This window comes from Mixophyes fleayi, chromosome 6 (assembly GCF_038048845.1).
Source record: "Mixophyes fleayi isolate aMixFle1 chromosome 6, aMixFle1.hap1, whole genome shotgun sequence".
Classification (NCBI taxonomy): domain Eukaryota; kingdom Metazoa; phylum Chordata; class Amphibia; order Anura; family Limnodynastidae; genus Mixophyes; species Mixophyes fleayi.
This window is the reverse complement of record NC_134407.1, coordinates 77,055,697-77,116,644: the sequence shown is the minus strand read 5'-3', so window position 1 is coordinate 77,116,644 and position 60,948 is coordinate 77,055,697. Positions and strand designations below refer to the sequence as shown.

General features: G+C 42.5%; 1 long non-coding RNA gene across 2 annotated transcripts; it reads left to right on the top strand.

Annotated features, from left to right (window-relative positions):
* The first annotated feature begins 23,278 nt into the window (after nucleotides 1–23,278).
* On the top strand, nucleotides 23,279–30,237 carry LOC142161353 (uncharacterized). Of its 2 annotated transcripts, none has more exons than XR_012693383.1 (3): nucleotides 23,279–23,503; nucleotides 24,071–24,238; nucleotides 30,062–30,237. It is a non-coding gene; the product is annotated as an uncharacterized LOC142161353 (long non-coding RNA). The 2 variants fall into 2 exon arrangements; XR_012693384.1 differs by lacking the exon at nucleotides 30,062–30,237 and adding an exon at nucleotides 24,344–24,716.
* The last annotated feature ends 30,711 nt before the right edge of the window (nucleotides 30,238–60,948 follow it).

The following is a 60,948-nucleotide window of genomic DNA, read 5'->3' as shown; positions in this document are numbered from 1 at the left end:
ACAAAATAGCACCCATTAGTTAGCCACCACTTACCACACACACATTTCATTTCCGCAAGACTGCTGTGCCATCACACACACATTACTGTACCCCTTCATCACCATTCTGTGCCTCCTTATGATCACACTACGCCCTCCATGCTGCTTTGGCCCCTTCACACTCTGCCATACTGCTTTGGCCCCTCTTCACACTCTGCCATGCTGCGTTGGCCCCCCTTCACACTCTTCACACTCTGTCATACTGCTTTGGCCCCCCTTCACACTCTGCCATGCTGCCTTTGTCCCATCTTCACACCCTACCATGTTGCCTTAGTCCCTTTCACTTTCTGCCATGCTGTCTGTGCTCCCCCTTCACTCTCTCCCATGCTGTCTGTGCTCCCCCTTCACTCTCTGCCATGCTCTCTGTCCTCCCCCTTCACTCTCTGCTATGTTGTTGTCACGGGCACTAGGAGTCTTTACCCAGGGATCACCAGGTGATAGGCTTACCAGAGCAGTATAGGTGGTAATATGGTACTCTGGTAGCAGGGTGATCACGGAACAGGAAATAGCAGATGATGAGATGCTCAGGAAAGTCTATGACTAGCAGCACTGGCAATATGGAGGTAGTAATACACGAGGAACTGTATGGACAAAGGACACGTGAAGGTAGTCAGTGGTCTGCGGTAGCAAGTTGTACCACTGCTATAGTGAGGAGGAATGTCCAACAGAAACGAGGAGGTGATGAGAGTCAGCGGTCTGCGGATAGCAAGTTGTACCGCTGTCTGAGTGAAGGAATGGAATCCAAGTGGAGGTATCCGGGGAGTCAGTGGTCTGCGTTAGCAAGTTGTACCACTGCTATGTGAGAGGATACTGGAACAGGTGAAACTGTAAACAGGAGTCAGTGGTCTGCCACTAGCAAGTGGTACTACTGAATATATATGTGAGGAGGTGCACGGGGAGAGACTGCAACACAATATATACACGGGCACCTTGACTTTGATCCACAGTAATATGCACAATATAAATGTATAAATGACTGAACAACACTGCCAATATAGAAAGTCTCTTGAAGCAATCCGGCATGAGATAACACAGTCAATGATGGCAGTAGAGTCAGCAGATAGTACACTCCAGAGGAGAACCAACACAGTCAATGATGGCAATAGACTCAGCGGATAGTACACTCCAGAGGAGAACCAACACAGTCCAGCAAGGTATGCAATACACAGCACAGTCAATGGGAAGTATGCATACCGTGGTTCAGGAGAAGGCAGTCGGACAGGAGTGCAGAGATACCTGAAGGGCAGGAGGCCAGCAGGATACAAGTCCCTGGATGGGTGAAGCAGGGGTCTAGCAGGTGCAGCGCACAGGTAGGTAGACCAGCAGGGAACACAGGAAGGCGTGGAGAGCGGATCAGCAGTAGATGGATGAGTAGCGCTGAGAAGTAACAGCAGCGGATCTCTGCGGGAACACGGAGGTAACCAATAGCAACCAGCAGGTGCAGTAACGATGGGACACCGGAGCAGAGTTGAACTGGAACAGATGATCACGGAGAGTAGCGGGTAGCAATAGTGGCAGCAGACTCAAGGAAACACGGTAGAGTTGACAAGGACTGAAGACTGAAGCGCACAGAGGCAGCGGATAGGAATCAGTTAAACAGTCGCGATGAAACACAGACGGGTTGCAGGTTGAAGACTGTAGTGCACGGAGGCAGCGGATAGGAATCAGCTAGCAGTCACGATGATGAAACACAGACGAGTTGCAGGTTGAAGACTGTAGTGCACGGAGGCAGCGGGTAGGAATCAACCAAACAGTCACGATGATGAAACGCAGACGAGTTGCAGGTTGAAGCCTGTAGTGCACGGAGGCAGCGGATAGGAATCAGCTGGCAGTCACAATCATGAACAGGTGAGTGGATGTGGTTGAAGCCTGTAATGCACGGAGGCAGCGGATAGGCATCAGCTAACAGTCCCAATGATACATGGTAGAGTTGAAGTGATTAGAAGACTGTAGTGCACGGAGGCAGCGGATAGGAATCAGCTCACAGTCACGATGATACAGTAGATGGTAGAAGTGGTATGGGAACCACAGCAGCAGAAGTGGTTTGGAAACCACAGAGGTAGAAGTGGTTTGGAAACCACAGGAATCAGCAGGGCTGAATAAACAAGGAAACACAGGAACACCTTCAGAGACTCATGGGGAATGAGACTCCAAGATCAGGCAATGTGGTGATGACCACAGGTGCTTAATATAGGGAGGTTGCCTGATCTGCCAATTAAGTTAAAGGAACATACACTGGAGGTATAGAAAGGGCTGCGCATGCGCAGTCCCTCAGGATGGAGGACGGCCACGGTTCCTAAATGTCCGGGAAGAAGCACTCACAGTCCGGTGAGTGACAGTACCCCCCCTTTTAAAGGTGGGCACAGAACGCCTGGAACCGGGCTTGTCCGGATTTTTGGAATAAAACTTCTTCAGAAGGGCAGGAGCATTAAGATCTTCAGCTTTGATCCATGAACGCTCTTCAGGACCAAAGCCCTTCCAATGAACGAGGAAACGGAGGACTCCTCGCGAAATTTTTGCATCCAATACCTCAGTAATCTCGAAATCCTCCTCCTGATGAACTTGAACTGGCTGCGGTGCTGAGGAAGGAGTCGAGAAACGGTTGATGATGAGAGGTTTGAGCAAGGACACATGGAAGGCATTGGAAATCCGAAGATTCTTAGGAAGAAGAAGTTTAACACATACTGGATTGATAACTTGAATGATCCTATATGGACCAATAAAACGAGGGGCGAATTTCATAGATGGAACCTTCAAACGAATATTTTTGGTAGATAACCAGACACGATCTCCAATTTTTAGTGGTGGAATAGCCCGCCTCTTCTTATCTGCGAAAGACTTATATTTGTTAGATGTCTTCTTTAAACAGGTTTTGACCTGAGACCAGATATTTTTGAAGGTCTGACAAGCAGTCTCCACCGCAGGAACTTGGGTGGGCGGGAGGGCAGGAAATTCCGGAAAAGACGGATGGTGACCGTAGACCACAAAGAATGGAGTTTTGGATGATGACTCATGGTACATGTTGTTATGGGCGAATTCAGCCCAAGGGAGCAATTCTACCCAGTTGTCTTGGTTGGCTGAAGAGAACATCCTAATAAAAGTCTCAAGATCTTGATTGACTCGTTCCGTTTGTCCGTTAGATTGCGGATGGTAAGACGATGAGAGTGCTAATCGTATGCCCAAGGTTTTACAAAGGGCCCGCCAGAATCTGGAAACGAATTGTACTCCTCTATCTGACACAATCTCAGACGGACATCCATGGATGCGGAAGATTTCTTTAATGAAATGTTCAGCCAGAGTAGACGAGGAAGGTAAACCGGACAGAGGGACGAAATGAGCCATCTTCGAAAATCTGTCTACCACTACCCAAATAGTATTGTGATTCTTACTTGGTGGCAAATCAGTAACAAAATCCATACTAATATGGGTCCAAGGCTTGGACGGAATGGGTAGTGGTCGCAGCAACCCTGCTGGAGTTCTGCGGGAGGATTTGAACTGAGAACATAAATCACAGGAAGCAATAAACTCTTTGACGTCTCTCCTCATTGAAGGCCACCAGTAACTACGAGAGAGAATCTCAAAGGTCTTATGTTCACCGGCGTGTCCAGAAAAACGAGAGGCATGGAACCACGAAAGGATTTTCCTCCTCAGAGTAGGAGGCACGAGGGTCTTCCCAAATGGTAGCATTTTGGTGGATGAAGCAGCCAGAGAAATACATTTGGGGTCTAGAATAGCATGGTTGGGAACCTCTTCTACATCAGAGGACGTCACAAAAGCTCGAGATAGAGCGTCAGCTTTCTTGTTCTTAGCAGCTGGTTTGAAGGTTATAATTAATTCAAAACGGGAAAAGAAAAGAGACCATCTTGCTTGACGAGGGTTCAAGCATTGAGCAGATTGCAAATATGACAAGTTCTTATGATCCGTGAAGATCGTCACCGGATGGCGAGCTCCTTCCAACAAGTATCTCCATTCCTCTAATGCAGCTTTGATGGCCAGCAACTCCTTGTCCCCGATAGTATAGTTTTTCTCTGCGGGCAGAAGACCCCGAGAGTAGAAGGCACAAGGATGTAATTTTTGTTGCTCCGAGCGTTGGGAGAGAATAGCTCCTAAGCCCACATTAGAGGCATCTACTTCTAGGAAGAAGGGGAGTGTCACATCAGGTTGTCGCAGAATGGGAGCAGACGAGAAGGACTCTTTGAGGATTTGAAAGGCTTGGAGAGCCTCGGATGACCATTGCTTAGTATTAGCCCCTTTCCGAGTTAAGGCCACAATGGGAGATGCAATGGATGAGAAGTCTTGAATGAAGCGTCTATAGTAATTGGCAAAACCTAAAAAACGCTGGATGGCACGAAGAGTAGTTGGCTGAGGCCAATGTAGTACAGCATTTACTTTGTCTGGATCCATCTTCAGGCCAACTCCGGAAACTATATACCCCAAGAATGGAATCTGGGGTAACTCGAATGAACATTTTTCCAATTTACAGAACAATGAGTTTTTCCGTAGTCTGGAGAGGACCTCTGCCACATGTTGGTGATGAGAAGGCAGGTCCTGTGAGAAGATCAATATGTCGTCCAGGTAGACAACGACACATACATATAATAAGTCCCGAAAGATCTCATTGATGAAACCCTGGAAAACCGCGGGGGCATTACACAGCCCGAAGGGCATTACTAAATATTCGTAATGCCCATCTCTGGTGTTAAACGCGGTCTTCCATTCGTCACCGGAACGGATTCTAATTAAATTGTAGGCACCACGAAGATCCAACTTAGTAAATATCCGAGCTCCCTTGATGCGATCAAATAGCTCAGTGATCAGCGGAATGGGATACCGATTCTTGATAGTAATGGCGTTGAGTCCACGAAAATCTATACAAGGGCGTAATGATCCATCCTTCTTTTTGACGAAGAAGAACCCAGCTCCAGCGGGAGAGGTGGAAGGTCGAATGAACCCACGCTGGAGATTCTCCTGTATGTACTCAGATGTGGCTTGAGTTTCAGGTAACGAGAGAGGATAGACCCGACCCCTGGGAGGAGTCTTGCCAGGTAGAAGGTCGATCGGACAATCCCAAGAACGATGAGGAGGAAGACGTTCAGACTGAGCTTTATCAAACACATCGGCAAATGAAGCATACTGAGGAGGGAGTCCCGGGGAGGAAGATGAGATGGAAGATTGCTGTACTTTAAGAGGAATAACTTGAGAGAGACAACGATGGTGACATTCAGGCCCCCAAGACGTAACTTGAGGGGTGCGCCAGTCAATCTGGGGAGAGTGACATTGAAGCCATGGAAGGCCTAAGACAATCGGACTTGTCGTAACAGGAAGAATTAAAAACGAAATTTCTTCATGGTGTAGTACACCAATCTGAAGGGTTACTGGAGACGTACTCTGGGTGATGAGACCATTGATGAGACGTGATCCATCTATAGCCGTCACAGTAATGGGTGTTTTTAAAGTGATCACTGGTAGGGACCATTGATTCACTAGTGATTTAGAAATGAAATTTCCTGCTGCTCCGGAATCAATCAATGCCTGTGACTCAAAGGATTTGGTAGCAAAGGAAATCGTAACATCGAAAGCGCAGACTTTAGATTTCATAGACAATGGAGAGGACTCCAGGGACCCTAACTTCACCTCTCCAGAACTAGTTAGGGCCTGGCATTTCCCGATTTCTTAGGGCAAGAACTGAGCATATGTGTGGAATCAGCACAATAGATACAGAGTCTATTCTTTACTCTTCGTTTCCTCTCTTCTAAAGATAATTTGGAACGTCCTATCTCCATGGGAATCACAGAAGGTGAAACTGGACGAAATTGAGGGTTTAAACGAAGAGGTGCTTTAGCAGAAGTTGTTTTCTCAGATTCTCTTTCACGAAATCTCATGTCTACACGATGGCAAAGAGAGATCAAATCTTCTAGTGACGAAGGAAGCTCTTGGGTAGTCAGTGCATCTTTAATTTTATCGGAGAGCCCCTGCCAGAAGGCGGCAACTAATGCTTCAGTGTTCCACTGAAGTTCAGAGGCTAAGATCCTAAATTGAATGACATACTGTCCTACTGTATGGGAGCCTTGTCGCAAACGAAGAATGCTGGAAGCAGCGGAGGTCACACGACCTGGTTCATCGAACACACTTCGGAACGTGGAAATGAATTTGGCACTATCTTGTAGAATTGGATCGTTTCTTTCCCACAGAGGGGAGGCCCAAGCCAGGGCTTGTCCAGAAAACAATGAGATAAGATAGGCCACTCTGGAACGATGGGTAGAAAAATTTTGAGGTTGGAGTTCAAAATGGACTGAACATTGGTTAAGGAAACCTCTACAAGTCTTGGGGTCCCCGTCATATTTTGACGGAGTAGGCAGGTGAAGCGTAGGAGCTGTAGACACCTGGGATGGCACTGGGGAAACGGAGGAAAGCACAGGAGCTTCAATACTAGCTGTAACAGTCTGTCCAGATGTTCCTTGGGAGGTTAACGATTGGTAACATTGAAGTAACAGCTGTTGGCGAGCATCCTGTTGCTCCACACGGCTGACCAGATGCTGCAGCATCTCTTTAGCAGTAGGTTCCGTATCTGGGTCTGTCATGGCCTGATCTTACTGTCACGGGCACTAGGAGTCTTTACCCAGGGATCACCAGGTGATAGGCTTACCAGAGCAGTATAGGTGGTAATATGGTACTCTGGTAGCAGGGTGATCACGGAACAGGAAATAGCAGATGATGAGATGCTCAGGAAAGTCTATGACTAGCAGCACTGGCAATATGGAGGTAGTAATACACGAGGAACTGTATGGACAAAGGACACGTGAAGGTAGTCAGTGGTCTGCGGTAGCAAGTTGTACCACTGCTATAGTGAGGAGGAATGTCCAACAGAAACGAGGAGGTGATGAGAGTCAGCGGTCTGCGGATAGCAAGTTGTACCGCTGTCTGAGTGAAGGAATGGAATCCAAGTGGAGGTATCCGGGGAGTCAGTGGTCTGCGTTAGCAAGTTGTACCACTGCTATGTGAGAGGATACTGGAACAGGTGAAACTGTAAACAGGAGTCAGTGGTCTGCCACTAGCAAGTGGTACTACTGAATATATATGTGAGGAGGTGCACGGGGAGAGACTGCAACACAATATATACACGGGCACCTTGACTTTGATCCACAGTAATATGCACAATATAAATGTATAAATGACTGAACAACACTGCCAATATAGAAAGTCTCTTGAAGCAATCCGGCATGAGATAACACAGTCAATGATGGCAGTAGAGTCAGCAGATAGTACACTCCAGAGGAGAACCAACACAGTCAATGATGGCAATAGACTCAGCGGATAGTACACTCCAGAGGAGAACCAACACAGTCCAGCAAGGTATGCAATACACAGCACAGTCAATGGGAAGTATGCATACCGTGGTTCAGGAGAAGGCAGTCGGACAGGAGTGCAGAGATACCTGAAGGGCAGGAGGCCAGCAGGATACAAGTCCCTGGATGGGTGAAGCAGGGGTCTAGCAGGTGCAGCGCACAGGTAGGTAGACCAGCAGGGAACACAGGAAGGCGTGGAGAGCGGATCAGCAGTAGATGGATGAGTAGCGCTGAGAAGTAACAGCAGCGGATCTCTGCGGGAACACGGAGGTAACCAATAGCAACCAGCAGGTGCAGTAACGATGGGACACCGGAGCAGAGTTGAACTGGAACAGATGATCACGGAGAGTAGCGGGTAGCAATAGTGGCAGCAGACTCAAGGAAACACGGTAGAGTTGACAAGGACTGAAGACTGAAGCGCACAGAGGCAGCGGATAGGAATCAGTTAAACAGTCGCGATGAAACACAGACGGGTTGCAGGTTGAAGACTGTAGTGCACGGAGGCAGCGGATAGGAATCAGCTAGCAGTCACGATGATGAAACACAGACGAGTTGCAGGTTGAAGACTGTAGTGCACGGAGGCAGCGGGTAGGAATCAACCAAACAGTCACGATGATGAAACGCAGACGAGTTGCAGGTTGAAGCCTGTAGTGCACGGAGGCAGCGGATAGGAATCAGCTGGCAGTCACAATCATGAACAGGTGAGTGGATGTGGTTGAAGCCTGTAATGCACGGAGGCAGCGGATAGGCATCAGCTAACAGTCCCAATGATACATGGTAGAGTTGAAGTGATTAGAAGACTGTAGTGCACGGAGGCAGCGGATAGGAATCAGCTCACAGTCACGATGATACAGTAGATGGTAGAAGTGGTATGGGAACCACAGCAGCAGAAGTGGTTTGGAAACCACAGAGGTAGAAGTGGTTTGGAAACCACAGGAATCAGCAGGGCTGAATAAACAAGGAAACACAGGAACACCTTCAGAGACTCATGGGGAATGAGACTCCAAGATCAGGCAATGTGGTGATGACCACAGGTGCTTAATATAGGGAGGTTGCCTGATCTGCCAATTAAGTTAAAGGAACATACACTGGAGGTATAGAAAGGGCTGCGCATGCGCAGTCCCTCAGGATGGAGGACGGCCACGGTTCCTAAATGTCCGGGAAGAAGCACTCACAGTCCGGTGAGTGACAGTTGTCTGTGTTCCCTCTTTACTCTGCCTTTACTCCCCCTTACTTCCGTTCCTTCACTTACCTTTTCTATCGGCTTCTTTCTTCTTTTCTGTCTTCTAACGTCTTGCCGACTGCTCTCTGCGTCGCTCCACACTGTACGTCGGGTGTGAAGACGTCACGCCCGACGTTCAGCGCGAACGGAGCAGAGAGGAGGGGCACCGGTTCCGTGGTCACGTGAGTACTTTTTTTTATTTTTTTTATTTTTTTTTAGTTACCCGCTCCCCCCACCAACGAAGAGGGGAGCAATCAGGGACGGGGCCTACCGAGGGATACCCCGGCCCCCAGTCCGACCCTGTTCACATAGGTACTACATACCAAAGCTTCTCACAAGAAAAGGATTGATAAAATATTGAGGTAATTAAGTAACATAATGGGGTAACACGTTACTGGGATTTAAACTGTACACACTTCTGAGAGTCGATAAGTTACATTTTATAATATCTTGGCTGGTAAACTATTGTAATATAATCTATGTAAGGATTATGTGTACCGTATATTTGATCTCTGAGTTATCTTTGTGGTGTAAAATATTTTGTCCCCTATGTTTGTGTCTCTGATAACTGAGAGAAAGAATGAATGGATGTGTCACGAACATGCTCCCAGCTTTCGTGACTTTGGGGTGTTTGCTGTATGAAGTTACACACGATTACAGCCCGCAGTCACTCTCTAACTATCACAGAGGTTGTAGATATATTGACTCGCCCCCCGCACAGTGCTCTCACACCTCCACACATTTCAGGTTTGCCACCACCTATTGAATAGGGGCAATAGGACCCAATATACTGTCCCCCACTGGCATACAAGGCTTCTGGCTACCCACAGGCTAGCAAGGCCCACACCAGCAAACAAAGGGTTAACTCTTCACACCTCCAGACTGTTGCACAAATGTAAATGCAAGCACACACTAGGCTTGTAAGTCAAATGTATTAACAAATCACACACCGGCATTCACAGGGTTAATTTGGTCGAGCTATATTCTTCTTAACAGGCTAAAGGATTTGTTAGAGTATCAAGGACACCACTTGCTAAATTTATAGATTAATATACAAAGTTACAGGGCATTCAGGTATAAAAAAACAATTAATAAACAATTGGCATAACATACACAAGCAAAGCAGTTTAAATAAAAGGGGTTACATTCAGAGTATAACTTTTTTTAAGCAAAATGAAATTGGACGGTCTTCACAGGGGCAGTGTTAATTCTAATAGGGGGGCAGGGATGTCCCTTGGGTGTCACTATAGTTTGCTCACAAATTTTACCAAAGTTTTGACCTTTGGGTAATTCTTCACTCATATATCCCAGGGACATAACTCCCCCTTTCATAAACCGGTCATAATCTCCCACACATTTAAATACCAAACATGATGGAATTATGACAATGTGACATACCTTTCCCATAAGATATGTGATTATAGCTGTTCCCGGATATCGCCAGTACTTGTCAGTCACAACCCTGGTGTGATATCTGCTCCTCAATATGGAGTAGCACCCAGATTTCCCGTAGAGCTGAATGTGCTCACAGGTACTTGGATGACCCCAGGTCTTAAATTCGGTGTAGTAAAAGTTTATCTATGGTGGTAGTAGCGCAGGTGGAACAGGAGGTAGTAGCCAAAATAAAGAAGCGGCTGGTCAGAAGCAGGCCGGGATCAGGGGTCCGAAGCAAGCAGAGTAGTCAGGGTCAGGCCAAAGGGTCAGGGTCACAAGCGAAACAGCAAAATCCAGAATTCAGGCAGAGATCAGGGCTAGAGGCAAACAGGCAAGGTCCAAGTACAGACAAGGGTCACAACAGGAGGTCAATCAAAAGTCAGGAGACAAATGAGCAGGCCAGCAACAACACAGGTAGGAGGCTAAGCCCTCCCTGCCTTATATACAGACATAGACCAACGAGAAGCAAGAGGGCTGGATAAAATATAAGCTCCAGGACTTGCCTAATTAATTCATACAGCCCTCCTTCTAATGCCCAGGAGGCTGTACAACTAAAAACTATATAGAATGCACAAGCGCCCGGCTACCTGTTTGCTGGGATGCGGCGCTATTACAGAAAGCATCCCGGCCATTGCCTAGGTGATGGCTTGGACGCGACACCGTAAGTGAAGTCATGGCGATGACCGGGACACAGGCCAGTAGAGGACAGGGAGTCGTGATAGCTTGAGGCACTGCTGCGGCTCATAACAATAACAGGAGACTTTAATTCGGTTGTAAACCAAAGCTGGATAGGTCTGGTACCACTACTGCTATCAGACCGGCTGACTCTGGTTGTTTCTCTGGATTTGCGCAACTTCCAGGTGTGGTTTGGGGGACCTGTGGTGATTGCTGAACCCCACAGATATAACGTATTTCTTTAACTGTAGTGTGCCCAGTTCGTTTTCTAGAATAGACTATGTACTTGTTGCTGATTTATTGATGCCTTAGTCCTTCATGTAGACATAGTTAACATTGTCATTTCGGATCACACAACGGTCTCACTAACCCTACAACTACCATACTTAGGCTGGAAGACCCAACATTGGAGATTCCCTTCGTATCTGCATGACTCATTAGCATTTCCAACAACACTTGAGGCACAAATGTGCTGAATATTTAGATGATAACATTGATCACTGGGATGACCCCATACTCTTTTGGGAAGCCTCTAAGGCAGTCATGCGCGGCCATATCATAGCATATGTTTCCAACCAATGCCCAAGGTTTTGCAGAGTTTGGATCTCCTTGAAGGGATTAAGATTGGCAGCGAAGAATTAAAACTGACGGCCTTCGCTGATGATCTACAGCTCTATCCTGGAAATATTCCTTCAACCCCTAATGGCCTGAATAACTGAGTTTGGCTCTGTTTCAGGCTTTACAGTTAACTTTGAAAAATCAGCAGCTATGTATTTGCATAGTGGCATTACTAGACCATCTTGGGTGCACAATGTTCCTATTCTTTGGGCGAGGTCTGCTATACCATACCTTGGTGTCCAACTCCCGAAGGATATCCATTCTCTCTATCATCTTAATATTTCTAAGGTGTTTGCTGCATCTGAGCATGAGATGATAGGTTGGGGGCATCTGAGTCTCTCCTATGGAGGCTGAATTAACTTGATAAAAATTATTATATTTCGTAGGCTTCTATACCCCCTCCAGATGTTACCCCTACTCTTGATAAAATCGGACTCTGTCAAAACTGACGCAATCTTCCGCAGTTTTATCTGGAATTCTAAAAATCCAAGAATTGGCTTTGTGAAATTACAGCAACCAAGACATAGAGGCGATTGTAATCTACCGAATGTTAGTCAAGTGGCCCAATTACAACACCTTCGAGACTGGCTACATAACACTACTATCTATACTTGCGCCACACTGGACCAGAGTTTTCTTCCTGACCTCAGTCTCCGGGCTTTCATTCATGTACATGATTAGGAACTACCTGAATCTACACTACACAATCCACTACTTTTAACTACTAAATCGTCATGCTTCAATGCACCTCCCACTTCTCCGTAACCCAGATTTCCAGGACAGCATGGCTTCCTATCCCTTCTCTATGTGGGAGAGCCTGGGCATAATACGTCCACTGATTGATAAGATAGCCCGGAAACCCATGGCTCATGCTCAGGCTTCCTCCATATATCCTTCTCTCTGTCCTTACCGTCTGGCATTCTTTTAATGCCAACACTATAATTTTGACACTAATTTTCTCCACTTGACTGGGATAATCCATTAGACGCAGTCTTATCGAAACCTGTCCCAACACACCAGGCCATCTCACAACACAACCCCTATTACACTGCTGGTTCGATTATGATAAATCTAAAACAGATCTCTCTCAGTGGCAAGAGTGATTTCCCAATATGATCCCAGATGTCCTTATAAAGCCTCTGGCTAAACAAACACACACTTTGCCAGCTGTGACCTATACAGAAATCTTTTTGAATATCTATCATAGGGCCTACGTCTCCCCCTGACATTTTCAAATTTTCTGTCAAATACTCACCTCTGTCCAAAATGTGGCTCTCCTCGAGTGGATTTGGTGCATTGCTTTTGGGATTGCTCCCCCATTAAATGCTTTTGGACCCAGATCTGGAGGTTCTCAATAACTCATTTGGTGAACTGCATTCCCCTGGCCCAGGAAAAGGCGATTTTTGGGATATTGCTGGTAGGGCCATCTTAACAACATTATGGGCCCCCGGGCAAAGCAGTGCACTGGGGCCCCTAGATATAGATATAGATATAGATATATAGATAGATACAGATATAGATATATAGAGATAGAGATAGAGATAGATAGATGTACTTGCTCAGTGACCCTTGAAGGGGTTTTTTTTGCAGGTTTTTTTCTTTTGCAGGATTATTTATTCTCATTAAGAGCCGTGCCTATGGGGCCCCTTTGCCCGTGGGGCCCCCGGGCAGCTGCCCATCGTGCCCAATGGAAAAGATGGCCCTGATTGCTGGTAGGATGTAGGGTGAGCAGGGGATGCAGGGCCGGATTAACCCGAGGTCTAACTGGGCTATAGCCCAGGGGCCTCGGGCATCCAGGGGGCCCTTCAAAGTCCACAGCAGCATTATTGATCGGTCCGGGGGCGGGGGCGCCCCCAGCCCGATCAATGCTGCTGAGCACAGTCAGTCCAGTCCTCCGTCCCGGGCGCTCAGTACTCTGCTTACTGAGGAGATCTCGCGAGTGAACTCTCGCGAGATCTCCTCAGTAAGGAGCTTACAGTGCGCCGGGGACAGAGGACTGGACTGACAGGTAAGCGCTTTGGGGGGGGGGGGCCCTCACGGGGTACGGGGGCGGCGGGCGGCTCATAATGAGGGCCTCACGGAGGAATGGAGGCGCCCTTAGCCCAGGGGCCTCCATTCCCTTAATCCGGCCCTGAGGGGACGTGGGAAATTATCACTTGCCATCTCAGCTGCAGTCAGAAAGAGCATATTCTGGGTGTGGGCCCAGATGCTCCTCCTGTGTTTTAATTTTTTCGACAAAAGCTTTATCATATTCTCCACGTGGATTGAATTGAAACTTCCTTACAAAAGAATTCTAGAGTTAAATATTTTTTTGATACCTGGGAGAGCTTGATAAACCTTCTTCCCCGAGACCTCTGTATACAAATTTGGAGGAGCTTCCATCAAACAGCATAGTATGAGCTACAGATGTGTGCTAGTGATCCTCCAATTGCATTGTCCCCATCTCACTATCTATGCCATATTCAGGAGGGGAATGCCTGTGCCTCTGTCTGTGATATTTAATATTTGCCAGATGCCTTAGCCATCTGGATGTGACAGTTGGCTCTCCCAGATGATTTTGTTACTTGTTGATTGCCTAAACATCAGGCGCCTTCTTGTTTTTCTTTATATAACATGTTTGTATGCTTGTGACAATACTTGTACAGTGTATTGCATTGTTTGTCTCAATAAAAATATTTATGAAAAGAAAAAAATGGTGTAACAAACCACCACTCTTCTCATGATGGCTCGGCTGGTTTCTAAGCAGCCGGGACACTGTTTCTGTTTGAGAGCCCCATTGCATTTCTGACCCGGCTGGTGTCAGGCACCGTCTCCGGCACTAGAGACAGTGCGGACTGTCTCTAGTGCCGGAGACGGCTGCCCGACTCCCCTGAACAGCAAATCCTATTGCCTAGCAAAGGGACGTTTACGGCTCCTTGTAGGACCCCACGCTGCGCGCGCATGTACAGTGAGGATTCGCGGCCCATTGCCTAGCAATGGGATGCCTCACCTGTCGGCGGTGAGTGTCTCTGACCGCCGACTTCCTGGGGACCAATGAGGCACATTTGGGCTCTATTTATTGCTGTCTCTGGCACCACTAGGGTTCCAGAGTATTGGTTCTTACCATCCCCAGCATCCTGTTGTCTCAGTGTTAGTTCCATTTGTGACATGGCTATTCTCCTCTGACCTCCCTTTGGATTCTGCCTTTGTACCTCGCTTCCTGTTCTGGTTCGTGACTCCTGGCTTGCCGCTTGCTTTTGACCATTCTTCGGATCTACCCTTGTACTTCGCTGCCCGTTTTTGGTTATGACCCGGCCTGCTTGACTACGCTCCGTTCACTCTGTTACTACGCTGGCTGGAGAACCGCGAGCTGCGCACCCTCTTGCAGCGAAGTCCAAACTCCCTTGCAGGGGTACCTGGTGAGCACCGGGGTGTGTTAGATTCCGCGCCCCCTTGCTCAGCAACGCAGATACCAGCTAGTATCAAATCTAGCTTGTGAAAGCGTGACAGCTGGTATTCTGTTGCTGCATAGCAACCACATGATCGCAGAACACATATAGGCTGCAGAGAGGGCTCACTCCTAGGGAGCATGTTCATTGATCTACCTTACCTTAAATATTAGGATGGGCTTAGCCTCCCTGCTGGTTATAGCCTTGTGTCTGCATCTCATTTACCTACTGTTTCACTAACTGCCTTACTGATTGATTATCTGTTGCCTGACTTTCTCTCCTGGATATCCTTTGACTGCTGCCTTTATGGACCGTTGGTTTATTTCTGAACCACACCTGTTTGCTGCTCACCTTGACCTTTTTGCTTTCTACCTACCCATTGCTTCCTGGTGCCTAGATAAACTCTTATTATTCTCTATTATTCTCAATATAACTCCTGTGGGAATCTGATTACCTGTGAGAACATTCTCAATGGGAAAGACAGCTTGCTATAGTTGAATACCTCTCTTATGCTCTGTTTTTCGGGTTTCCAGCAGGAAACCTTAACATTATAACCAGTCCACAGGGAAAAGGAATTCCCATAGAGAATGGACCACCTAGCCCGACTCAAATACTGGCAACCCAGATCCAGTCATTCTCTCAAGATGTTCAGGAGCTCTCAGTTCATTTGTCGGTCTAGGAAAATGCCTCCAGAGCTTCTCAAGCTACCAAAGGTTTCGGAGGTGGAACCTAAATTGAAGCTCCCTTACCACTTCTATGGGGAAAGAAAGTTGTTCCACAACTTCACGGAGTGTTGTAAATTATTGTTTAAATTGAAGCCTAATTAGTTCTTCAGTCTCACAACAACAAAGGGTGTGAATTGTTATCTCCTTACTCCAGGGATACCCACAAACATAGGCTTTTGGTTTCAGTCCTAACCATCCAGCACTACTCACTATAGATGCATTTTTTTTGAAGCCCTCAGTTTATTATGTGCTGACACTGACTGGGTAGATTCCGAAGAAAAACATCTGCAATGAAACAAGGCCGCAGGACGGCGGAGAAATACTGTGTTGAATTCAGACGCTTGTCCATTGACAGCAAGTGGAATGATCCAGCACTTTGCTGCCAATTCCACTTGGGGCTTTCTGAACCAATTAATGATTCCTGTTCAAGATACATTGAAGAAATTAATACAGTCTATCTAGGATTACAATTAGTCTCTTCCAGAAATTCTCTTCTTGCTCCTGCTCTGATTTCTGCTGATAATCAAGTTTCTTCTGTCTCTACCTTCCTGTATAGTGGAGCAGCAGATAATTTCTTGGATATTAGGATTGCTGAAACCCTAAAAATTAATTTCATCAAAATGGACCATGTCATTACAGAATGTGGCTAAAATTGTGTACAAGACTTCATTTATACATTTATCTATCAGAAGTTTGCACTCAGAACACTTGTCCCTATACCTGATTAATTGTCCCGTGTTTCCTCTCATCTTAGGCCATCCATGGTTATTGAATCATAATCCTCTCATCGACTGGACTAATGGTGAAATTGTTGGGAGTCTTCTTCTGAGTCTTCTTGTGCTGCTTCTTGTTTGTCTTTACCCATATGGAAACTCCACTCTTCCTCATCCTTACTCTTAATTCCTTAATGTCTCCTCTAAAAAAAAGCAGCTGATACACTACCCATACATCGGAGCTATGACTGTGCTATCGAAAAAGTTCTGGGGGTCAGACTGCTTAAAGGGAGACTTTGTCATGTCCAGATAATAAGGCCATAATATAATATAGACATTATGCCTACCAAGGCACCCACTGGAACAGGGTTCTATTTTATTTCTAAAAAAGTTGTAAGTCTTCAAGTATCACTTGTAAGTATTGATTTCACGGGACTAAATAAAATTACCATCAAGTATACTTACCATTGATCTCAGTATTGTTTGATCAATTTAAGGAATCTACAATGTTTCCTAAAAAAAACCCTCTGTGGGGTTTATAATTTAATTCTGAAAAAGATGGAAATGAGTGGAAGACAGCATTTAATACTTAATCAGGACATTGGGCCTGATTAATTAAGGAAAGTTAAGTAAAATGTTGAGTAAGTTTTCTTACTCAAGTTTTCTGGACAAAACTATGTTTTGTCACATATGGATAATACTGGCTGTTTTTTCATGTAGCACACAAATAAGTGATAGCTTATTTCTACACTGACATTTAAAGTTGATCTAGGATATGCCCTACCCCAACTATAAATCTGCCATCACATTTTAAATTTTCCTCCCCCTCCAATGCAACATGGTTTTGTCTTACTTGCTTACTTTTGCTTATCTTTACTTAATTAATTAGGCCCATTGTGATTAGCTTGCTTGGTATGCGCTTTGGTCTTTGCAGTGCTCCTGCAGTCTTCTAAGAATTAATCAATGATGTGTTTCGAGAGTTCCTAGGCAAATTCTTCATTATGTATCTGGATGATATACTAGTTCATTCTCCATCTATAGAATTAAATCGGCTTCATGTAAAGACAGGTCTTCAGAAATTGGAAAAATGTGAATTTGAAGTTGCCAAGGTTGCCTTAATTGAATTCATTATCTCCCCTGAAATCTTTTATATAGGTCCCAGTAAACTTCAGGCCATCCTAGATTGAGTTCAACCCATCAACCTAAAAGCGATCCAAAGGTTCCTAGGATTTGCCAATTACCGTAGGAGGTATATTTGATCATTCTCAGTCCTGGTTGCACCCATCACCCCTCTGACTAAAAAGAGGGCTGGCTTTACGGTGTGGTCCCCTCACGCCCTGGAAGCTTTCGCTGCCTTGAAAAAAAGTGTTTATCTCTGCTCCAGTGCTTCATCTTCTTTGCCTTTGATCATCAAGGTAGATGCTTCTGATGTTGGTGCTGGAGCCATCCTCCATCAAGTGGATCCCTCAGATAAGAGGTTACATCCCCAAGTCTTCCTTTCATGCAAGTCGGTAGAATCCAATGATGACATTGGAAATTATGAAATTATTGCTATTAACTGGGCCTTTGAGGATTGGGGACATTGGCTAGAAGGAGTCAACCATACCATTACCATTTTTACTGACCATACAAATCTGTTATATATTGAGTCAACCCAAAAGTGAAATTCCAGACAGGCACATTGGTCATTGTTCTTCACTTAGTTTTGTTATTACTTTCAGACCTGGCTCAAAAAAACTCAAAGCTGATCCCAACATTTTTTTCTATGCATGATCTTAGTATTAAGAATTTACCTATAATTCCTGTCTCCCACCTCTCTAGTCAGTTGTCACAGGTTCAGGATCAAGGTCCTCCGGCTCAACTTTTGTTTGTTCCTTATGGTCTATTTTCAAAACACTGAAATTATTATCCTGAAAAGCCTGGTGTCCATCAGTAAAACATGATGTAAAATAATTTGTCTTGTCCTATGGGATCTGTGCCACAAATAAAATAACTAGTAATGTTCCTTCTGGTCAACTGATGCCTCTATCTGTGCTCAGCAAACCTTGGACCCATATTTCTATAGATTTTATTGTTGATTTTCCCATTGCTGCTGATCATAATACCATCTGGGTAAATGTGGATCATTTCAGCAACTACTACTACTAAATCATTGTTTTCTCTGTTTATCCAACATGTATTTAGACTTCATAGTCTGCCATCTGATAATGTCTCCGACAGTGGATCTTAATTTGTTGCAGAATTTTGAAGTTCTTTCTGTTCCTTGTCGGATATTAATTTAAGTTTATCCTCTGATTATGACCTGCAATTTAATGGCCAGACTGAGAGGGTGAAACAATCCTTGGTCAACCATACCATGCAATGGTACCTGCAATGTTCTGTTTATAAATATCATAATTATTGGGTTGAATATTTACCATCGGCCGAATTTACCTACTAATCTTCATGAAGTACGCAACACTACTTTATGTTTTAAATTCCTTTGGAAAAAGATCCATAATGCTTTTATTACATGACAGTTTCACGCTAAATTTTTCTCAGACCGACATCGTAAAACATGTATCTTTAAAGTAGGTGATAGGGTCTCCTCATTCACTCTTAATATCAGACTACAACAGCCCTCAAGAAGATTTGGGCCCAAGTATAATGGCCAGTTCAATATCATTAAAAAAGTTAATCCAGTTGCCTTCCATTTGGATCATCTCAGATCATTGAAATTTACACATTTCATTGTTCTCTCTTTAAGACTGTCTTTTATTTTAAGAAGTTTTTGTCTAAGTCTTCTGCTAAACCTCCTCCGGTAGATTTTGATGGACACCAAGAATTTAATGTGGAGATCATTTTGGATTCCAAGTAGGTTCAAGGCTTTATTTATTATTTAGTTCATTAGAAAGGCTGAGGAAAGATATTGGATTCCTGCAAATATCTACATGCAGAAAGACTGAGAATAGCTTTCCATCATCAGTTTCCAGAAAAGCCCAGATGTAGGGGTTCTTTAACGCCTCCTCAAGGGGACTGTACTCTAATGAGCCACCACCACTACATGCTATTGATATATCTCTACGCAATGTCATCCGGCATGGACTGCCGTAATTATTGTTGCTCACTCTGCTGGGCATTCACAGTAAGGACTTGTTTTAGGTATGTCCTTGTTTTATGTTTTACCTACTGTATGCCGCTGTGGAGCACTGTGGCGCTTAACAAATCTGCGATAATAATAATATTAATAATAATAATAAGAAATACTGTTATAGCTACATTTCCACAAGGCTGTGTTTATTTCTGCATTGCTGCAAAGACTGCTTTATAATAGCAATGCCACATATGCATAGTTATATGCCTGCATTTCCATAAAGACTGTGTATATTTCTGTAGTACCTCAAATATTGTGTTATATTCATGCATTGTCTTTTTGCTGTGACGCATTCCTGCACTACCTCAGAGTTTGTATTTTCACCTGGTTTCTACTGATTACTGCAATATCCAGTGTGCTTATATTCAGACAATCACTACATCACTGAACTGCAAAAAACTGCATTATTGTTTTACATTATCAACTTGTATTCCTGTGAACTTTAGAGTGAGTCTTTCTGAACAAATCAGGGATACGCTGGTTCAGTATCCAGTTCCAGTGGCTCTGGAATCCTTGATGCAGCTATCTACCAAAATTGATAGACCATATAAGGAACGCAGTCAAGAGAAGGATGCAACCATAGCAGGTTCTTTCTCTCTTTTGCCATCCTCTTGTAAGGATGTTCCTGAACCTATGAAAATTGGCACATGCTGTCTTTCCCCTTAAGAGAAAACCAGACAAAATAACCAGAGTTTGTAACTTTATTGTGGCAATAAAGGACATCTAGTTTTCGTGTGTCCAAATAAGATTGGAAACTGCATGGCGTAGATAAAGATTGGGAACTTCACTTAGACCTATTTAGCCAGAAGAATACTAACTCCCTTCAAGTTGCTGTTGAATGTTCTTTGGATCTTGAACATTTTCATTAATTTGCCCTGGTGGATAGTGTAGCTGCTTGTATTTTTATTGATCAAAATATTTTCTATAGGTATCAGTTATGCACTGTTCAATTTGAAACTCCACTTTTAATTTCTGGATTGGATGGAAACACACTCACTTGAGGTTCTATAAATCAAAAAATGCCCCTCTTATATTGCAGGTGGGTTGCCTTCCCTGGGAGGCTATATCCTTTTATATAGTATGTTTTCCTAGTTACACTATCATTCTGGGTTTCCCCTAGTTGTTCCAGCATAATCCTCATATTGATTGGACAACCAGTAAAATTATTATTTGTGGAGAATCTTGCCTGAACTCTTGTCTCTCTCTTCCAGTAAGACTGTCAATAACCATGCCAGTTTCCATTCTGGCTGCTTATCACAAGTTTGCTGATGTTGTCTACAAGGAAGCAACCGATTCACTACCGCCCACAGAATGTACAATTGTGCCATAGACCTCGTGCCAGGGGCTAAATTGCCCAAGGGTTGGTTATTTACCCTCTTTCCTCCTGAACTTAAGGCAGTGAAGGACCTCAGAGGGGCATACAATTTAATAGGCATCTGCCAAGGAGATGAATGGAAGACCACTTTCAGTGTTCACAAAGGGCATTTTGAGTACCTAGTGATGCCGGAGATGTTTTCCAGGATCTAATCAATGATGTCCTTTTATATATTCTGGAGAAATTTGTTGTTGTTTCATGAATGATGTTTTAATGTGCTTTTCATTACCTCAGCATCAACAACATTAGTCCTCCAAATATTAAGAGAAAATAAATTGTTTGCAAAACTGGAGATGTGCGAGTTTGAGGTACCTCAGATATCCTTCTTGGGATGCATAGCCTTCTTACTGCCAAGACTCGTAAAGAGACAGACTCATCAAATTGGTATCTGGAAGCATCAGGAGTTTTCTCGATTTGAATATTTTGCATGGCATCGGTGCATAATCACCCTAGTCTTGATCAACCTTTCATTGTTAAGGTGGATGCCTCTGATATGGGAGCTGGGGCAATTATTCTGAAGTCAACTTTGTAGACAAGAATTTGCTTCCATATACTTCCTTTTTCTGGAAGTTCTCCTCAGCTGAAATAAATTATGATGTTGGAAACAGAGAATTGTTGGCAATCAAATGGTCTTTTGAAGAGTGGAGGCTTTGGTTGGAAGGAGCTAAATACACAATGTCTGTTTACAGAGATCATACAAACCTACAATATTTTGAAACAGCTAAGAGGCTTAATCCTAGACAGGTTCGGCAGGCTCTTCTTTTCTAGATTTAATTTCACCATTTACAGGCTGGGTTCTAAGAATCTGAATGCTAGCGCTCTTTCCAGAAGTTTTCTATGACAACATTTAGAACCAGCATTTCATACTCCTATTATACCACCAATTGTTGCAGTCATGACTTGAGACCTTTCTACACAATTCAAGGAATCTCAAAGGCAAGTTGTTGCTTATACCCTATCTAATCCATTATTTGTGCCTACGAATCTCAGACAAACAGAGAATCTCAGGAGAATAAACTAGCAGGTCCTCCAGGCGGTGTTTGTATGGGGACGGCTGCCCGAGACTAAGAAGTACTGCGTACTGCACTCGCTGGTTTACCGGTTCCTGACACACGAGACAAAGCTGAGATTCCCTCTTGGAGACCTTAATACAGATAAGCTGATTTTGCATTACCTTTTGGTACGCTTTCACCTATTACACTGTTATCTGGTGAACTGTATTATTCTGCACACCTATCTCCTTCCCTCAGCTGTCATATTATTGGAATACTTTGTGGGCTGTGTTGTACTGGTTCAGCCAGCTCTGTTTGAACATTTATTGCATATGCATACTGTGACATTAGAGTTAATTCTCTATACACCAGAGTCTGTTATGGTTATCCATCCTGTCTAGCATTTGGATTTAAGAACTGGATTCATTTTATAGAGTGTTGGACACCAACCCAGAGACCTAGATTTGATCCGTATGCTCATTTCAATTGTTCCCACTTGTTTAGCCTTATTCTGCTAAACCTCACCAGTGCGCCATCCTTCAGTTGTACCTATCTATTTTATTCCCGGCCCTACCAGCCAGAGTTTTGTAGGAAGGCAGCCTCCATACGTGGAAGAGGTGGTTATGTGGGTATAAACCTATCACTCTATACAATACTGTTTTGAGCGCCAGTGTTTACATTTTGCATACATATATATATATATATATATATATATATATATATATATCCCATAAATTGTAAGCTTGCGAGCAGGGTTCTCTTATCTCTCTGTATATATTATCCAGTATTGCTATATTGATGTTTGATCCCAATTGTAAAGCGCTACGGAATTTGCTGGCACTATATAAATAAATGTTGATGATGTTGATGAAGATATACATATATATATTCCTATTAATCACATACATTGGTTTCTGTTAGAGCTAGTGTGTTGTTTGAAATGCAGACCTGATTTGACTTCTTGTGACCCAGATTGTACCTTGGATTTCACTATTTTCTCCTGTCCCTGACCATTGCCCGTTTCATGATCTTCTATTTACCTCTGCCTGCCCTGACCTTGGCCTGTCAAACAGATTTTGCCGTAAGCTCTGCCAGCCCTGACCTCAGCCTCAGTGGCGCACGCAGGGGGGTTTCTGAGTCTCTAGAAACCCCCCCTGCGCTAACTAAGTGGCCACTGTCCTATACAGCAGCCGCGGCGCTGTCAAAGAAGCGTCTGCGGCGGTGCTGTATTGTATACAGCACCGCCGCAGACGCTTCTTAGACAGCGCCGTGGCTGCTGTTTAGGACAGCGCTGGCGAAACGGAGCTCTCTCTCGGTTTTTTTTTTTGGGTCGGCGGGGAGAAACCCCCCCCCTCCCCCCGACAATCCTCCGTGCGCCCCTGAGCCTGTATTACGGATTATTGTATTTTTGTATTTAGAATGCAGCCTGAACTGACCTTAGGCTTGTACTTTGGACTCTATCCTGCTACTCTTGCAGCAGTCTGCTACCTCCCTCCGTGCTCTGCCAACATCACTGACAATATTGTGTTTTATAAACTGCTACTACCACAAGTTAAGACCTGGGGACAACCGAGTACTTTTTGAACATATTGTCTTCTTCGGAAAGTGGGCTGCTTTAGCCGATGACCTTGTGAGGCGGTTCATGGTTTATAATCCCTTCCAATATTGTCCATAACACCTTATCAGTACCACTGAAGGACAAAACAATAGATGTAGCGAGAAGATTTTAACCGGCTCGAAAACATTTCAGCGGAAATTTATGCATGATAATGTTGCGCACACCGGCAATGTTCATAGTTCAAGGTAAGAAAAACGTTAAAGACTATTTTATTGTAAAAAATGCTGTTTAAATAGTGTTAAAAATAAAGATATTTCAAAATGCAAATTTGAATGTGAATCGCAAATACAGTGAGGTGAGTGTGGGGTAATAGTACCTAGAACATGTTTATAGTCATCAAACTAGTAAAAGTCAAACAAATTTTTAAACGAGTTTGAAATTTTTAAGCATCTCTAGTTGCTCTAAGGAGACAAGAAGTGGTTACAGCTTCAGCCAAGGTAAGGTCTCCAGAACTGCAGTGATCTCTGCCATGGGATTCCCACTCTTCTGGTAGCTTTAGGGAAGGATGACGTAGATAAAATATAAATTATAGGTGTAATTATCCTTTAAGGCGTATTTTATAGCACAATGTATACAACAAATGTGTTATTATCCACGCTAACCAATACAATGTTTGTTTTGAACAGTAAGTACAAGTAATATAACGAAAACTAATATTTGATTGGTTGCTAAATGTTACGCCACATTTGTGAACATAACCCTCATTTTATTAAACAGGCCCCGTTGTAACACATTGGTCTTCATTTTCCCAGGTTTAACTGGCAGTGGAAGGGTCAACAGATCACCAGCTCTGCAACTCTTCCAAATTCCTGATCTCTAATGAGCCAGATAACACAGTTTTATTATTAATCATCGGTGCTTTCAGAAATTGCTTCAGAATGATCCGACTTCTGAGGAGAAATCAATAGGAGACTGAAATTGTAAATATGCAAATGACACGGTGACAAAAGCAGTCATCTGTATAATGAACACTTAGACTTCATTTACTCAATTATGTTTCTCAAAAGGCTTTCTCTCCCCCAAAGATTTCACTTCACATCGCTTCTACATCAACTTCCAGCCATTTCCCTGCATAAAATTATTTGTTCAGTGTGAAATTGAGCTCCTGCTAATGGCGTGCTCAGGGCCTCTCCCTGAATTTCTCAGAATCTACAGGAAATCCAGTCTCTTGGGCCCCTATGTGTGTAGCTGAGAGGGGACAAAGAGGACAGAGATCCTGGCAGAAGGAAATCATACTATATGATACAGGAGAGACACTCCAGCAGTGTGGTGCCGCAGGCTCACATTGGCCTTCTAGGGTACCAGTAATACATGAGGGTGGTCCCAAGATTAAGCATAAGGTCTTCATTTCCCCTGTCACCTTGATTACTTTTTGCCTTTCACACATGGAGTGATGTAAAATGGATGGAAATTTTTTTATTTACAATAAATGTTTTGGTTTTTAAAACATATTTCTGATTTTCTTAATGTCAAAATTTGGACACTTGGTGATAAAGTGAATTCTAAAGACACTTTATGGGTAACCTAAAGCACACTTGTAACCTGCATTCAATGGGAGCAGTGGTTTTGCATGCAAAGACAATATTTATGACAATGCATCTCATCGGTTCCTGAGGAACCAGTGCCTCAATGTTATTTACCCATGAAGTGCCTACAGAATATTTTTAGTTCATATATGCCAATTCTCCATACTATGGCCCAAAAATAGTGGCCCCTCTTGTTTTTAGCAAAATAACATATACTTCATAGTATAAGCACCTAAATAACCAACATACCCAACATCACATATAACCTACCATGCAACCTCTAAATGCTCCCATCCCAAATGTATCTCCACACATGTGCACCAAACACACCTGAAGGCCACCAATTCAGCTCCAAAATGGCCCAATTATCCCTCTTGGTAACCAAAATAATATTTTATCCATTGAGAGATAAGTCGAAAATGACGGCTGGGGTCCAAATCTAAACCTATTCTTGCCACAAACTAATAGCAATTTATTATTTCAATAATAAGTTAAACACTATATTATATTGTAATTGTATAGAGCAAACATTATTTTTGCTGATGATTTACAGGTAGGATGTTCAGTGGTCTGGAGTTTGACTCACTATGCAAACTCAACACATCACATGTGCTGCTACCTGTCAAAGTGACTGCAGTACATATGTGTGTGAGTGGGTGGTGCATGTCCAAACTTCAGCTAGGGTCATTGTAACATCAAGCAGTAGTTACAAAAAAATATTTCAGCAAGTAGACTACCATTGGAAGGTGACCCTTGTTCTGTGGAAAGGAAGCCAGCAACAGGACGGCGTCGGTTTCCTGAGGGACACGCTCAGTTTATTGTGGAAAGAGATTTTGTTGCTAGGTTTATAGCATGAGTGGGCCCTGTGCAACTGTCCCTTTTGCCTACTGATCTTGGAACCCTGGCCAACCACTGGGATAAAGAGGCCCTGCTTACACATTGTCTGAGTGTAAATTGGAATTAAAGGCTTTAAATGAGTTCCTGCTGTGTTCTTTACAATGCTTACATTGTCTTTCCACCACAAATCACAGCCTTAAGTTTATCTCTAACAGTTTCCTGGAACATCTGCAAATACATTGTGAATTATATCAGTTGCTTTTTTATACAAAGCAACTAGTATTGGATGCTTGGCAAATTGTAGATACCATTTCTGAAAGTAAAGCATACGTAGTCACTTCTAGAACTACAACTATTAGAACTGGACCTTTGATCTATAGAAGACCTGTGATGTGGACGGAACTCAAAATGTGGACATTCAGGCATAGACGTTACATGCAGAGATGTGTTGGAGAAGTGGGCATATTACATACATAAACATGACTGGCACAGCGTTATGTGATGTCTATGGGGCTCGGCAGAATGTTTGAACACAAAATTGTTTCCTTACATTTTGGAGGAAAAGAAAGTAGTGAAAGTAAGGTACAGTATCTAGAGCTTCTGGCCATTGATGTGGATATCCACAGTCTGTCCTAGAGTACTTGATCAGGAATAAAGGGTGATATACGGGCCTTCTGTCAAGCTAAAGTATATCTGCACCCTTAAAATAATATATGAGAGTCAAGGGATTACGGGAGTTATCTTCACAGTTCTATGAGCAACAGCTTGGGGAAACTCAGATGTTGATTTTAGCTTCAAAAGTATCTCTCTTAGCCTGTGCTGGAGGAAGTGGCTTATTCCATGTTGTTTTATTACATTTATAGTTATTATTAAAGAGAGATGAGAACAGAGTTATCATTGGGTTATCCATGTGAATTGTACTATTATATTAAATAAAATAATTAGAGATGAGTGGTGCAGATTATGCGAAATCTGACATTCGGGATTCGAGTGATTCGGTTTCTCCCGCTAAACTTGTATCTCAAAACAAGGCAAAACACCATTTCCGAGAATTTGTTTGCAAAACTTGCAAGAGATTTGGATCGCCATCTTTTGTATATATAGTCCTCCCTCGTTTTCCCAAGTGCCATTTTAGAACAGACAACGTGTAGGGAGGAGGTTAGCTGTGGTACTCTGCTCATAAAATAGCGTTCAGGGTGAAACAGGGACATAGGAAAGCAATAGAATACATTATTATAAAGCAGTTCTGTGGAAAATAGTCAGCTACAATAGTTTGCTTATCAATTGCTTTTAATTTCAATCTTAATTAGACTACACAGACTAGTGGCTACTGGTTGTTGTTAATGCATTGCATTGCATATATATATATATAATAGTACTAGACAGTATATACAGACTGAGAACTAACTAGTATATTTATTTCATTGAGAAAAACTGTGTGGTTTTGCTGCCAGACTATTAGCAGCAGAATCCAAAAAACAAACAGATTTCTTTCTTTTAAAATTGAAAGTTTTTCTAGTGAAAATAATCTTGTTTTGGGTCGTGACAACTGAAATAATTTTGAAAAAAAATGGGTGTTTGCTTGTGAGATTCAGCAGCAGTTGCACCCCCCAAAAAAGGTTATATATTATTATTTTCTAATCTTTTTATTTGTCACTACTTCTCTATTTTGGAAGAGTCATTCAGTGAAATCTATATTTAAAAAAGGCTGTTTGTGAGGGTCAGCACACAGCCGCACACCCCAAAAAAACTTTATACATTCTAATCTTTTTTATTTTTCTATTTTTCAATACTTAAACATTTTGGAAGGGTCATTCAGTAGAATCTATATTTTAAAAAAGCTGTTTGTAAGGGTCTGAACGCAGCTGCACACCCCCAAAAAACACTATATATTCTAATCTTTTCTATTGTTCAATACTTGTCTATTTTGGAAGGGTCATACAGTGAAATCTATATTGAAAAAAGGGAGTTTGTGTGTGAGGGTTTTTTTCTGGGCATTTGCAACATTCAGTGACAGCATGTAGAACATTGCAGCAGCTGCAAAAAAATGTCATCTGCCATGCCACCAACTGAAGCAAGCCTATTGGATAAATTAAGAACAACAAAAAAGTTAGTGTATCATGCAAGAGATAAAAATTATGAAACGGTACGCACACACTAAGTTTTAAACTTTATACACCAGGCAATATGGAGAATGAAGAGGCAACAACAAGCCAATGTCATTAGATGGACAGAGGTATCAGTAGATATTAAGACAAGTGGATACCCAATTGTAAAGAGCTATCTAATTTGCTGTCGCTATATAAATAAATGAGGATGCTGAGAGATGAAGGTGGCCTGCATCTATACTACAAAAATTTAAATTTTAGACACTCAATACATTGCCACAATATTCATCAGTTGCCAGGAGCATGGTTTCATTACATTGCCACTATATACTTATATGCTCTGTACCATAATGCTTCCCTTCTGAATCAAACCAGGGGACTCGTATTATGGGAAGGGAGGGATGAAATATCATTTACCCCCGGTGGAAACTTCATCCAACCCTGACGTAAAGGGGACTGCCCAAGACTTGCAGTGGAGGTGGTCCCCAAAACCCATGTATATATAAATATGAAATGTATATAAATAATATTTATTTGTTCTGTTAGAGACGTGTAAGAAATATGTAAAAGAGACAGTTCAGATAGACCCATAGTTGCCCTTTCTTCATATGTAAGTATGTATAATACTTACATTGATGCAGATTTAGTTGCCCAGAACATGTCTTGACAATGCAATTCAAAGCCCACATTCTTAGATATTAACAGGACAGCTTTTGGACCTGGCAAAGAATACATGTATAGATGGAGACAAGATGGATGATCATTTATGCTATGTGATGGATTTAGAGAACTATAAAGTATGGTTAACTATCAGAATTGAATCGGAGAAAGAAAATGCACTGGTGACAGATTTGCAAAATCCTTTATTAAGACAGTGGACAACTACAGACAGTGGCAATAGTAGACATTTCAACAATGATGAGAGGGCACAATGTAAAATGGTGGAATTCAAGATGGCATTGTCCTTGGAGTGAGGTAGATATGTGCCATAATATGCCCTTCTGAATCAAATCAGTGGACTCATTAATATTTATGTAGGAGGGAAGGCAGAAAAATCCATATCCCGGGGTAAGCTTCGTCCAAGCCGGGGTAAAGGGGACTGCCTGAAACTTTCAGCAGAGGCGGTCCCTAAGAAGGGGGTGTACTCACTCTGATGTCAGGGTAACCGGGACACCTCACACTGCCGCTGCATTCCGGCTAGTGACTGACACGCGGCTGTAATTAAATTATTGCTGCCTCCTGAGTGGACGTGGTGGGTGTGCTCTTGGGCCTATTTCTCCCATCTCCGTGCTATCAATGCCTGCTGATAAGCTTTTACTACACTGAGTAAAGTCCTAGGGGCATCCGAGTACCTGTGAGTGCGTCCAATTCTATGAGAAAGGCGGCTGCTATACGTGAAGACCTCTCCTGCTAGATCTAAAAGCTTATGACAGTTACTAGGAAGCTGTAACATCATAAAGCATTATATCCTGGGACCAGTGGTGTAATAGCAATCTGACCTTCCACTGTTTGGTTTTGCAATTAGTTATTAGCTGACTCTCATTGCTCTCTCTGCCACCGTTTTTGTTTAAATAAAAACTGTGACCTTTTGCCAAATTTACACTGGTGTCCGTGTGGTTATTTATTTATTCAGTTACAGTAATAGTAAGTCTGAACATGTGAAGGAGGTTTGGGTGCAATGAACACTATGCAGTTTATTATTTTTAATTGAATCAGAGAATGCAAATGCAATGATAACAAAGTTACAAAATCCTTCATTAAGACAGCTCGCTGCAGACTTGTGAAGGGATCATTAGAAAATAGACTGGAAATGACTGGAAATTAATGTTAATGCTCTAAATAGTAATATATGAGCAAAAACAGCTCAAAAGGACATTTTTACCTATTTTTCACAATTGCTAATTAAATCCAAAACTAAAACATTTTGTGTTTGTTCGACAAAACTGGTAGCAAAGCCGAAACATGAAGTCGGTTTCGAACCAACATCTGTTTCGAAATCGAAACATGAGAGTCAGCACACATCTCTAAAAATTATATTACTAAAGCAAACATGCACATTGCTTCTCTATGCTGGTATAAAATGCCTAGATTCTCAGCTCCAGGGAATGGTATATTGGCTTGAGAATCAGGTCCCAGAGTCAGGTCAACAGGCCCCTGTGAATAGGATTTATACATATACTATTGTGTATCAATTTTCCATCTCCTGATAATTGTTTTCTTACATCAACACCATTTATTCATTCCTTACAAGTCGAGGTATCATTTATTCCAGCCGTGTTCAGGAACCAGGAGAGGATGGGGGAGAGTCCACAAGGACATCAGTGATGGGACAAGCATTGCAGCACGTGATTGATTTCATTGCAATCAACAAATTACTCACACAGCAGCCTGTCATGAAAGGCACAGCCCACACTGGAGACATGGTTTCTATTCCGTGTGCTTCCCACAATTAAGGCAAGTCTGAAAAAAAAAAAAATACTGTGTGTTTTGTGTAAGAACAATGTTTACTCAGTTTAACTGAAATTTTTGCTTGGATTAACATTTGCTTGTCAATCTCCCATAAACCAAACTTGGCATTTTTAAAATCTTTTAGATCATTGGCCTATATGAATACTCAGAAGAAAAATAACAAAACAGTAAGCATCATTTCTTCCTATTTCTAAGCTAACAATGCCATTGGCACCATTGTTAAAAGGCCAGATAACTTGTGCATAGGATAAAGTTAAAATATTGTGACAGGCTTATTTAAAGGGTATATTACTTTTAACCAGCTTTCAGAGCCTTATGTGCAAAGACCATTATTTGGATTGTGTCAATTAAATGTTTCTTAGAAAAAGAAACAAATCAAGCAAAACATAACCATTATTTTCCTATGGTCATCTTGTCACCTGATTACTATGTTACAATACCCTGACAAGGATAGCTATCCCACACTTAAACCTATAATTCTCTTTGAAAATGTTATGGTTACAGCATTTTATAGAATCATACATTCATTACAGAACCTGAAGCGAGAAAAGGATTACTATGCAAAACATGATACCAACAATACATAACATACCAGATAGCATAGCCCTAGGTCCTTGACAACACTGACATAAAAACCATAGCAATAACATAACAGCCAATTGCTGCACTACCATTAGCCAGTGGCAGTAGGTACTTAAGGGATATTGTTTTAAATGATATTAAAACTTTGTCATCTACTTCCCAGAGACCTTACAGAAGTACCTAAATTAAAACATGTATATTATAAGAAGCTCATACTGTGCATAAGAATGTTATAAGTTACCTCCAGAAATTCTATGACTGGTATAAAAAGAGTTTCTTATAATAAAGGAATATTGTTAATATATGTAAATTCCTGTGAATAATATCTGTATGAGCAGTGAGTTCTGATATAAATTGCTTATAATCATACTTGCCAACTTTCCCGGAATGTCTGGGAGACTCCCGAAATTCGGGTAGGTCTCCCTGGAGTCTGGGAGAGCATGCAAGTATCCCGCATACTGCTATTTGATGGCCAAAATTATGCTATTCACGTAAAATTGCTTCATTTTGGCCCCACCCCCGCGGAAAAATTACGTTTTAGTAGCCGCGGTGGGGCCAAAATGACGCGATTGACCACGCCCCGCCCACTCCTGCCCTCCAACTACGCCCCCTGCCCAGAATCTCCCGGAATTCAATGTTAAAAGGTTGGCAAGTATGCTTATAATTGGTGAGTTCTGATGTTTTCACTTTAGCGATCATTAGGACTAAGGCACCCCTAATGTAAAGTATTATTAATATTAGAAGTCACCTCAGATTTGTGACTGGTATAAAAGCACCGGCCTACAACCCAATGCTTTTATTTGGTCACAGAACTCTTTCTAATATAATTATAATTTATAGTAGGGAGTTCATTCTCCACATATGAACAGTGCTTAGTGAGGTAAAATAATGGCCATTACAAAAGTACAAGACCACAGCAGAAATGATTTCTGACATCATATCACTGATTTTTTACAACAAAAAACAACTTTTTTTTATGAATAAGTGTATGGATTTATGGCATCATCTGAAGTTTTCACTGTTTCGTGGGACAAGCTGGTGGTTAGTGGAAATTCTTTTATGATAGTGAATTAGGTGCACAAGTAATAATAGTGTTGCACCGAAATGAAAAACGATTTTTCATTTTGTGAATGGGATTATTTAAATAAACTGTTGGGAGTGAAATATGCGCATTTAGGGAAGTGATCCTTGTTTTATGGATGGTCATAAAGAATTTTTCTCCTCACAAAAGGAGTTCAATTCTCTGGCGCTGGAAACCCAGCCTCATCCCTTTGCTTGAAATAAGGTACATTTTGCACTTGTCAGTTGCACATTTCTAGGCATGCTTCAACCAATGTTATTGAAACGTGCAAAGTGACAGATGCAATAAATACAGTCCCAATGTCCCATCCTGTCACATTTAGTTTAAGAAATAACTGGGGTTAAACTGAACAATATTTTAGGGGGCAAAAATGTAAAATATAATTTCAGTTACTAAATTTCAGGTCCTAAAGTGGAAATAATACGGACGTTTTAAAATTGTGAACATAAGCACATCGCACTTTTACGGGAGTTTTTCTAAAGGCAGTGCAGTGCTGTTGCACCTTCAAAATGCACTTGTAAAACATTAGACACACTTGCAAAACAGTGCAGCGCTGTTGCACCTTCAAAATGCACTTGTAAAACATTAGACACACTTGCAAAACAGTGCAGCGTTACGTTTTTTGCAGTTTGTAAATTATTTTTAAGGTCATCTCATTAATGTGTATAAAGAACACTTTAAAACACCGCCTACCATAGATTATAAGGTTTTTGATGTCAATTTATTGCTCTGAAATACTTTGCTCTATATGATCACGATATGCATATGTGGAAAGACCTCATATGTTGTTGTTTGAAACAGACAAGCGTAGGTAATGTATAAGAGAGCTTCCTTGTGATCTGCACACAGATAAGTACGACACTATGTTGACATAGTAAACTCCACCAGTTTTGGGTGCAATAGGGCCTTCGTTTTTGGGGGAGGGAAACAAGGCAGCTTCGGTTCAGTGGATATATAGCAATGCAAGTTCCGAACCACTGGAGGGCCTCTATCTTTTGTCCATAAAAATGCATAAAATGATGGCTGGAATCATGCTCTAGAGAACTTTAGCTGTCAGTGGGTACGTATAGCTAGCATCATATAGGTTCTGCACTTTAGTCTTATAACATTAGACTTGGGTCCAGGTAGAGATGAGGTATCGAGGTGGAACAGATCCACTAAATGCCATTCAACATTGTGTGCCTGATTCATCTTCGGACGTAAGTTCCTTTATGTGCCGTATCTAGCATGAAATTGCTCTGAGCATACTCAGAAATGGACCTTGTGCCAATGAAAGCAATTGCATGCAATTCATGTCCGAGAGCAAATTACACTTACTACTGCCTACAACTTGAAGGGCAGAACAGGAAAGGGAAGGGGTGGATGACCTTAGGCAATGTACAGTAAGGGCGTGCTGAGGGCATGCCAATGTAGATGTGGTCGATTCACGTTCTGGATTTCTCTTAAGCACGTGTCTTATAGTCGTATCAAATGCACCAGCTAAAGGGCATGTGTAAGTGCCAACCGATAGTAATGACTGTCCCAGCGTTGCCTTTGTATTAAAAACTATACTTGTGTGTCACTAGATATATACACACATATATATATATATATATATATATATATATATATATATATATATATATATATATATATATATATAAAATATATATATATATATATATGCACACACACATTTAGGAAGCAAGAGTGGGCCCTTTACTGTATTAAACTCTCTTAATCCTATAAAACTTGGTCGGGCTCTAGTGCTGGTGTTGCATGTTCCACTGTACTTGCTAACTATGTGTATATTCTCAGTAGCTGGTGTACCTGAACGCAGCCTCAATAGATTTATATACCAAGATCATGGCCTTATCTGTGTGGAGTTTGTATGTTCTTCCCGTGTTTGCGTGGGTTTCCTCCCACTATCTAATAACAAGTGTGATGGTTTTTTTCAATTCTTTTTATTCCAAATCATCACAGGATGTATTTTTGAGGCCATAAAGTTACAAAGGCTCCAGGATTTAGAATGGGTTGGCAGCAGCACACACTGTGCGCAATCTCTGAAGCTGAAGACTCTCTGTATTCTGTTTCTACAGCACTGCAGAGACCATTCACTTCATAGGCCACGCAGATATTTCTGGGTTTGGAATCCAAAAGTGTTTGTATCTCAAATGTGGCATCAAAATACCATGTAGAGAATGGTATCTGCATTGCTGTAGAAATCTAACAGACACTGTAGTAACATGAGCTTCTCCCTTGCTCTCCATTGATTAGAGAAATCCTGGAATCTGCTCACCACAAGGCTGTAAGGTTGTGAAGACTCTTGTGTAGAAGATTGTGGTCAGGGAACACAGTGAGAGGGCAGTTTCTACAGCAGCAACAATTTATCTTTCATATACATGGGCAGGCACACACCTTCTCCACACATGCTGTGTCTGCCAGCATGCTTACATGAAACTAAGCAAAGTTACATACATACATACATAAACATATATAAACATACATAAATGCCACATCAAGGGGGAGTGAGGGGGGGGGGGGGGTAGAAATTTCTTATTCCTTTTTAGTTTAGCCAGTGAAAATGATAAAGAGTTACACCTGTATATATTGCCATATTATATAAATATGTACCAAACGCTGTACAGTCCATAGTATTCTTATATTTTTTCTTCTTAAATTCTTCCTATCATGAAGTTGGATGCATGAAGATTTGATAACCTGCATTAGAGTGACTGGAGCCCTGCATGATTACTTGGGGCTGCTGGAAGACTACTATCTCTCAGTCTGTGGCTTGCTCCTTACCTCCATTCCCCTCCTCACAAGATGACTGCTGTCACATGCAGTCCTGCCTTCTGTCTCACTAGTGGACAGGTCACTGTGGACCTCCCACATTATCAGCACACTCATCTCCTGTTACTGTGACCATTACGATGATCTAATTGGCTAATAATTATTACCCATGGACAAGCAGGAGATGAAGTCTGAATATGATACAGTGCTCAGACTCTAATCAAATGCAACCTAAAAAGTGTGATTTTGTCATGTTGATTTTCTTCTTTAGGAATAAATATAGCTTAATACATTGGTTGACATCATTTTAAGAATGTTCAGCATACTGACAATATAGATGCATATCGGCCCACCTTTTGGGTTGGTATTATGCAATGCTTGTCATACCTGCCTTGCCAGCAGCTAGGTATGCTCCAAGTTTGACCCCGGCCTTTGTGAGTCAGTTTATCTGGAGATGGGTTAGAGGAATCCTGTCACAACAGGCAGGTCAGTTTATTGTTATACGGGGTGAGGAGTTAGGACTGAATTTGGGGATGGCAATATAACTCTTGGGTTGGGCTTAACTGACTGAAACAATTCAGCAACATTGACAGCCAAACAAGTTCAGGCAGATAAGTCCTATTGTTATAGGTGTCAAGGCATTCAAACATACCCTTATAGCTGATGACAACATTTTACCCTGATCTTTTTACTTAACAACTGTGTAGAAATAATTGGTGACAAACGATAAATATTATTTTAAAGGCTATGAATGGTGGGAGAGGTATAAGGTGAAGAAGAGATTAAGACATTATGCTTCCAGCAGAGTCAGTGCACAAGTATGAATAATTACATTTGTATTATGTTGTCTCAGTCTTCACTCTTGTGAGAAAACAGCCAGTTCTCTCTTCACTCTATTAGAGTGTTATTATTCTGTTCCACCAGTAGGGGGAGTTCTGTGTTCATTTTAACATTGTTTAACCCTTTTGTTATCAAATAAATATTTGTCACCAGTCAGCACTTAGCGTTTTAGTATGCTCATAATACAGCAGTATTTGCAATTAGAACACATGAACAAAAGAGGGCATTGTGGGCATTTGAGCAGTCATGTGGTTAACCTGTAAAGCATGATCATATTAATTTAATATTACTAAATGTAATGTAAATGTGGACACATATGAAAGCTGGAGGATCCTATCTATTGCTAGAAATTATAGCCAGCACCAGAAGTGGCTCTTTCTGATACCTGAGGAGGCACTTGTACGCTGTCCCCTCATCCCCACTCAGCACACACACTATGGTCACCATCTGCTCACAGCAAGAACAAGAATTCTTAATCTCCCTCTCCTGTCCATGCGCCTTTCACACTGCCAGTCACCCATATTTGCTTACTCTCCACAAGATTCCCGAATTTTGGGGAGTCCTCCTAGTAGAGTATCTACCCTCAAGGCTCCTACCTCCCTCCCTCCCTTCTGAAGCGGGCATTGATGATGCGATTCAATGAGAATTATAGCCGTGCAACCCTGCTGCGTGATCACGCAAAAAACATTTCTCCGTTCGACCTCCCCTCTGGGATCTGCCAGTGGGGAGGTCCAAATGTAGGCAAGTATGCAGTCACCGCACTACAGTGATAGCAGGAAGCAGTGCAAGAGACTTGTATCACTCTGCACTTCCTCTGCAATTACATATTAGGTTCCAGTAGGCAGAGTGCTGGGTGAAGTGAAGAGAGCCATGTTGGGTGCCAATAAGCAAGAACCTTATCTCTGTTGCCCCTAGGATGGTGTCACCTGAGACAAGTGTTTACCTCAACTTATGAGAAGAATAGACCGGTCTTCCAGTCAGGAATTGTCTGTTATTCCTAGCCAGACATCTGTTCCCTCCCTTCTCCTGTCCTTAGGGATTGCTAAGAAGGCTGACCAGTGCAGGTTTAGAATATTATAAAGTGCCAAGACAATACTGAATTGAGCAAGCAGTAGAAGTCTTAAGGTAGTTAACAAATCTGAATTACTAGTCTGTGAAATGTGGGGAAGGGTTACAGAATAAGGTGCTTATTTATCAAACATAATTTTGCTTTAACAGTCATTTGGTGGCTGAGTGGTTAGCATTTCTGCCTCACAACTCTGGGGTCAAGAGTTCAATTCCTGACCAGGGCCTTATCTGTGTGGAGTTTGTATCTTCTCGCTGTGTTTGCATGGGTTTCCTCCTAGTCTGTGTGTGTGTGTAATTTAGGGAATTTAGGCTGTAAGTTCCAATGGGGCATTGTAACAAGTGTAAAACTGGAGATATGAGAACAATGTTCTTGTCCAATTTAACAAGCTCCGTAAAGCTTAGCTTTTCAGTGCTTGCACTCCCCTATAGTAAAAGCTTAGCTGGAGAGGGATCTTTGATCCCCCCTGGCAAGCTGGGCACTCCTCCCCTATTTCGCCCCAGTTCACCAGCTGTCCCATCTTTAGTTGATTGATATATTGGTATTGCCTGCTCCTTTTTCCATGCATGGCCAGCTAGTGAATGTGGGCCATACCTCCTGCTGGCGTATGGTAAATATACAGACTCCCTTACTAAATGTATAAGCTACTTATATTGATCATCATTGTTTATTTATAAAGCATCACAGATTCCATAGTGTCGGACAGTCGTCTTACAGATATTAAAAACATAAGTACAATGTATATAGTGAAAGATCCAGATAATAACAGTGACACAAATACAATTTAGCATAATAATTCTTCTATGGATGGTCATGAGCTAGCAATAATGGCATGGGGTAGTGGAGGATTCAGCTAAAGACACGGTCATACATGAGAGGCAGACATGAGACATAAGGAGTAGTGGACCCTGTCTGTGAGAGCTTACATTATGGAGGGTGGGAGCAATGAGAAACAGTAGGTGCAGATGACACAAAGAGGTACAAATGGGAGTGAATGCCCCACTTCTTCTCCCATGAGTTAGAGGCAGTGGACAAGAGGGTTTAGGAGGTAAGGTAGTCAAGCAGGGAATTAACAGTATACACTATATGAGTATCAAATTACAAATAACTGCAAGTGGCCAATGAATTAGAAAAGATGATAAAACAACAAATGTTTTAAATCATAACTGCAAACGGTCCTGATTTTTAATAGCCTCAGGGGATGTGGTCTCACACAAAATGGCTGAGGTTTGACCGGGGCACTGTTTGTGGTGGAAAAGGAGTCCCTATTTTGCAATCAGGTATGTTGGCAGGTATGTATGAGACTGAAGCAAATGAATATGCCTTATACTTGAGGCATCAACAAGGAATGAGGCACAAGGCATTCTCATCTCCTGAATATTGATTCAGCCCAATAGCAATCCCCACTGTGTAATCTAATCATAGGGTACACCTTCAAGTATCAAAGGAGATAACCCTGAGCTTTAGGCATTGGGACAAATAAGATATTCACTAGATGCTAAAACCACTGACCTTTATTTAAATTAATATTGAAAAAAGAGATTTGTTACAGAAATAAATAATGTAGAAAGGATTGTATTTCCCTGGTTCCTCTTTCCAATTCTATGTACAGTGAATGAATATATATAAACCCTGAGAGTTCAAAGAACAAATAATCCCTTTGCCACAGAGCAAATAGGGGTCAGGTGATTATGTCCTTAAGATGGGATATAGGGTAAGCGAAAACAGGTACAGTTTATGGATAGTCCCTACAACAGAACATACCTTTCATAGGGCAGGCACAATGGGCTAGATTTACTAAGCTGCGGGTTTGAAAAAGTGGGGATGTTGCCTATAGCAACCAATCAGATTCTAGCTGTCATTTTGTAGAAGGTACTAAATAAATGAAAGCTAGAATCTGATTGGTTGCTATAGGCAACATCCCCACTTTTTCAAACCCGCAGCTTAGTAAATCTAGCCCAAGGTGTCTGTTTGGGGTACATTTATAAAACCCAACATTGGTTGTTATCCAGGTGAAGCTTCCAGTATGCATATGTTACACACAGTTACCTGTGATACAATTTTGTAAATGTCCCATTACATATTAGATACTCACTGAGCATATGTACCATATTAGCTTAGTTGAACAAAAACTTTAAAATTATTTGTAATAACCTTATCACCAGTGTGTCTTGGGCATTTTTAAATAACCAAAAGTGACCAGCACCAAAAGTGCTGCGACCAGTGAAAGTTTACTCTACAGAGAGGACTCACATACAAGGCTAAGTAAAGTAGATAACTGCCTAAGGTACACAAGGCTTGCTGGCAGTCCATCATTGCATACAGTTGTTTCACCCCTGGAGGATCATCAGGAGTAATGTGTCTTGAGTGTGAAGTCTGCTCCTGACCGCCATCAGAGAAGAGGATTCCCCAGGGCCACCTTAACAACTTTATGGGCCCCCGGGCAATGCAGTGTACCGGGCCCCTAAAAATAAATATATATATATATATATATATATATATATATATATAGGGGCCCCCTTAACTTACCTTAAGTCCGATCCTCTTCTTTTTTCCGCGCCGCTGAGTCTCTTCTGCCCTCTTCCGTGCTGTGGTTGCAGTGAATGCTGGGCGTGACATCACGCCCAGCATTCACTGCGAGCACAGCACGGAAGAGGGGACCAGGGAGGGAGCCGGATCACCGCTGATGTGACCGCAAGGTAAGTATTAAAAAAAATATATATATTTTTTTTTTTTTTTTTTAGAATTCGGACGGGCCCCCCTTGCCTGCAGGGCCCCCGGGCACCTGCCCATCGTGCCCAATGGAAGAGACGGCCCTGGGATTCACTACTTTATTAGATTCATTAAATGTCATCTCTGAGTATGCACCTAGTGGGATTTGTGCAGTTCGGGCTGTTTGCCTTGTTGCTAAAATATCTGGCTGCTGCTCACATACCTCAAGTGCCTCATGTTCAGATCCCAAATTCAATCACTCTTTACCTTTCAATGTGTAACTCATTTGGATCTGATTCTATTTAGAAAAACTCATGTATGTTATCCCAAAAGTGTTCATTTGCTTTTAAACGTATATTAGTATTCTGTATATTACTATTTATTGTTGTGCTTTATGTGGTGTGTAGCTGTGTTTAATAAGCTGTGTTTTATTTGCTTCAAAAGCTTCCTCAAAACTTACCGGCTCACCAAAACCTAATAGACCACTGCGCCCAAACCCACCGCTGCGCCCCACCCCACTTCCCCTCTACGTGTCACCCCATTCAACACCACTCTTCTTGTTTCCAGCCTCCTCTCTTCGCAGAATTATGTGGTGCCTTATAAGTATATGATAATAATAATAATAATAATAATAAAATCAAAAGTCTGTTGAGGTGCATTCACATGTCTAAATAACAAAATGCATTTTTATAAGATATTCTTAGTTTCCTTTCTTGGTCATATTGCATGTTGGGAGTGGACCTCTGCTTCTGAGGGGTTTCCTCTTTTTGCTCTATGTACTATATGCACTGCATATTTAGCATATACACCATAGTTGCCTACTCTCCCGGAATGTCCAGGAGACTGCAGAATTTTTGGGAGTTCTCCCGGACTCTCAAGAGGGCAGGCAAAAATCCTGGATCCAGCTGTCGCCGTTGTTTAAGATGGTGCTGCGATTGGCCAAAATTGCCTAAGATTGTTGGGGGCGGAGCCTAACGGCGCACCATGAATGGTCACGCCCCCTCGATGGACCCCCTCCCGGACAGCTGGCTTCAAAAGTAGATAAGTATGATATACACACGTGGGGCCTGATTCATCAAACCATTCTGAGCGCAACATGCATTTATTTAAAAACGCAGGTAAATATGTTCTGTGTACTCCTGAATTCAACAAGGAAGAGATCTGAAGATACATGCGCTGATGAGTTTGGGTGTAGGTCTGCTATGCTCTACTACACAAGACACTGCAGGATACGTCAAATGCCTATGTGGAATATAACATAGCAAACGAATGCAAAGAAGAAAAAAAATCAAATAATGTCAATTATAGACATAAATGATAAAACAGTAAGAAAAAAGTGTTGTTTATTTTCCCCATCAAATACATTTATTAGGATGATCTTAATGTCTGCTAAACATAAAATACATTCTTACAGTCGCTCCTGATTGCGATCACATATTATAGCATGCATACAAGACAGTCATCACTAGTACTCCGGAAACAGACTAGCCCTGTAGCTGGAGCAGGAGATACGGCATAAATCATACCTGCCAACCAGTGGAGGGGGGCGTGAGGGGGCGGGACGACCAAAATCGCGTCATTTTGGCCCCGCCCCCTGTGACATCATGACGCAAATGCGTCATTTGACAGCGGGGGATTCACCGCCAATCGCGGCGTTTGGGATCTAATTCTGCCCACTTCACTAGGAAGTGGGGCACTTCCTAGTAAAGTGGGCAGAATTCGGGAGATTGCCACACTCGCTCGGGAGTCCGGGAGACTCTCGCAAAATGCGGGAGTCTCCCGGACATTCTGGGAGAGTTGGCAAGTATGGCATAAATACAAGTAACTTTGAGGTGCCAAGAGGTTGATTCGGTCGCAGCTGTGTGCGCTTCAGTTTGGCACGTCCTGCTGTATAATGACTACGGCAAAACGCCCCTTCCCCACCTTGTTCACTCGCCAAAATCGTAAGTGTCCTTTGCATGTCTGCGTTTATTGGCGTGTGATCTGGTTCTGGGCATTTACAGAGTGATTTTGGGTACGATATGTTCAAATTCGGCAGATACGTGCCTTGATTATGATGTTTATATATTTATATATGTAAAGATGCCTGTAAATAATATTTGTACAAACAGTGAGTTCTAATGTTATCACTTATAATCAGTTTGTTCTTTTATGTCATCACTTTAGTGTTCATTAGGAAAACTTGTGTTTAATAAGGAATAACATCTACAAGTAATGATGTATTTAAGTCAGTGGTATATATAAGTTTATATGCTCTAGACCTAAGTTTTGTTAATGCCCCAGGTCTTCTTTCTATATACACCAGTCCTGGATGTCCATTCCCTAACAACATGTTGTACTGCTGCTCATTTCTGCAATAAGTGGGAAAGGAGGCAGCTGCAGTGATTAATGAAAGTCAATGATAGAAGATGGTTTGTTGTGAAAATCAAACATTACACCGCAAATGTCAGATCCAAGGGGATTGGGGTGTGTATGAGTGTGAGCATATAGTGAGAACTTCAGGACAAAGCTGGAAAAACTTATTTCCATTAATATTATCAACTTTATTAGCATATATTGATATGATGCTATCAAGTATTTGTATGGTAGACAAAAAAAACAGCCAGTATTTAACTTATGTGCAAAATAATAAATTAATTTGCACCCCTTGCATTGTAACATGGTTTGTCTCAGAGAACAGTTACTCCTTTTTTGCCTTACTTTCCTTAATGACTCAGGCTCTATATTTACCACCACACACACTAGGGTTAAGAAGCAAATTGACATATTACTATGTCTTTGGACTGTGGGAGGGGAAAAGAGGACATGGAGGAAACCCACTCAAACACATGGGGCAAGATTCATTAAGGCACACAAAACGAACATAGTATGTGTTTTTTAAAACCGTGCGTAATTCAGGCATACGCACATCCGTATTCAATTTTAGCAGATCCGAAGAAACATCTCTTGTTGCATACGCGTCTAAGTGCGCTCTGTGCTGACAGCATACTTCCCAACTTTGGCAAGAGGTATTCCGGGACATCAGGGGGAGGTGGGTGTGTTGGGGGCAGGGCCAAGCAGGTCGCATAATTTGGCCCTGCCCCCTAAACAGCCATCACAGTTTCTGTCCAATTGCAACAGGGGGCTGGGCGACAATGATCCGTGATTCACGTCACAAGCCCCCGCCATTTTATTATAGAGTTATTCAGTAACCAGGAGGTTGCCCTGCTCCGGACTCCCAGAAATTCAGGAACATCCCAGAAATTCCGGGACAGTAGGCAACTATGGCTGGCAGACACAAAACACTGCAGGATATGGATATGTACAATACATATGTGAAATATATAGTCCCAGCAGAACGCACAGGAAAAAAAAGTATTAAATTATTCTCACCTGTTAATAATATAGTCAATAACAGTGATCGAAGTGGCAATTTAGAAGTGGCGGTATGAAAAATGTAATGGGAATGTAAGTGAATTTGTTAGTATTACAATGAAGGCAGTAGGAGAGGTGGCGATATCGCCATCCACCGTATATACCCCAACTGTTTTTTTCCATTTTTTTTTTCTTCTATGAAATACATTAATCATGATATTATTAATGTCTACTGAACATAAAATGCATTTTTACAGTGGTTCTTGATTGTAAACAAACATTCTACATGTATATGTGACCGTCAACACTATCACTCAGCACTTACACCTGATCTGTAGCTGGTGGAAGTGATATGACAGAAAAACACGTACCTTAGAGATGCCCATGGTTAAATCAGATGCTGCTGTATGCGCTCGAGCTTGGCACGCCCTTACTGTACATTGACTATGGTCCCCTCCCTGTTCTGTCTATGAAACCCTAGGCTGTTGTAAGGGTCCTTTGCGCTCAAAGATGAATTGGACATTGCTGCATTCACTGGTGTATAGTTTGGTTCTGGGCATATGCAGAGCGATTTTAATGAATCAGGGTCATAGAGAACATACAAAATCCACACAGATAAGGCCCCAGTGGGAATCAGTCAGACATACGTCTCTATTCCATTGCTTTGAAATATAGTATGCTGCCCTTACATGAAAAATAATTGTACTGGTCTAACACACCAAGAAAGAAGGAGGGGTAATGAGGTTAAATTGCAACTAACCCCAAGATTTTCAAATATGAAGCAAGAAGGTAAAATATATTGTTCAGTGTCACATTGTCATTTCCCTGCAGCTCTATTACAAAGTAAAATATGACACCCATCTCCCTCCCTCAACACACACTATATTATAGCCAGCTGAAACCGTCTTTATTATAGCCTCCTACATGGACCTGTTACAAGTCGAAAAGCTACTGGAGTCAGTAAAGCTGCAGTGACATCATTGTTAATGTGCTTGTGTGTGACTCCACCAATCCACCCAGTGTATTTCACATTGCAAGCCTTAAAGCTGGTCATTCATACTATGTTGCTCAGCTGGAGTGGCACCTCCTTCATATCATTGCAACCTGCTGCCAAGCTGTGACAGAGAGCATATTTATTAAGCATAAGCTTTTGCGGTAACAAAGAAAGTAAATTTAGTTAACTGGATCTCTGGAGGTAGCAGGGTTGATCTTAGGTTGAACAGTCACCATGGGCTGACTGTGTCCTGATGTCGGAATGAGTGTAGCATCAAGGGTAATCCAGAAAACACAGTCTTTAAGCAAGCCAGTGTAATACATGGGGAGACAATATATTATAATACGGTTCCAAAGGGTTAAACAGTAGCGTAAATTCAAAAATCAAGCCGAGTCAGTGCACAGACAAAATGGTATAGCGTGAGCATGGTGTGATGGGACAAAGCAGTCACAAAGTCCAAGGGGTATATTTACTAAATAGAGGGTTTGAAAACTGGAGATGTTGCCTATAGCAACCAATCACATTCTATTTATCATTTTGTAAAATGTACTAAATAAATGATAGCTAGAATCTGATTGGTTGCTATAGGCAACATTTCCAAACCTGCAGTTTAGTAAATCTAGCCCCAGCATTCAAAGCCGGGTCAGAACACTGAGACATAGTAGTAAGTAATATTAGCACAAGGTTCTTGGAAGTGATATAGCACAATTGCCTAGCAATTAATGTAGTGAAGAAGAGTTGTTTTATAGTTCCGGTCGGGCACTGTTCACTGATGTCAACAAGCTGTCAAAACGGAATATGGAGGTCTGCGAATGCGCAAAATGCCAGGGAACTTTGCTAGGAAATCCAGACTAATGCCAGTCCTCTTCTGCCAAAGATGTGGGCCACTGCTGCAAATTTCAGGTGCGAACCCGTGAGAAATGGCTATCACTAACAAATAAGGTGAGGTATGTCCAAAATGAAGGACGTGCTGCTGTCACTATTAGCGCCGCTCATTACAGTATTCCCCTCTTCTGTGAGCGACTTCTAGGCGCCCCAGGCTTAGTAGGATGGTGAAGGAAAATAGTTAGTACTAATTTGTGAGCATGTACATTTACGTTCTTATAAACTGAATGCAGGAGTTAAATATTGTCTATAATACATATTTTCAGTGTCCAAGAACCTTGACGGATGGAGGAGCAGGTGTTTGTGGAGAAGACAATGTTGCAGGTTTAATTTATGAAATGTGAAAGACTAAGTGAATCTTATGCATTGTAACAGGTAACTGAATCTTGACAACCGAAGATGAAGGTTTGGTTAGTGTAGAACTGTCTAAGACAAAGTGAATCTTATGCATTGTAACAGGTAACTGAATCTTGACAACCGAAGATGAAAGTTTGGTTAGTGCAGAACTGTCTGAGTTCAAATCAAGAAAAAGGGGCTGGAGAGCTGTGAAACATGTCTTTACTATGTGGTATATACTGAGAACTGAAAATGGCTGCCAGATATTTCCTGTCAGACATCACTTCCTGGATGGCAAGTGGATGACAGTTATGTCACTTCCATCAAACACATAGCATACATCTACAGTTAGAATGACAAATGGTCCAATATCATGACCAGTTTGTGTGAAGAACGTCCCAGATTCAAATTCTTAGTAGATATTCAAACCATGACTCCCATCCAAAGGATTGTAGCAGGACGCCTATGTTTATGTGCATAAAAGTTATACTTTTTATGCGCCTGACTTATATTATAGGATAATCTTTTTTTAATGGTCCGTGTAATCTTTCATTGAAGGTCTTTAACCATGAGAACATCTTCTCCTGAGACAGTCGGTATAGGTTATGGGTGGTATCCATATTCCGCAAATTAAGGACTTACTATAGTTGATGAAAGAGTGGTGTTATTATAAGTAAATTCTGCCATGGGCAGAAGGTCTGCCCAGTTGTCTTGTTGGAAACTGGTGTAAGTCTGAAGATATTGCTCCAAGCCCGCTGTTCCCAAAGTTTGCGCCACCGCTACCAAGGGTTCCGCGGAGCGGTCACAGGGGTGCCGTGGCCAGGAAGAGAAAAAAAACCCCAAAAAAAACTTACCAATTCGGCGGTGCCTGGAACCCAGCATCCTCCTTCCTCCTCGCTTCTCACTGAATGTCGGGCGTGACATCATCATGCCCGACATTCAGTGACAAGCCGAATTGGTAAGGAAACAGAAGAAAAGATAGGAAAAATAGAAAAAGAAGGCAGAAGAGAAGCAAAATAAATGAAGGAGGGGGCAGAGTGAGTGTCTGCAGAGGGGGCAGAGTAAGTGTCTGCAGAGGGGGCAGAGTGAGTGTTTGCAGAGGGGGCAGAGTGAGTGTCTGCCGATGGGGCAGAGTAAGTGTCTGCAGAGGGGGCAGAGTGAGTGTCTGCAGAGGGGGCAGAGTAAGTGTCTGCAGAGGGGGCAGAGAGAGTGTCTGTAGAGGGGCCAGAGTGAGCATCTGCAGAGGGGGCAGAGTAAGTGTCTGCAGAGGGGGCAGAGTGAGTGTCTGCAGAGGGGGCAGAGTCAGTGGCTGCAGGGGGCACAGAGTGTGTGGAGATGAAGGAGTGCACAGTGTGAGTTAGCTGTAAATTATTGTTTGACAGAAATATAATTGAAAAAATATATAAAAATATTATTTTCCCTTGGATTTATGTGTATTATTTTTGCATACAACTAAATAAGTATTTCTGTCCTGACCTAAATACTTATTACATTTTTTTGACTACTTATAAAACGGGACTGCTTGGTAATTATTTTGGAAGGGTGCCTTGAAAAAATTATGGAGACTCTAAGGGTGCCGCGAACTGCAAAAGTTTGGGAACCACTGCTCTAAGCACTGGTTAGCTCTTTCGTTTAACTGTTAAATTGAGGATTGTATTCAGAGGACGGATCCAAATGAATGTGTAAAGCTTTCCAAAAGCGAACTGTGAATTGTGTCCAACTGTCATATACAATATAATCTGGGCATTTATGGAATTTGTTGTGTTTTTAAGAAATAATTGGGCTATTTGGTTGCAGAAGGTAATTTTTGAGAGAAATAAACAAAGATAGTAGTGAATCTTCGCGAAGTCCATAGAAATATCCTTCCATGGTCCTGTGGGTGTGGGCAATAGCTGAAGTAACCCAGCCAGTGATAAGTGCAGAGTCTTGTTCCTTATATATGCTGGACATGCTGAAATGTAGCATCTAACTTTGTGGGAATTTGTCGCCACCAATAATATAATGAAATACGATCTATGGTCTTATGAATTCCAGGATGACCTGCCATTTTGGAGTTTAAAATTTCTCATTATAGAGCAAGGGTTGCGACAAAAACACAGAAAATCGAGTGAAGTAACTGTCAGCATGTTCTTGCAACTCCAGTATTTTGATTTTCTGTAATTTCTTGGTTGTTGTGTTTATTCTACCTTATAAGAACTGGGGTTTGACTGTAGCCAGAATTGTATCCATTAGTAAGATGGGTAACTATTTTTGGGAACCTTCTAGTGATTCTTTAAATAATCTGGATAAGGCATCCGCCTTACCATTGCGGGAACCCAGTTTGTATGTCACTCTAAAGTGACACCTAGTAAACAACAGAGCCCGCCAGGTTTGTTAAAGTTTAGTCTTTTAGTGGATTTAAGATATTCAAGGTTCCTGTGATCGGTGTAAATGATAATTGAATTATTTAATGACCATGCAGATGGTTAGTAGTCGCTTATCTCCTACTGAATAATTCCGTTCTGTTGTCGCTAACTTCCTTGAGGAAAAGGCACAAGGATTGAGTAAGTGTTTAGTTCCTTGTCTTTGGGATACGACTGCTAATACAGCTATCAACTTCAAGAATAAATGGTTAAGTGGGGTCAGGATGCGACAGAATGAGGCGGTCTGGAAAGATTTTTTAAGACGCTCATATGCTCCTTGAGGTGATAAGGTCCATTAATAAGTAACACCTTTCCAAGTCAAAGTTGAAATGAGCTGACTAATTTTGGAAAAATTCTTGATGAAGAGTCTGCAATACAAATCTATAAAAAAATTGAACTGCTTTTAAGTCCAAAGGTACCGGCCATTCTATTATTGTTTTATAGGGGTCCATATACAAACCCTTATCAGACACTATTTGCACTAAAAATTCTATAGACTTAGTTTCATAGAAACATTTTTCCAGTTTTGCATATAAATTGTGATTTCTGTGGCGCTTCGGAACTGTTCTCACATGCCTGTGTTCGGATAGTGTTTGGGAATATATAAAAATGTCATCAAGGTAGATGATAACAAAGTGATCTGATATATCTTAAAAATGTTGTTAGCAAAATGTTGAAAAATGACGGCAACAAAAGGCATCACAAAATGCTTGAAATGACTGTAACTTTTATGGAAAGATCCACTCATCTCCAGGACAAATTCATACAAAATTGTAAGCGCTTCTTAGGTCTAATCTAGTCACGAGAGGAACAAAGCCTTTCAAATAACTCATAAATAAGAGCTTGTGAGTAACAGTTCCGGATGACGGATCTATAATCTACACATGGCCATAGCCCCCATCTTTCTTTTCCACAAAGAATATTGGAGCACCAGCTGGTGAAGTGAATGGTTGGATGAATCCGCTCTGAAGTTTTTTATGAAGTTTTTTATCTATATATTCCTTTAGAGTGGCCAACTCTGGTTCTGACAGAGAATTAATGTGTACAAATGGAATTTGTGCCATGGGAACCAGATCTATAAGGTAGTCATAATGACAATGAGGAGACAAGACCTCTGCCTGCTTTTTATCAAAGACATCAGAAAATCTTGGTATGGACCAGAAACTGTAGATTCATGATTGGAAGATATAACTGTGGTACAGACTTGAGTGACAAGGCAGCAAAGTTTACAAAGCAATCATGTGAAGATTAACTCTTCAGTGAGCCAGTTGATGGTGGGGTTATGTTTGGGCAGCCATGGAATCCTTAAAATAATAGTGAACTTAGGGGACTAAATTGCATTGAGAGTTAAGATTTCCTGATGAATTTGCTTGATCTTCAAAAGTAGAGGTACCTGAGGCGAAAGGAGAACCATCAATTGTCTCCAAATGTACAATAATTGATTTGGCCTTGATAGGAATCTGGTGTTGTTTGACTGGGCATCTATCAATATAACCCATGGAGCCACAATTGATTAGTGCTGTTGTGTTAATTTGATTAATCTTCATTGATAAGAGTAAAACCTATTGTTATCCGACACCTAATAATAAAGAGATATCACAGACCATGTGAAATCAATTGGTGATAGTTTTCCATAAAATTTTAGTGGGCTGTAGTTTGCAGTTTAAACCACTGCTGTACACGTAATACTGCCACCACTGCTGTACACGTGATACTGTCACCACTGCTGCACACGTGATACTGCCACCACTGCTGTACACGTGATACTGCCACCACTGCTGTACACATGATACTGCCACCACTGCTGTACACGTGATACTGCCACCACTGCTGTACACGTGATACTGCCAACACTGCTGTACAATTAATAGTGACACCACTGCTGTACACGTGATACTGCCACCACTGCTGTACAGGTGATACTGCCACCACTGCTGTACACGTGATACTGCCACCACTGCTGTACACGTGATACTGCCACCACTGCTGTACACGTGATACTGCCACCACTGCTGTACACGTGATACTGCCAACACTGCTGTACAATTAATAGTGACACTACTGCTGTACACGTGATACTGCCACCACTGCTGTACACGTGATACTGCCACCACTGCTGTACACGTGATACTGCCACCACTGCTGTACACGTGATACTGCCAACACTGCTGTACAATTAATAGTGACACCACTGCTGTACACGTGATACTGCCACCACTGCTGTACACGTGATACTGCCACCACTGCTGTACACGTGATACTGCCAACACTGCTGTACAATTAATAGTGACACTACTGCTGTACACGTGATACTGCCACCACTGCTGTACACGTGATACTGCCACCACTGCTGTACACGTGATACTGCCACCACTGCTGTACACGTGATACTGCCAACACTGCTGTACAATTAATAGTGACACCACTGCTGTACACGTGATACTGCCACTACTGCTGTACACATGATACTGCCACCACTGCTGTACAGGTGATACTGCCACCACTGCTGTACACGTGATACTGCCACCACTGCTGTACACGTGATACTGCCACCACTGCTGTACACGTGATTTCTGCCACCACTGCTGTACACGTGATACTGCCAACACTGCTGTACAATTAATAGTGACACCACTGCTGTACACGTGATACTGCCACCACTGCTGTACACGTGATACTGCCAACACTGCTGTACAATTAATAGTGCCACCACTGCTGTACACGTGATACTGCCACCACTGCTGTACACATGATACTGCCACCACTGCTGTACACATAATACTGCCACCCTTGCTGTACACGTGATACTGCCAACACTACTGTACACGTGATACTGCCACCACTGCTGTACACATGATACTGCCACCACTGCTGTACACGTGATACTGCCACTACTGCTGTACACATGATACTGCCACCACTGCTGTACACGTGATACTGCCACCACTGTTGTACACGTGATACTGCCACCACTGCTGTACACGGGATACTGCCAAGTAGGTGACAGGTACTTGGTCGTGCAGCACATATGTTCCTGCTGCCGTATCCACAATCCCCATTATCTGCCTGCAAGTGCTTATTACATTAAATTGCAGGGTGTTCATTTTCATTTGGTGAGATTTAGATTCATTTGGAGATTTAATATTTAATTAACTTAATCGGGTAGATTACATTTGAAGGGTTTAGATTAATTTTGATCTATTTAAATTTATTTAGCGGTCTTAATATTAACTTGTAATAATCTGGACTATTTTACATTAACTTGAAGGCACTTTATGATTTCTGAATTTTTCATTAATTTGTTTGCTTATTAATTTTACATTTTATAAAGATCATATGAGCGATGTACTGATTATTCAGATGGTTTATTTGTTGGAAGTTTATCTTAACCCTCCACTGCATTGACATCCATCAAAGAACAGGTGTATCGTAGTCCCTGACTTCAGGTAGAGTGTCACTTGCCTTTTCAGTAATTTCAGGCTTCCTGTTTCTTCTGCTTGAAAAATTTGATGTACAGAAAACCAAGTAGAACAATGGTCTATGCAATACTTCCATAGTGAGGCTGGGGATATGAGGCTATTAGCATGATAAATATCCATGCCACGTTCCTTAGTCTACTTCTGAGGATAGCTTGCAATCGTGGCACAAGGGAAGGGGGCTGTCAGCAAAACATAATTAAGTGGTCAATGAACAGCAGATCCCCTCATATACTTACAATAATGGGCTATTTCGTTAGCAACATATGATGAACCAACAGCCATGTCTTGCTGCTGTGCTTTCATTGCTGTATCCATGTCCTCTCTTGAAACCTTGTGAGAAAAACTGCTACAATTCTGGTAGAATTGTCATCAAAGTCAGCAAATTGGATATTATCATTTCAATTAATATCGAGCAAACTTGGTTGTCTTTGTCTGAAATTATGCGTAGAGCACGCTACGGCGTGGAAGGACGTATCCAGCCACAACACTTGGCAATAACAGGTTTTACACTTTTACTCACTTTCACACGAACACACACATTTGTAATTAGTACACATTAATTGTAGTTGCAACACATAGTTATTTATGTCAAAATATCGCAGTATTTATGTTTAGTATTATCTAATATATATAAGCTTAGTGGCGTGTGTGAAAAAAAAAAACAAGCTGCAGCGCCACCTGCTGAGCAGAGTTATACACTGACCTATATATTTCTTGAAGGAGAAGTGACAGTTGGGAGTGGTTGGTGGTTGCCGGGGGTGACAGTGGGGAGTTTTTAACACCTTAAGTAGCTTGATTTGACTAGAATGCATGAGTATCATGCACGGGTTAACTTGTAAGTTATATGCATATTAGTGACATCAAAGGTTCAGGTTGCAGGAACTATGTCATGTTTAGTATCATTTTAATCCCCTACTCTAGTTAGCGATGTTAGGGAATAAATGTTTAAAGTGATACAGACTGTAAAATGCTAACAGACTAGTTGAAACTGGATTCTTGGTGGGAAAGTCGGAGCACATCCCCTGGAGAGATGACCCCCACCTTTGGATATTTTGGTTTGAACTGGCCTATGAGCTGCAGTACACTGGACCTTCCTGAAGCCTGGACCAATAGAAGCAAGCCACATCATCTGCATTGTTTTACTGTATTCACTGACTGCATATAAGCAGGGGCTCTGGGCTTAGTGAACAGTCTTCTTTGACCAGAGCCTTCAGACCTGAATGACTGTTTACTGGATACAGAGTGCCTGCGATAAGTAACTGCTGTACTAGTTTTATTTCGCATTGTTATTCTGCTACTTTTGGATATTAAATTACTTTGTGCTTTGGAAACACAAATCGAGATTCGACAATCGTTATTGGATAGCGACAAAACATGCATAACAGAATGTAATATGACTCAGTGAGCTTTTGTGCTAAATGCAGTAACTGAAAGCCAGGGGAAGGCTGGGATGGAGGACAGGGGGGCATCTACTCCCGGGCCGATCCCATAATGGGCTACCTTGAGCTGGGTCACTTGGCCACCTGCATTTATTTTCCTTTATAATGGGCTGCAGAGTGGAGTCTTGCCACACGGGCTAAGCCCTCCCCTTCCTGGAAACCCAACTCATTGCCCAAGAGCAGTTTCCTATTTTCCCCATTGCAAGTATTTATCTGGTTGCCTTGTTTGGTAAACTACAAGGATACCTAGTGGCTTTACAGGTTACAGTAAAATTGTGATTGAACTGGTAGTTCCACCTTCCTGAGAATTGCTGATGCTATAATGGGTATCTTTTTTTAAATGTTGTTATTTACAGAGATATGATTACCAGTGTTTGCTCAAGGGGAAGGGAGAGTTTGCAGCATATTTTTTTCCTATCGAAAACCCTTTTCACCTTCAAGAAATTTCATAAAAGAAAAGCTAAGTCCCATTTAAATACCAAGCTATTATTGCACAATCTCTGCAAACATCCCAGTAAGACTGTTCAATCCATTCAGTGAATGAGGAGGTGAATATGACTGGTGATAGCAGTTAGTAGAGAGACTGTACAGCTGTGTAAATGACACATCAGCAGCAGAAGGCACCTGCATTATTGCACACGCTGCTTCCATTCTGTATCTAGTCTGGAATTGACAGAGGAAATGTTCATTTTATTTCCCTGCACGGTAATACACTTTGGTTGTGACTATTTTAAAGAGTGACCACAAGTCTCGCTTTTTGTGTTTTTTAAATTCACTAGTAGGTTGCAGCATAAATACGTTGTTTTTATATTATGGTTTTCTTTTTTATAATGTTGCATTTTGTGACAAGTCTACATTTTAGACATGAGCAGTGAGACCACTAGTGAATGATAACTTTCATTGGGATGGCTAATGTTTCATTAAAAGTCTGACATTTTTTATTCCTAGTCTCAAAGCAACATAATTGGTAATTTTATAATAAAGATGCTCAGGCTCGATTCCCCGAGATCCGAACACACCCGCAGATCCGAGTACCAAGCTGAGCCGGCTTGGTACTTTGGTGTGTCCTCGAAATTGAAAACGAGGCAAAACGTCATAGTTACGTCATCGATTTTCGGATCTCGTGGGCTTTGGATTCTATTAGTACCGCCCTCCACGGCAGTCCAGCGCCACTTCACAGAGGGACACAGAAGGGGTAGCACAGTTCTTAGCAGTCTGTAGTGCAGTTGGGCAGCGTCATAGGTAGAAAAGAAAGAGGAGGGGTGGCAGTGTTCTTCAAAGTCTCCAGTGACATTCAGGAGAGCTCAATTGCTCCATTGCTAATTGTCATTGCTGAAATACAAATAATAGGTCTGGCAGGCTTGGTCTTCTAAATCTGCAGTCTTTATTTGAAAGTGTATGAAAATAATATTGTGACCTGTGAGGTGGTCAAAATTGACTGTAAATGACTTGAAATTAGTGTTATTGAGGTTAATAATAATGTAGGGGGGGAGGAACAAAAATATGTGATTTTAGCAAAAAATAAATAAATAGGGATTGTAGAAACAAATCGGGCTCTAAAACCAAAACCAAAACATGCAAGATCGTTTTCCCAAAAGCAAAAACAAAACACAAAGTTAATCCAGATCCAAAACCAAAACCAAAACCAGAACATGGGGGTAAGTGAACATCTCTAGTTTTAAAATAATCTCTAGGGAAATTGAGCTGTTGGGCAGGTGCCCCTGATTAACTTACATCAGTGTTGTCAACTCTTAATTCTTTTTTTTACAGACACATTATTATGCTACATAAAATCTTGTGCAGAACTAATAGTAGTAGCAGCATCTACAGGGGCGCCGAGAGGGGGGGATGGGTACAAATTACCAGGGCCCGGTCTGCCTTGGGGGCACGGGCCCCGCAGTCCGATCATTTTTTAATTTGCACCTGCGCATTGTAGATGTGGGGAATGTTAAGATGGAGAGAGCGATCAGACAGCTGTCAGCAGCTCTCAGTCCCCGGACAGTGTGTGACATCACATACTGTCCCAGCAGCCTGGAGAACAAGGAGGAGGAGTTCCAGCTCAACTTAGGTAAGTTTACTGGGCTGGGGTTGTGTGTGGGGGGTGGGGTGTTATGATGTGTTTTCCGGGGTACTTATGATGTTTCTGGGGGAGAGTAGTGATTTGTCTGGGGGGTGGTTATGATGTGTCTGCTGGGGGGGTTTATGATGTTTCTGGGGGAGAGTAGTGATTTGTCTGGGGGGTGGTTATGATGTGTCTGCTGGGGGGGTTTATGATGTTTCTGGGGGAGTTGTGATTTGTCTGGAAGGGGTGGTTATGATGTGCCTGCTGGGGGGTTTATGATGTGTCTGGGGGGGCTTATTATGTGTCTGGGGTGGTTATGATGTGTCTGGGGGGTTATGATGTGTCTGGGGGGGCTTATTATGTGTCTGGGGGGGTTATGTTGTGTCTGAGGGGGTTGGTTGGTTGGCAGTGGTGTAATGTTTCTGTGGGGGTGATGTGATGTGACTGGGGGGTGGTGTTAAATGTTATGTTTCATTCTAATGTATGTCTTATATACTGCATGCTAAAAATTAGAAGTTCTCAAAAACCTCTTAATACCTTTTTGGTGGGGGGATTTTTACAGCAGTCCTATTTCTACTTACTGAAGGGTGAAAATCTAAATTCTTATATTACTCACTGTTAGTAAATTTACTGGCAGTTGGCATTCCGTTTTACCTTGAAGTAAGAAAAGTTCATGTACTGAACTGTCCTGTACATAATGAAAGCACATTACTTTAAATGTAAATACTTCAGTATCTGGGTTACTAATTCTCCTGCACACTATATTTAGTATTATATTCTGCCCCTAATTGAACTTTTTAAACTCAAAGTACATTGTTGGAAAACCTAGCTTTATCTATGACTGGGTGGGATGATCTAGTTAAAATAATTATCACCATAAATTCTTACATGTCCTTCATTCTCCAGTATTCATACCAGGTCATATTTTTCATAAGATAGATCAAAATTCTGTCTGGCCTGGGCAGAAAAGAGAGCCCAAAATAAACTGGATATGAAGAGACCCAGACTTGCACTTCCCAATCTTACAATATACTACTATACTTCTCAGGTAACACATCTCTATGAATGGATGGGGGGATCTCATGATAACAACTTGCATATTTCTTTAGTGAAACAATTACCGTATTTCCCCATGTATAAGGCGCTCCCATGTATAAGACGCACCTTACTTTTGGCCCCGAAATTTGGAAAAAAAATATTACGGTAGCTGTCCTTGCCTGCTGGATCCCCGCTGCCTGTCCCCCGCATGCTGGATCGCGCTGACACTCTGCCTCCTTCTGCATCCCCGCTGCCTGTCCCCGCCTGCTGGATCGCGCTGACACTCTGCCTTCTGCATCCCCGCTGCTTGTCCCTGCCTGCTGGATCGCGCTGACACTCTGCCTTCTGCATCCCCGCTGACTGTCCCCGCCTGCTGGATCGTGCTGACACTCTGCCTCCTTCTGCATCCCCGCTGCCTGTCCCCCGCCTGCTGGATCGCGCTGACACTCTGCCTCCTTCTGCATCCCCGCTGCCTGTCCCCCGCCTGCTGGATCGCGCTGACACTCTGCCTCCCTCTGCATCCCCGCTGCCTGTCCCCCGCCTGCTGGATCGCGCTGACACTCTGCCTTCTGCATCCCCGCTGACTGTCCCCGCCTGCTGGATCGCGCTGACACTCTGCCTCCTTCTGCATCCCCGCTGCCTGTCCCCCGCCTGCTGGATCGTGCTGACACTCTGCCTCCTTCTGCATCCCCGCTGCCTGTCCCCGCCTGCTGGATCACGCTGACACGCTGCCTGTCCCCCTCCTACTGGATCACCCCCCCCCCCCCTTCGCTGAGCCTGTATCGCTACCCCTGTATAAGACGCACCCAGGTTTTGTACCCAAAATTTTGGGAAAAAGGTGCGTCTTATACATGGGGAAATACGGTAGTTACTGGGCCTACACCATTACAGATGTAAAAGAAAAGTTTCACCCTTTATAACGCAAGCTGGAACACAACTCACTTGCTAATGCAGGGGATGGGCATTGGTCCAGAGACTCTGATGTGGTACAATGGTAAATTCTATAAATTATTAAATTTAAAGGGAGAAAAATGTTGGACTAGCTGCAGGATTACCATGGCAAAGCAACTCTATGCATAGGATTATTTAAAAACCTTTGATCAAATTCACACTGAATTCAGAATCACTAAGATAGCTTTTGTCAAATATTTACAGCTTTGTCCTGATTGGACAGTACAGTTTAGGGGCAGGTTCCCGGTCTTGTCTGAATGTCCTATTTGAAAAACATTTTTTGCATCTAGGCCTCGTAAACCAATCTCTGGTATATATGAATTTTTAATAAGTTAACTAAATAAGGATAATGTGACAATACTTTGCTCAAAATGGAATGATGACCTCTGTGTTTTGTCAGATGAAAACTTGTCTTATATCTACTTATTATATAGGATGTACCTCACTCCTGTTAGATTAATGAAGTTTGGTAGTGGGGTGGAAATAAACTGCCCTAAGTGTGGAGGAAGATTGGGTGTATTTTGACATTTACTGTCAGACTGCCCTGTAGTTCAAAGTTTTTATATTGCTGTATTTAACTATATACAAATGACTGGGGTTTCTGTATATTTCCAGACTCCAAGAGTTTAAAGAGTCCAATGTTTCGTCTGATACTGAATAGACTTCTGGATAAAACTTGCAGACATTATGTGATCAATCTCATTATCTTAGGTCTGTATAGCCGGGACCTGAATGGCTCCCGTGGCCTGGACTTCAAGGCGTGGGTAGGGTTAGTCAATGAAACAGTTGTTAACAAATGTTTTATTTATATTAATAGAAATTGTGTATACATTTTTTTTCCAAATGGACCCGTTATGCATTAGGTGGGAGTAATATTGTATCTGTATGATCCTCTCATATTTATGTCATTGTTTCATATTTATTTCACTTAATCTATTGTTAGGAGCAGGGCCGGTGCTGGAATCTCCACATGCTGGAGCTTGTGCATGAGCCCTGCCCCCATACAGCTACACTTTTTCCGATCCCTGCTCTGTTCTGCGCTGGGACTCGGAATACAAGGGCGAACATGACAGCGCTGAAAAAATAAATTGGCGCAGGTGGGCTGGTGGGGCACCCTGCTAAACACGGCACCCTCCTGCCTTGCTTATCTGACTTACCACATTCTGCCAGCTCTGGTTTATTTTCAATTATTTTGTGCACATTTCAATCTCCATTTGATGTCATTTAGGAGACCTTTTATGCAATGTTTTGTTCTTTTTTTTTTTTTTGCAAAAAACAATAACATAAAAATAAAGAAAGCACATTATACTGTATGATAATGAAAGTGCATTATTCTGATTGCCTTTTCTTGGGTGGGAAGCATGATATATAGAAAGATAAAGATAAAAGATAAAGTCACTGCTGCAACATACATTGACATGAAATGTTTGATAGTAAATTCATCCAGTCCACTAGGCCATGCCTTGTTTACCCTTGAGTAATATGGAATGCCACACCCAGTCTTGACTATAGAGTATAGTTAGTTAGTGTAATTATACTAAAATGTAGTTAGACTTGACTTAAAGGACCACTAAATTGCAAGGTTTACATCTTCAAATATGAACCATGAAGATAGAATACCGGTAGATCAGTGATGACTAACCTGTGACACTCCAGGTGCTGTGAAACTATAAGCCCCAGCATGCTTTGCCAACTATCAGCTAGTTATCTACTGGCAAAGCATGCTGGGGCTTGTAGTTTCACAACATCTGGAGTGTCACAGTTTAGCCATCACTGGAATAGATTATTCAGGGTTACCATGACATTCTATTGCAGCTGTTATGAAGCATACCTCCCAACACTGCTGACAAAAGGAGGCGTGGTGATGCTGCTCAAGGGGCTTGTCTAGATCATGTTGGGGTGTGCCTCTTTACCCCCAGCTTTTAGAACAGCATAGGTCAGATGCCCAGGGCCCCTGTGTGGTGGATTTTCACGCTCCCTGTGGCTGTCTGACACCTGATTCTTCTGCAGTTGATAGGGAAAATCTGACATCTTCTGACACACTTGTAAAAGCACTGATTAGTCAATGTGTCGAAGGAGAGGAATTTCAAAGCTCTTCTTCAGTAGAATCAGCTATTAGATATCCACCAGACATAATATGCTGGACAATTGGGTCTACTATGCTCAATATGTACTATTTTCATATACAGTGTGGGCTAAGCAGTTGCTATTTCCCTGGAAATTAGGCTGAATGGGCAATTACGGATCCATTTTATTTCTTATTTTAATTGTCTTTTCTTTTGTTACCTATCTGCCTGCTTCATACATTACAACATGGAGGCTCTGTGTGTGCGTGTGCATGTGTGCAGTACCCAATAATACTAACCCAGGTGCTCTCTCTACAATGGTTCTATATATTCCAGCACTCACCACTTATCTCTATCCACCTCTCTCCACATGAACCAAGCAATAAAGAGCAGAGCTGTGAGCAGCCAACAGAGTGAACAAGGCGTCTTTCTTCCAGTGCTGCTGCCCGCGGGCCTGAATACTGCCTACTGGGAGAGGTGCTCTGTGCCTCTGAATGGATCCTTGTTTCCCAGATGAAGCAAGTACGAGGGGAGGCAGGAAATGTCACGCTTGACCCTTTCTCTCTCTCCCTTCTGGTACTATGGAATAAAGCTGTGACTGTCACGTATTTATAGGGCCCGAAAACTCCCATCATGCACTGTGGTACAGAACAGTTATATATACATAAGACACATGCAAATATTGTCATTCGGGAGTCTCAACCACCCCCAGAAGTGTCTATATCAGGTGCTATTCCCTTTGAATTGCGTTCCCACAGTCATATGAAAGAGAAGTCAATCGGATAGCATTATGTGTTATGCTGTAAGAAGTGGCAGAATGAGATTTGAAAAGCATAAATTAAAACCTATTGTGTTTTATACTGCAAATAAAGGCAGCTTTATATTTTTATTGTATGACATCCACTGACAAAGAGCTGTTTCAGGCTCCTTTAATTGCATAAGAAGGAATGCACCCTTGTCAATAAAACCTACTCTTACACGCTGGCTGTCTATGCTCTTTCTCTAATTCACCTGTCCTTGCCCTGTCATTTCCATATTGTCTGGCTGTCACATTCCGTTATCGAAAGCCTCACATTTATCTGAAGTAGTACAAAAACACGACTTGCTGCTTTACAACAGACACTGCTGATTAGTTGTTTGTTATTATCATGCTTTATTCAGAAAGTGCCTACTTACTCCATAGAACTGTACTATAGAAACAAAGCCCACATAAGGCTGGTGACACAGTATGAGAGTATGCATAATGATACAATGCAAGCTAAGGCTATGTACACACAGACATTAAAATTCTGCATCTAAGATTCCTTTCTAACACAGATAAGCACACATGAAAATAAAAATCATTGTATCAAATGAGACAGTAAATATTTGCATTTTAGGTGCATTTAACTTGCGCTAAAGTGTTTTTTTTAATGCTTCTTGTTCTAAATTAGTGCATCTGTCAGGCTCGGTGTCGGAACTACCATTGGTGCAGCAGGTGCGGTCAGGGCTGCAGAAACTGTGGGACCCAGTACTAATTAATCTGGCAGGGCCCCCTCCCCATACATGTGCTCCCCTCCCTCTTCACCATACATACACCCCCTATCCCTCATCACAGTACATTCCCTCCACTCCCTCATCACAGTAAATGTTCCCCTCCCCCCAAAGTAAAAATGTCCCCCTCTCCCCTCCCCGCAATCACAGTAAATGTCCCCCTCTCTCCCCCCCCAATCACAGTTAAGGTCCCCCTCCCCCCTCCACAGTTAAGGTCCCCCTCTACTCCCCTCCACAATTAAGGTCCCCCTCTCCCCCCCTCCACAGTGTTAAGGTTCTCCCCCCCCCACAGTTAAGGTTCCCCTCTCCCCCCTCCACAGTTAAGGTCCCCCTCTCCCCTCCACAGTTCGGGTCCCCCAGGCTCTCCCTCTCCCCCTCTCTCCACAGTTCAGGTCCCCAAGGCTCTCACTCTCCCCCCTCCCTTCACAGTTAAGGTCCCCCAAGGTCTTTCTCCCCTCCCTCCACAGTTAAGATCCCCCAGGCTCTCCCTCCCCTCCCTCCACAGTTAAGATCCCCCAGGCTCTCCCTCTCCCCCCTCCCTCCACAGTTCAGGTCTACCAGGGCCTCCATCCAAAGTTCAGGTCCCCCAGGGTCTCCCTCCCCTCCTCCACAGTAAAGGTGACCCAGGCTCTCCCTCCCCCCCCCAAAAATGAATACCTAATTAACTTACCTTCTCCTCCACGATGATGCATCTCCCGCTCACTGATAGACTGGGAGTATGGCGCGCAGTGATTACATCACCGCACCGTGCTCCCAGCCTATGAGAGCCTGAGAGGCGGAGATGCAGCATCGCAGAGAAAATGGTAAGAAGAAAAAGGGGCAGCACAGTCAGTAACTGAAGGGCCCGAACAGTCCAGGGAGTTCGGACAGACTGAGAGGTCTGTCCAGGCCCCCTAGTCTGTCCGGGCCCCTTATAGCAATACTGGTCGTACCCCCCTGATGGCAGCCCTGATTACGGTGCACCAGGGTTCATGGAGATAATGGGGCCAGCTGCACAGCGAACTTGTGAGATGTGGGCCCCGGTTCCTTCCTCTCCACTTCCCTTCCCCGGGGCCCACAGCTCACTAGTTCCACCTCTGGTCAGGTGTCAATGCAGTT